Source organism: Corvus kubaryi, unplaced genomic scaffold, assembly GCF_017639235.1.
Source record: "Corvus kubaryi isolate FWS band 111438036 unplaced genomic scaffold, C.kubaryi_AGA036_p1.0 37302, whole genome shotgun sequence".
Lineage (NCBI taxonomy): Eukaryota > Metazoa > Chordata > Aves > Passeriformes > Corvidae > Corvus > Corvus kubaryi.
In genome coordinates, this window is record NW_024581095.1 from 3,662,117 (window position 1) to 3,734,205 (window position 72,089).

The following is a 72,089-nucleotide window of genomic DNA, read 5'->3' on the forward strand; positions in this document are numbered from 1 at the left end:
TCTGAATTTTAAAAGCCTTTTTTTCAAAATTAGAGAAAATATATTAAAATCTCAGCTTTTTATGACTACCTTTGTATCAAAGTCATTACTTTGAGTAGAACCTGTCAAATGTCCTGGTTTTCTTTATGGTTAACTTAAGGCAGTCTACCTTAGACTTAATGTTTAATGACTGTCTATATAATTCTACTGAATCTTCCTTGATTTACTCATACTGCATTATTACTTTGAGTCCTGTTTTCATATTGCTTCACAAAGGCAATAAAAATGAGTACATTAAAATGTGATGTTTAATTTTTGCCTCCTTCTGAAATCTGAGACTTGACTTAGAGTATCCTGTCCTTTGAATTTGAAAGTTTCTAACACAGAAAAACAAAATAACTTTTAGACTTTATTCTGTGACTTATGCTGTTACCTCTTAGTGTGAAGTACTGAGAAATAAACAAAGTAAACCCCACATCCTGTAAAATACTGGACTTCCCATAAGACTGACTTCACTGAGTTGAGAAATTATTTCTCATCTTGCTTGACTGGATATCTACTTTTATTATAGTTTTTCGTGGGAAATAAAACTGTGGGGGTGTCTTTAGCTTCAAATCTTTTCATTTGCATTAGGTCCAAATTTAGCAAGGACTTGAAGAGTTTTGAGATTAGGTACACTCTAAAGCAATTGATTTTAGACCTTTGACATGAAAGTTAAATAAAAAGATATGTTTGGTTTGTGGTTGTAATCTCATGATTAAGTACTTGGGCTTCCTTCTATACAGGAATAAACTTAAATTAGTGTCCTAAGCCCTTGCATTGTGGCAAATTTATCTTGAAATTTTTCATTATCCGTGCCTGAACCATGCTGGACCATCACTGCCTGCCATTTATAGATCTGTGAGAAAATACTGTTTCAATTTGTGCAAAAACTTTTTGAGTCATACAGTCTTCTTATTTATACTTCCCTAACACAATAATATTGTTACTGGCAAGCAACAATAATAAATATTAAATCATGAAGGTCAGTATCATATATCTTGATGAAGTATTTTAGATAGGTAAATTGATTCCAGGCTCTGAGCTCTTTGCTTTGAGCACAATTTACTCTATTTTTGCTACAGATACTTTATTTCCTTTTACCTTGGTTTTTTGGTTAAATTTTTGGTTGGTTTTTTTTCTTAGGAAAAACAAGATACAAACTTTCTCTTTATTCTCTTGCATATGTAAAATTACAGACTGCATCACACACTAGAGAGCTGCAGGGAGATTTTACTTTGCAAATGGAGCAGCATGCTGGCAGCAAAAAGAATGAAAGCCTTTGAAGAGCTCTTTTGAGGATAGAAATCAGCCCATGATTTCCTTCAGGCTGCACTTCCATTCATCACTATTTCCCAGGTTTTTTCCTAACACTCACCAAGACAAATTTCAATTTAAAAAAGGGTCCCGGTGAAAAGGATATATATTATAAAGACATGTAACACAGCTGTTGTTAAGGTATACATTAACCAACATGTATAACTTGTAACATGTAGAATGTCGGTATAAAGCAAAACTATACAAAACAAATACCTTTATATTGGAGGCTTAATTTTACCAAAAAGCTAGCTTCAACTAGCTTCAACTTCAACTCTTGTGCAGTAGATTGTCTCTGCAGACTGGAGATGAGGTAAGCTTTTGGGCCACTGCGGTTTATGTAATGCCTTTCCTATGTGTGAAGAATGTTCATCTCCACCTCTGGTAGGACAGTACTTAATGAATAAAACAGCAATTTATGTCAATGTTTTGAAGAAAAATTATTCATAACATTATCTAGAGTGAAGGCATATATTGTGTACCACTGAAAGTGGTTTCTCATTGTTTCAGAACAGAAGATGTTTATTGTTGTGTCTATCTCATCTATTTGTGTGCTGCTATCCTAGATACACACTATCCTTCAAGTGTAAGAGAAATCTGACATGGCTGAACCTATGTATGAGTGATCATTTGTGCCTCAATGCAGGTAATCCAGTTGTCATTAATTCAAATGTGACAACTCAAGTAACTGTCCTTGGGAAATTGTGTCTATTTCTCCTATGGCTTTTTGTGTGTCTTTAAATAATCTTGCTCTTGCCCTTTTGCCTCTGGGATAGCTAGATAGGTCTCTCTGAAGGGTTGGGATTTTTCCTGTACTTACCTTTTATTTGTTTGCTTGTTTGTTCTGAGAAAAAAGATGTCAGATGTCTGTGGTAATAACAAAAGACTTCCCAAAAAAGTTTTAAGTAGAGTAGAATTAGAACTTACATTCCATCCTTAGATTGTCTCCTAAGAATTTAGTGTAGGAAAACAGTGGATTTGCATTCATTGTTCATACTTAATTGTATTAAGCGGTGACTGAGAGTAGATCCCAGCTCACTACTAAATTCTGACATGTTTTGCTGAAAGACCTAATGACTAAGCTGCAGATATGGTCTCTAGTGAGATACATCACTCCAAAAGGCTAATCTCTCTTCCTGCAAAAGAACTTTTTTACAGAAACAGAGGTACCAGTAAATGAAAATGTTTTAAGAAAGTCTATGAGTAGTCCTTTTTGCTCTGGAGGGTTGTGCTGATGTTAAATTATATGCATTTAAGATGTACTTTCACTTTTCCCGTTCAAGATTAAACTACAAAATATTCACAGATTTTAGAAAATGAACCACAGGCACAATGAAAAGAAGGGAAATCAGGTTGTTCTTTGTTACAAAACCTTGAAAGAAGAATAGCCATAATAGGAGATGTAAGAAGATAGAGAAGAGTAGTGAAGTCAAATTGTCCTTTGCATACATGTGCCTAATTGACTATACATATAACTGATTTTTTGCCTAGAACAAGGCAAAATCTGCTAACAAAGTCTACTGAACAAACAACAGTTGTTTAACTTTTAGAATCCATTTATTCTATGCTAACATTGGTTTTTTAAAGGTAACTGCATTCTGAATCACATGAACAGATAATTCTTCAAGCCAGAGGAAATCATGCTGTGGCAGCTGTATATAAATAAGCAGATTTTATTTTAAAGTGTAGAAAACAAACACTGAAAAATAAGCGCTTGAAAAACTGTCAACATTTAGCTGGGATTTATCTACAGTAAACTTGCCAGTGTTATACCATGCTTAAAGCATTTTTTAATGGGTTGAATCATGCATCCACACCTTTTGAAAATCCAGGTAACTCAATTTGTCATGGGATAACTCATAGTGGGTTCCTTAAAAGCTAATTGTTAGACACAGTGCAAGATATTACAAAATTTAATATTTTGGACAAGGATGTAGCCTCAAATGAGCATTGAGGGAGATTACTCAGGCACAAATATATAACGTGAGCAAGACTGTGTGCCATATCAAGCAGTGGTGGGATGTGGGATAGAAGCCAGCTCTCACATTGCTTCATTCAGTAAAATCAATCACACATTCAAAATTAATGTAAAAGAATGAAGTTATGGCACTGGTAAGAGAGATAGTGAAAGAAATGAAACTGATCTATTTAATACTTACGTAATATTTTAGGTTTATTACTGAATGTTTAAATACTAACTGAGCTTTGCAAAAGCAGTGTAAATTTTGCCCCCATTTTCTACCATGTCCCACAGAATCTGCTGAAGTCTTCATTTCTCTAAGACTAAAAATAAAGCTACCCAGTTGTGGATATAGAACAAATTTAACAATCTGCCAAACTCACCATAATACTGCACTTTTATCAAACTATCAGTCAATAAGACCCTGAATTTTAGAAGAGCAAGGCTTCGGTTCTTCATGGAATTAGTGGAAGAGACCCCCTGCAAAATTGCCCTCAGGGATACAGGAGCAGAACAGAGATGGAAACTAATGTTTTTCTTGAAACTAAAATGCTATGTGTAAGAAATGAGGCAACAAAGAAAGGATAGAAGCATGGCTGAGTGAGGACCTCCTAGTCAAAATAAAGTGTAAGAAGGAAATGCACAGGCAGTGGGTCCAGGTATATGTATCCTGAAAAGAGAAGGCTGATGTACTCTTTTATCTTATTTTTCACAGGCTGTTATTCTTACATTTTCAAGTCCCTGAACCTCAAGACAAGGACTGGATGAACAAAGTCCCATCTTAAGAGAAGGTCAAGTTAGAGACCACCTAAGGAATCTGAATATATACAAGTCTATGAGAAGAAAAATTGAATCCCAGGGTCCTGAGGAACCTGAAAGATATAATTACTAAGCTGCTCCCCATTGTATTTGAAAAGTCATGGCAGAGAGGTGAAGCACCCAGTGACTGAAGAAAAGAGAATAATACTCCCATTTCTAAAAAGGGTAAAAAGGAGGAATAGTGGGGAATACTGACCAGTCATCTTCACTTCATTACCCAGTAAGATAAGGAACAGATACTCCTGTAAGTGTTGTTGAGGTGAATGGAATATAGGGAGGTGATTAGAGACAGACATCATGGCTTTACCAAGAGCAGAATGTACTGGACTACTCCAGTGGCCTTTAATAATGGAGGAGCTATATAAGTGGACAAGATAAGAGATACTGATGTGTGTACCTGAGCTACCCTAAGTCCTTGGATATGACCCTTCACAATATTCTCTAAATTAGAGACAAAGAAAGGTCTTTTTGTGAAGGCCTGCTGTGGCAGGACAATTGTTTTAAACTGTAAGAGCATAGGTATAGATTGGGCATAAGGAAGAACTTTGCTGTAAAAAGGTGATGGGGCACTGGAAGTAGTTGCCCAGAGAAGCAGGGGGTGCCCCATCCCTGGAAGTGTTCAAGGCCAGGCTGGATGGGGCTCTGAGCAACCTGGTCTAAGGGAATATGTCCCTGCCCATGGTGAAGGAATTGGAACTAGATGGTATTTAGTGTCCTGTCCAATACAAACCACTCTGTCATTCTGTGGTCTCCTGATTCTATGATTTGATTATTTGAAGACTTAGTTAACATATTTTCATTACTCCTCATTAACCCAGGATTTACTTGTCCATTAGAGAACAAAAGAGACACTAGGTATTATGCCAGAAAGGAGAGATCACAAACTCGGTCCTTCTTCCAGAAAGAAGGAGACAGGATCCCACCAACATGGAATGTTTGGAGATGATGTGCAAATTGCTCTTTCTTGAAAAGACCGCAGCTGGTTCAGACATCCACTTTCACTCTGACGTCTAACAAAGGAGTCCATGCATTGCTTGTGGTCTCTGAAGAAAGGTATCCAACCATTTTTTTCAGACAGATTTAATTAATCCTCTCTATGGAAAGCCTTAGAAATGCATTTAAATCTTAAAACAGCAACACATCTTTCTCTCTCTTGTCATGTATTTATTCTTTTTCCAGTTTACTTCCTTATATCTTACTGCTATTTACATGCCAAAAAGATTCCCTCTGGAAGTTCCTCCAACCAGGTTAAGAAAACAACAGGAGAAAGTGCTGAGATCTGGCAGATGTCCTTTAGGTATATGTTAGGTATTTGCAGAGGTAATTCTCTCTTAAAAATTATCACCTATGGAAAAGGACAGCAAGCCACTGAGTGAATTTGGAATATATCAGGGATATGAAGTCCAACACCGTGCCACCAAAACTAAATTTCTTCTGGCTTGTATGAAGAAAGATAAGCAAGACATGAACCTATGTGAGATTCCCTCATGCGTGATATGCTTATTTCTCTGGTCAGTTGTCGCGATAGAGGGGAAACCCAGACGCTCAATAAGAGCGATCAGCAGGAATCCAATTTATTGATTGTACCAGAGCTCCTTATATACTAACAATAATAGGCTACATGCGTATTCGTAAAGGCGCATTCTAAGTGGTTCACGTCGTCTAAGCTGATCTCTAACCCCTCCTTAGTACCCCTTTCGTGGTCAGCAGTTCTGCCTTTTTCCCTGGCCTTCTAACCACAGATGTCCATTGTTTTGCTGCCAAAACCTAACCTTGCTGGCTCTGCAAATAAACCCATAGTTCAGCAGTAAGACTCAACGGTGGTTCAGTTACTGAGCAAGATACATGTAATATTCTGTAACTTCAGTTGTTACACAGGATGTGTGGTGCATTGTCTTATGAGACCTTGCTCAGCTAACTGCAAGGGGTCTATGTGCCCGTTCTCACGTAGCCAGCTCCTCAGATCAGTAAGCTGCAAAGAATCTGTATATCCCGAATCTATATGTCCCTTTTCACGTAACCAATCCCCCACAGTCAGTGGACTCAGGTTTCCAGAAATGGAATCCTTTCTTTTGATCCCACAGCAGAGCAGACACAAGACAAAATTTTTTCCTTGGTACATTATTCTGAAATAATTGAATGTAAGACTGCTAGAGCCAACTAGGTTGTTTTTCATCCAATTTCTAACCTTATGGCAGATGCACTCGTTCATATTATGTATCTGGATTCCTCTAATATGTAAACAAATAGATTTAACACCATACTCCAATCCTTTTTTATCTCTAATGTAAACTTAAACCTGATTACAAACTGCCTATTTTCCTGTGGAAACACTGGACTAAATATTAGCAAAAATGCAGTTAGTTCTTTTAATGCCTGTCATGGTCAAAAATGCAGGATAGTTTTTTAAAAAAATCAGGGTTTGTATTTTTCTTATTTGTTGTATTTGTTCTATTCTACTGAAATGAAATCAAGATATCTCCCTTGTGAGATACCTATCCTTGTCTAGTAGATTTCAATATTTGCCCCCTTGGTTTTTTTCTAGTCCTCTTGAAAATAGCAAGGTTTCCTTTTTTGTAAAATTTTCTACCAACCTACATTCTGATAGTTTATAAGTCAAAAATTATATGCAATTCTTCATTGGCCGATAAAAAATCTGCTGTATTCTAGGAGAATAATCACATGGCAATGAAGACTTGTAACATCTCTCCAAATGTAATTAACATTTGAAGTACAGCACTATTCCAATTACTTGAATTACCTTCGGCATTTGTTGCAAATTCCTGAAAGTGAATGAATGACACAAATGTCAGGATATTTCAGCAGTGCTTTTATATGAAAATACTCTGTGCATTCATAGCAGGTGTTAGTATAAATACTTGTACTAAATTACTCAGTCTGTGTCAAAATGGTATTTGCTTTCATTCAGATAAAAACACATCTCCAGTCAATTTCATGCAGGAGAGCTTTAAAGACTTCCATCATGGCAGCTGCTTATTATGGACGTAAAGTTCAATCAGGAATCACAATTGTGCAAATATAGGTAGACTTCTGATTACAAGCTATAATTGCCTGGGCCATCAGAATAACTAACAGCAATTCTTGTAACTTTGCCTTTTTTCAAAAGTTGGTGAGAAATACTTGATGTAGTCTTATTCGATCACTTCCATGTCATGAATTGTTTTAGAAGAAACCTAGATGCAGCCGAGTCAATCCTCTTTTGCAGATTGTATGGTGTTTCTATTGATATATTGGAAAGTGCAATGACAGGTGGGTCTGAGATGGTTCTGGGTTGCTCTGGATGTAGCAGGTACAGTGATACTTGTTCAGATGCCCCACAGAAAACAGTAGAGAAGATAGAGCAACGACAATAGCCTTGAGTGCAAAGTTAGAAGAATGGTGCAAGTAGATCAGTAGAAGAAATATTTGTGCTTAAGCAGATTGGTTGGATCTTACAGAAGCAAGTAGTGGAGGGAGAAAAAATGCATGTGGAAGAATACTGCTACTATACTATTTTTCTTACATTCAGGAGCTGATCGTAAAGTAGAGGTTCAGTAAAACACTTAGGTAGCATCAGTGTCTGTCTTCTTATCAAAGTATGGTATGTCTGAAGCTTCTCTGTGCTCAAGTGATGCTATAGTGATTATATGCAGGTAGGAGATCACTTGGAAAGTTGTTTTACACTGATAATGGCAACCTATAGCAGGTATTTTTGATACAGACGTTTTTGTCATGGTCCCTTAATTAAAGAAAAGAAGGAAAGGAAGGAAAAAGAAAGAAAGAAAAGAAAGAAAAAGTGTTGTTATGTGTGTCCCCTATCACTGCCCCATGCCCAGAAACTAATTTTTTGCCTTTCTGTGCCTTTAAACTGAGCCTGAGAGGGGGGAGAGACAAAACCGAGGGAACTTTCTAAGCAGTTTGTTTTCATGTTTTCAAGGACACAGAGATAGTGACGGCTCTGTGTTCAGCTGTGGCAGTGGAGCGAGAGTGGGGAAAGTGCCCAGCTTTTGCTTTCAGCCAGTTTTTCAGCTCCATTTTCTTTCTCTGGAGAGAAATGGAGAGTTGAACTTTTGTTTTCCTGGGACTTTGTTATTTTCTTTTGCTCCTCTGCTGCACTGTTTCAACATCAGAATACATTGGGAGGACTTTCCACCAAGGCCTTGGCCCTGGCGGTGGGCCCACCACCCCGTCCCAGCTCCAAGGAGGGGGAGAGAGAGATCTACGGAAGAACTCTGAAATTTTCCGAGGTTTTTCTCAGCAGAGCGAGGGGTTTTATTATTTAGCATTATTATCCTTTTCCCATGTGTGTGTTAAGTAGTTTTTCTCTCTTTCACTTTCGTCCAAGGAAAATTTCTTTTTTCCCGAACCTGATGGGGGAGGGATGGTTATAACCTGCTTTCTCTCAGAGGATATATTTCTAAATTGGGCCAAACCAGAACAAAAAGAAGAAAAGGAAGAGAAGGGAAAGAAAGAAAGGAAAGAAAGGAAAGAAAGGAAGAAAGAAAAAGACCACCATTCTTTTGAGAAGATACCACCAGTCTCTTTATCCTTAAGTGTGTACATGCGTCTTTCACCCTTATTCTAGCACATCAACCTTTGAAAGGTTCAAGATTCCTGTCTTCCTTTCCTCCTTTCCTCGAGCTCTAATGTTTCCTATAGCTCAAATTTAGTGAATTTCATATTCAACGTGAACATGTTCCAGTTCACTCTTTCACTTAAGGTTTTTTAGGACATCTAGCTGTTTTCCCACATGGAGCCCAGGAGGCTAACCCTGAACCTCAGTTTGTAATTCCCCTAAGTGTAGTGCTGCACTTAACTGATAGGTCTTGTTCTAAAGATGTGAAATATTGCCTTTGTACAAGTTGTAGTCAGCCAATCTTCCTTACTTGAATTTTCCTTCACACCACAGATACAATCACAGTTTCAGGCCAGAAGATATTAGTTTTATTAAACCACAGTTTCTAGTAGCGGGCCTTTCGTTTGGGGCGTTAGAGGGACAGAATACTAACAGTCTGTCTCTTTGTGAACTTTATACTATAGATCATAAAACAGAGTAGCTACATTTCCATTAAAATCTATTAACAGTAGGGGTGGGGTTGCATAATTCAGACATGCTCCCATTAAACTCTTAATTTAAACCATAGTGGAGAGATCAGTGGGAAATAACAGTGTAGAAGGTTATTCTAGTCATAAATGTGGATTAGTGTGACTATTTACTATAGCCTTCATGTAAGAAATGAAAGAGAAGTGCTGCAAGAAAAGCATCGCCCTTGGTATACAATGTGCAGGCTTCAGTGAATAAGAAGGCAAATGCTAATTTTTTGAAGCAGCTCATTGGTTTCTAAAAACAAAACCCAAAAACCACAACAAACACAAACAAGCCAAAACCAGATGAAACACTATGAAAACTGAGAAATGCTTTAACATTTCCTCAATTACTCTGAAAATATATTTGAAGACTTCTAAATGGTTCCTAATGACTGGTTAGTCATTTTTGCACTAGAGTTCTGGAAGAGAAAAATTCCAGAATAACTTGGGTCTAGGCTTTTTCTTTTATTATAACAGGTTTTCCTCAAGGTGAAATAAATAGTTCTCTCCATACAATACAAAGATATGAAGTAAGCCTGGTCTCACTCCCTGAAAACCCAAAAGCATTTTGCATGCCATGTTGGAAGTCAGACTTATTTCTGCCCGCAAGCTTTCCTTGGTAAAGACTCTTAGAACAGAGGAAGAGTTTTTGAAAATATAACTGCTTACAACAGTATGAATGCAAATGAATAGCGATGATTTTGCACGTAACTGTCCAGTTATATCTTTGTCTCCCATGTCTTTGTCTCCCAGACTGTATTAATGCTGACAGTACTGAAGTACTGCTGAAGCTGAAGTACTAGCTTCTATCTATTTTTGAAAAAAATGTTGTTGTATTTGCTTCTATGAAATTAAAAGTTGTTACAAATTTCTCATTTCAATGGCATTGCTTCTCCATGGAAGTTACTTCTGTAACATGGTAAGCCTTCTCTTGTTAAAGAGAAGTGGAATATCTCATATTTGTTCATATCCCATAGACAGGTCCATTCATAATGTAATTTGAAAACTCTTTTACTTAACTAATTAAATTGTGATGTTGTGGATGCCCCATCCCTGGCAGTATTCAAACCCAGCCCTGAAGGGGCTTTGAGCCACCTAGTACAGAGAAAGTAGTCCCTGCCCTTGGCAGGGGGATTGGAACTAGATGGTCTTTAATGTCTTTCCCAACCCATTCAGTGATTCTATTATTCTATTATGAATAGCATTAATAGACTAATAAGCCTCCAGGATAAATAGCCAGGTTTCCCTAAGGTTCAGAAGGAGTGGAAATGTGACTGAGGCCAGCTCTGACTCCCGTGAGTATCCACAAGGTTTGCTCCACTCAGCTGAAATAAACTGCCCTGAAAGCACACATTTTTGAGGCAAGGGGACTCAGTATTACAGGCCTTGGATCCAACTTGTAAGGTTAACAACATACCTAAAATACATGTGCCCAACCTCACTCAGCTTTTGCTATGTCTCCGTAAGTATGACCCACAGTGGAGAATTTAATTCCAGAATCCTATTTAAAAATTCTGTGTGAATCTATGTGGTTATATTGCTGTTCTACATTGAATTTAAATTATAATTTTTAACTTCTCTGGAAATCAGGTGGGCAGATTTCTTCAAGCATGCATCTGATATCACAGAATGATCACAGTCAATGAAAGAAAATCCATCAGGTTCTAGATATCTTTTTAAACTGTTCTTTTCTTTTTTTTTTATTTTTAATTGTAATACTCAGCAGATAATCCTGATGTTATACATACGGTACAGACACAACTATTCAGTACGCATAACTGTCAGTACAGCCTATTTGACACAAGCTAGTATAAAGATAACAAAATCATTAACAGGTACAGTAATTTCTCAGTAAAATCTTAATGTCCTGGTTATGAAACCTTTAGTCATGTAGAATCATGAAGTGAAACAGCCCAGAAAGCCACCTGTTCCATTACACTGCCACTGAGTGGGGATCATGGTATTTTAAATGAATACTCTTCCATTTAAATACTTCTGAAGATTATAAACAATAGTTTCATTAGTAAATAGCGTTCAAATATTATTCTTTAATACTCTGAAGTTCATGAACCCCTAAAACCAATAAAGAAAACTGGAGTGATTTAGGATAATCCTCACCAGATTAAAGCTGGCATAAGTCCACTGATCTTAACAGATGTGCATCACAATCTATTGGAGGATGCTTTGATCTGCCATAGACAAAGAAAAGAAAACAAATATAAAATCTGAATGCTTCAAGCAGCAGCTGACAGAGGCCTAGGCAAATGAAAATGTAGCTTTCTTTTCATTATACTGGATTCTTTTCACTGAAGGGGAAACAAAGAAACAGCAAGCTATTCTGAATAAATAGTCTTATCCATAATTGTGCAGAACAGCAACATCCAGATGACCTACTGGGGAGACTTGTGGTGCATCCCAAGGCTCCCCTGTGATCACCTAGCCTGGAGACCTGTCTGAAGTGCCACAGGTCCCACTGGTGGAGAGTCTTAAATAAAAACAAGGATAATGTATGGAAAGTTGTGTGTACAGCTAAGTTCCTGGATCAAAAATTGGGGAGCAATTTCAGACTGTTTCAGACTGTGTGGATTGTTGAAGAAACATACAGCAAAGAAAAGTTAGGATCAGAGAAAAGGTTTAATTATGTGATGAAGTCCCTAGAAAAATGTCATAAAAGGTGATAAATCTCAAAACCATATGACTTTTCAAGACAAACAAGAGTGTTCTTCCAGTGTAGGACCTCAGAGCCTTGACCTGAAAGGAGAAAAAACTGAAATAATTTCTTGGTTGCAAGTGACAGGGACAGAAATGGACAGTAGCTTTTATTAGGGGAAAGAAATGAGCTACAGCAAATCTGCATCTCCCTTCTACCTTACCCCGAGCTTGCTCTAAAGGCTCTGAAGTCCCTATTAGCTAAAGTATGAAAGCAACATTAGTGATAAATACCACTGCACAAAAAGGACTTCAATTTCCAATTTAGTTTGCATGGTTAGAAATCATTAAATTGTTATCTAATAGCTTTCTCTTTTTTTTTTTTTTTTTGGGGGGGGGGTGTGGCAGGTAAGGGAGGGAGGGAAGGCCAAGTTTGCTAGAAAAGAGAAGAGTTCAAAAGAAGACCAAATCGTTGGAATGAACATGGTCAAAAGTTTCTTTGATTAGATTCACTGGACATTTTAGAAAATACTCTGCCTTGATTAAAGCAATATATTTAATGAGCAAGACTAGAATTCAAACTAGTTAGGAGTATGAACTATGTGACTTGAGAATTATGAATGTTTCTGCACTTGGGGCTCTGCCAGTTTCAGAGAAATAAACAGCTCTGTTAGCCAAGAAGTAACTCCTCCTCTGCAGGGCTTCATCGGATGAATAACGGTACAAAAGCTTTTGTACTTTTGTAGTGATTTTCATTTCACAGTGGTTGTGCTGGAGTGTGTATATTTGTTAGGAACCTTGGGCATTTGTTTTTGAAAGGCATATATTTATCTTCTCTTACCTACATCTAGCGATGATCAGAATATCAGAATGCCATCTTCCTTCAAAGTAAGTGATTTAGGAAGAAACAACTTTTTGGCGAATTTCCACGGCTGTAATACAAATTAACTCATTATTAATTAACTTCTTTTGCTTGAGAGTATACCAACACACAATATTAAAACATGTTCCATTTATTTCAATTTTATTTTTAAAAATATCTCAGAGGCTGGAAGAACACTGCTCTATTTTATATTGGGATAGAACTGCAGCATGGGAGCCTAAATATTATATGTATTACTAGATGCATGTTTTCATTTTTTGTCTTTTTCAGTCATAGGAGATAGAAAATGAGGAACTTAAGACAGCCTTTTTACACATTTTTGACCTCGGCTAGGACATAGTGAATATCACATTCCATGTTTCTAAATGCAGTCTATCTGAATTTGTTTAATAACTGTCCAGGAAACAGGGATCCTGTGTATACCTCTGATGCTTGATAGAGTAGGTTCCTGCACCTGATCCAGATGGGAGGGTTACTGTTGCATTTGGCCTCCACTTCAGCAAAGGGAGTTTAGCTGAAATTAGTGCGTGCTAATTTTGCAATCAACAATAGTGATTTTCACAATTTTTTGAAAAATTTTTAGACATATCTAGAAAATTCAGAGATTTTAGTATTCCCAAAAATACCCTATGCCAAGTGCTTGTACAAATCCTGGGGTTTTTTCTCAGTTAAAACTGAGGGAAGAGGGTTACCTGATTTACATAGTGCCAGGTTTTCCAGGGAAAGCTGATAAGAAAGCTATGTTTTGTTCCTACCTCTGTGAGTGCTCTTAGCTTGTTTCTAGGTGTGGTTAGGCATGCTGACTCAAAACAACAGAATTCTTCCATAGCTACTTATACCAGTGATGTATTTTATATCTTAGATATTATAATAGCATGCAATTACCAGCTCAGGAGACTTTAGCAAATCAGAAGCAACAGTGATGTCACTGGTCTGTGCTGTTGATATGTGTGCCATGGGCTTCCTGTTGATGCAAGGCAGAAGAGAACATGAGGATGAGATTAAAATTGACACTGGCATAGTAATGTGATTCTTGATGCTTTGGAAATTTATAGTGCAACTTAATAAATACTCTGTTAACAGCAATTCAAAGAGCAATGTGTTCTCAAATTTAATGATACAATCACAAGGCTATTTGCCTTGGAGTATATAAATACCTAGTAGTTCTTCTCATGTAGGATTTTGGTTCATTTAATAGATTAGGCAGCAGTTCAGTAATTAGATAGCATAATTTACTACATGGAACTTCCAGTTATGTAAAAATTTAATTCTGTTTTATTTCCTACTTGTCTAAGAGACTTTTATAGTGGGAACATGAATTTAGTAATATAGAGATGTGTCTTCTGTTGCAAACATTTCTTAGGTAATTATGTCTCTGTTACATTGACGGCATACTTGTGAAAACCAAATGCACATCAGACCCTCTTTATCTCTGTGATTGTGAGCTAAATTCAACCTTGTCATTGAAACCACCCTGAAGTTTAATATTGAAGAGCAAATTAATTGTTCCAATAGACTTTCTCTTGGAGAAGGTTGTGATGGCAACCAAGCTAGAGCTTTTGGCCAAAATGAGAAAGTTTTCCCTCAAGAGCATTGCAAATATCTCCCCATTGAGTAATCAGGCATCTTTCTTCCTTTTTGGAAACTGTCAGAGAGACTCACACTAGTACATTGCTTCCAGGGATCAGGCTTAACCACATGCTGTTAGGAACAAAGCACAGATCACTCAAAAGGGAAGAAAGAAGGGGAAGTAAAGGACACGAAACAGAGAATGGAAGTGAAGTTTTGATAAGAGGAATGGGAAATGTGTTGACGCAAACCACAAAAGACAAGTGAAGTTTTGATAAAAGGAATGAGAAATAGGTAGGAGTGATAACAGGACAGAAACGAAATGGAGAATTCATTGTCAGCTGGAAGGCATGTCATGAGTTTATTCTCAAGGTTGTGAAGTTGGTGCTGTTTTGTTTTTCTCCACCCGATGCACATAAATGTGTAACACTGTAGTGCAGTGTCCCTGATGTGGCTGATGCTGCAGTGCAGAGCCGTGTCACCCCAGAAGGAGGCTGAGGAAAAGGTGTCACTGACAGCCTTGGGAGATATGGCCAGGGTGGTGACCCTGTCGAGTCGCAGGGGATGGGGCAAGGCAAGGCACTGCAAGCCTGGATCCTACCCTGGGGATTTAGACTTGCAGAACTGCTTCCAGAAGAGGAGAAAAATGTTCTAGGGAGATCACACATATTTTTATCTCTTTCTTTCTCTCTTTGCTTCATCTCAACCTATTACAAAATAAATTACCTAAGATAAGAAAGAATCCTAAAAACCATTCTTTTAAGTGCAATGGATGTGAGAAAGCTAGTTTTTTCATGGTTTAGATCCCGATGGGACAATGTCAGCATGTTGAGGGTCTTCCAGAATAATGGTTATTTCTTCTGTTGGACATAGAAAATCAGGTGGACAAGACTTTCCACGGAGAAGTTTCTGATGCTCTGCATCTCATTGTATATCTGTGTGGATGGGTGGGGGGTGTGTGTGTGTGGGTGTGTGTGTGTGTGTGAGACTAAGTTTTACCTAAAGAAAAGCTTTAAAAACCCTATGTGGCTGTCTCAGTCCTGCCAGGGTTGAACGCTTTTCCTAACAACCTGCAAATTTGAATGCAAACAGGTGCAGCAAGCAAAATATACATCCAGAGAATAAATTGTATTACTGTGTGTAGATGGAGCATTAAGTCTAAACTAGCTAGGAGGCCAACAAAATATGGCAATAGTAGATTTCACTGTCTCAAAAAAGTGATATCTTGTTAAAACACGATGTGAAAATCTATCTGCAGGCTTCATAAATTGGCATCAAAAAACTTCCTTTTTTTCAAACAATGTATGTAACTGTCGTCCCTAATAATGCACTTTCACCTAGACAGTAGTGCAATCATGTATGGCTGAGGATTTTTCTTTTACATTACTCATGCAAGCTGTGTGGGGCAGAGGAAGTTTTTGCCATTACAGCAGAGAAAAGGACGAGGATTTGCTTTGAATATAGGCAGAACCATAGTAAAAATGTTACTTGACATCTTTACTCTTTTGTAGCCCATGGAGTCATCTTTAAGCTTTTTTTTTCTTTTCGTTGCATTTCATTATATGTTAGAGAACTAACCACTTAGTGCTCATAGAGTATCAGGAATCTGTTACTTTAAACAGAAGGAACAAAATCTCATGCAGAAGGAGACGGCAAACTATGGAAATGAGAGGTCAAATGGCTTTCCAAAGGTCATGCAGCTCTAAGACTACTGGTAGCATCCATATTTCTTGTATCTTTTAAATCTCACAGTATCTTTGTCCCAGGGCATCTTACTTGCTGTTTTGGTATTTTTTAGAGATGTGTTATTTGCCCATAGAGTTCCATGTCAGGCAAATATAGCATCTTCATTTTCTACCCTTGTATTCAGTCCTGTCCCGTCCAAACTGATTCAGCCATCCCTTGAAATTACAGCTATGGATGAAACTGCTAAATTAACCTTACAGCTACCCCTTCATTTTAATAATAATAATAATAATAATAATAATAGTAATAATAATAATACTAATACTACTACTAATAATAATAGGAAAAATTTGTTTGAAAAATTGAATTAAATTAAACCTTCCTCAGCTAGGAATAAATTAGATCATCAACTCCTACTTGTGAAAAAGATTTAAGGAGAATACAGATGGACATTATGCTGGTTATAGATACAATGTGTTTTCATTAAAAATAAAGTGCTGTAACATCAGAAATAAGACTGATATTTCCTTTTTATGACCTAGAATATTTTTAATTGTCTACTTACAGGACAGTTTTTGGCTCAGGCTCCAGCTACTTTCTTTTTCCCTGGGATGATGTAAGAACCATATCTATTCCCATATCCATATTTAAAATGAATCATCTTCTGAGAGAGTAAGATGAACTATTACAGGGGAAGCAGAAAGCCCATGCCATCACATCTGAACAAAAAGATATTTTAGCAGGAGGCCAGCAGTACAAAAGAAAAGTCTCCCCAGAGGTTCTTGCTTTATTCACAGCTAGAATGACCTAAAAATAACATATTGCTGCATAGAATCACAGCTATATTATTCCCCTTGCAGTGTTACCAGCACTTCAAGCCAAATTAAAGAAGCCATTCTAAATTTAGTTTTCCGAGTCTCATCTTTCCTTCTTCTCTGACTTCTGCTTTATAATCTACTCCTTTTTTTTCTGTTTAATTAAGGAAATACTATTTAATTCCCCACATGTCTGTCTTGATAATGACATATACTTGAAAAGGCACTTTTTGATGCACACCCTCTCCAGTAGTTCTGTTTCCAGAAATTCACAAGGTTTGTCTAGGATCCAGATAGAATCTCAGTACATTCTGAATTTCTGAGCAGTAGCTGGTGAGAGTAGCATTGGGGTTAATTATAGTATGAGCTAGGATACTTCTGACTGGATATATTTTCTCCTACTTTGATTCATCGGATTCATTTACTTAAAATAACACAATATGGTAGACTTATTTGTTAAAGGTCAAAATTATTTTATAGTAGATTAATGTCACATAGATTTTTGTGCTAGGCAATTATTTTTAGCACCTTATCTACTGCTACAATACTAATAGTAGGTAAAAAAAAAAGGTGTGTATGTTAATTAATGTTCTCTGGTTTGGTTTTTTTTACAATGTATCCTTTCATTTCCAATTTGCATTGTATAATGCTCATCAGTCAGTGCCAAGAACCTTATGTGTATCAGAAGCATCTTCTGGAACATCAGAGGCCAGATTCAGTTGCTGTTCAGTGTATATGCAATAGTCGTTTTCTGCTAGGAAATAATAAAACTGTGTCATTTGGTTGCAATTGCATCCTCACTCACACTAAGGTGTTGACTTTGAAGGGTTCTTATAAACACATGTAACTAATAATTTTTGTTGGGTTTTTTTTCAGGAGACCAGAGTTGAGAAGCAATAAATAAGAGCTTAAGTCTCTGCAGGACACACAGCTTTGCAGTGTTCTTTGTGCATGTTCATTTACTTCCTCTATATAAAAAGGTTTCTAAGAGCTTAAACAAAACCCTGAAGAGGAAGAGTATGAACTTTTCCTCAAGATAGCAAAAAAACCCACATAATTTTCAGTCAAAATGCAAACCATTCTTCTACAGAAGAAATAGATACAGTTTGGGGCAAGACTGGTGGGTAAAGTGTAGAACTTTCTCAGTTTCTCTACAGTAATCTCTGAACAAGTTGCCAAAAATAAGAAAATGTTTGAACCTGGAGGATATGGTGCATCTATAGCTGTTTGGGTACTATGGACTTTGTCAATGTACTATGGACTGTATCAATTCACTATTCCTTCAAATTACTCCCATTCCTATTTCCAGTGTTCCAAAATGCTTCTATTAGGATAGGGGGAGGAAACATCATGACACTGGCCCCCAAAATCAGCTCTGCTTCTTGCACCACAGTGAGGGATCTACTGTCAGAAAAAAAACCCCCACACTGCAATAACTAATAATTTCAATGTTCAAATAATCATCTCTTAAGCATGTACAATAATTCCTCATGGACATAAATGAAGTATATGGCCCCATTTCCTGCTAATGTTTCACATTCTTTATTTGCTTTTATTTCCAATCCAGACTGCTGCAATTTTGGGGGAGAAAGAGGGAGAGGAGAGAATGAAGATGAGACTGGAACTCTAATTTCTTAAAAAAACTATGTCTAGCATGTATTAACTGTATCAAAACTCAGGCTATCACAAGGCTGAAACATGAGCTGAACCCCTGTATGGCTGAGATGCCATTAAGATTGACATTGATAGGACTAGCTGGAGTTGGAATTAATCTCTGACTTGACACTCTTGTGAGTTAAAGAACAGGAAGAGCAGTTAAAAAGAAAGGGAAGAGGGGGCTTGTACTCAGTTACAACAAATTAAACTGATCAGCATTTTCCTCAAGTGCTAAATTTGCAGAAATTTTCCAGAACCAGCTCATTTCACTGGCATATGTGGAAACGAGGGTAGTATTGAATGAGTTTTCAGAGGCAGACTCGAAGGCTTGTGAAATTGTTTGTAACAACTCCACTTTGTGTTATGACTCCAGACAGAGCTGTGGTTTTTCTTTGTTGAAATGAGAATCCAGTATCACCTTCGTCATACCCCTGCTATTTATTTAACTTACTGCACTTCCAGTATTTCCACGGCAATGTTGGGCAATGGAAAGGGATCTTAGGGCCTTGGGGTGATTGGCTGAAGAATCAGGATCACAGGTAGTGTTTTCTTCATGGCTTTCAACAGCAGCAAAGAATATTGAAAGGAATGGGGAGACCCAATAGTTTAACAGGCTACTCCAAGGCTGGTGTCACTGGCAGAATTTTGGGGTTTTTAGTCTTGGTATGATCTATACAATGCCAGGCCTGCTGACACCTGATGGAATGCACCTTTCTCAGAGGGGAAAAAGGGTTTTTGCACAGGAGTTACAAGGGCTTATCAACAGAACTTTAAACTAGACTGGAATGGGGAAAGGAAAAAGAAGAGACTTGCCACTAATAAATAGTGGGGAGGCACATGAAGGGTTGAGGGACTATGTTCAGTCTTCTCCATGGGGTGTTGGCTGCAATGAGATACATCTGCAGTGTTTCTACAACAACATGTGCAGCATGAGTCCGTGAGATACATCAGTGGTGGGATGAGTCCTCTGACTGAAGTGCCTTGTTGGAAGGTTATAGGCTCTTCAGAAGGGATAAGCAGAAGAGGCAATGGTGGTGATGGTGGTAGGGTGGCATTGTGTTTAACAGAGGGACTGGAATGTGTGGAGCTCACATGTGGCAATGGCCCAGTTGAGAGCCTCTAGATAAAGATTAAGGGACAAGCAAACAGTCCATCACCATGGGAGTCTGCTATGGACCATTGAGCCAGGATGACAGTACTGATGAATTGTTTTTTAAGGAACTAAGAGACACCTAATTCAGCCACCCTTGCCCTTATGGAACAATCCATCTTGCCAGATATAACACACAGGTAGTACAAACAGGTCCAGAACACCCCTAAAACACTTGTGTTATAACTTAACTGGAAGGACATAGACCTGTTAGAATGAGTCCAGAGGAGGGTCATGTAGATGATTACAGGGACGGAGCACCTTTCCTATGAGGAAATGCTTAGAGAATTGGCATTGTTCAGCCTGGAGAAGAGAAGACTCCAGGGAGTCCTGATAACAGCCTTCTAGTACCCAATGGGGGCCTACAAGAAAGCTGGTAGAGGGACTTTTTGCATGGGCATATAGTGATAGGATGCCTTTAACCTGAAAGATAATTGGTTTAAATTAGATATCAGGAAGAAATTCTTTACTTTGGGGGTGGTGAGGCGCTACCACAGGTTGGCCAAAGAAGCTGTGGATGTATCACCCATAGAAATGTTCAAGGCCAGGCTGGATGGGTCTTTGAGCCACCTGGTGAAGTGGAAGATGTCCCTGCCCATGGCAGGAGGATTGGAATGACATATCTTTAAGGTGTCTTCCAATCCTAAGCATTGTATGATTCTATGATTCATGGTACAGGTACTAAAGGAGGCAACTATGAAAAGTGCCCTTCTTGGTTTGTTGCTTTTTAACAGAGAGGTTCTAGTGAGTGAAGTAGTGGCTGGTGGCCATCTTGGATACAGTAACCACGAAGCAATCACATTCAAAGTCTTGGATGACAGGAGAAAAAGTGCCAGCAAAATGCCAACCCTGACAAGAGGAGAGCAGACTGCTCAGGGAATTAGTGAGATCCCTGAGAATATGCTTTAGAAGGTACTGGGGTCCATCAGTGCCAGTCACTTTTCAAGCTTCCCAAGCACACAGAAACAAGCAATTCCGAAATGTTAGAAGTCAAGCGGGTGAGGCAAAAGGCCAGCTTGGCTGAGCAGGCACCTTCTGGAACTAAGGTGAAAAAACCAAAGTGTATGGCTGTTGGGGCCGTGTAGCCCTGGGAGAGGGGCCCTGAGGGCACAGACACGGGGTTTCCCTGCCCCTGCTCAGCCTCGTTCCCATGGGTTGGTTTGTGTTCCCTGCGCGGGCAGAAGGACCCTTGGTCCCGTGACTGGAACAGTTCCTCGGCAGAGCCCCGGCCATGCGGCTGGAGAAATAAACATCTCTCTGAAACAGCTATCAAGAATCTGTCTGTCCGTATATATTTCTTTTCCACGGGACTCCTGGTTTGGTATATGTATGTTGCAGTATCCCCACTGCAACATATGGCCAGTGGAGGAAAGATCATGTGACATGGGAGGCATACAGAGATAACTGGTCACCACTGCAGGGAGAAGATCTGTGTGTCTGAAAGTCTATTGGAGCTGAAGTGGACAAGAACTGTGGGGGACAGTAAAAAGTGTTTTTCATGTGTGTTAATAGCAAAATAGCAATAGCCAGAAATAACACTGGCCCAGAGATCTGGCTGATGTCATTGTGAGGCCTTTCTTACTGATATTTGGATCATCTTGGACATCTGGGAAGGTCCTGGTCAACTGGAAACTGACAAATTTCTAACTTCCAGCTCTATGATTCACAATTCACTTCCAGGACCCTTCATACATGTTCAGAATTCTCTCAACCTGAGTGTTATGTAGGATGTGGGCAGACACAAAGACTTTTATTCTTCTCCTATTCTCAAATATTCAAACATCTGTCCTAAACATGTGATTTTTGGACTGCTGTATCAGGATAGACATTTTCTTTGAAAAAGCCCGATGACTAGAAAGAGAATCTGAATCCTTAAAAGCTGCTTTTCTTACACTCTTCTAACTGTTGCTGTATTTTTGTATGTTATAACCCTGCACAGAACCTGGAGGACATTGCAGAAATATGATGCAAGCTGTGAATCATAGGAATCTTCTTGTAGATGTAGTAAAAGTTGTTTCAGTGAAGTCACATAGGGGGCTGTAAGACTGTATTAAATACTGCCCACTCTACTAAACTCTAATGCAGTTAAATATTTCCTGTATTTCAACACATGATTTATAGAGGAACCTGCTGTATGGTACAGAAACAAAAATTAGAACTCAGCTTTACAATATGTGAAAAGCAAATCTGGCATATTTTAGAAATCCCATATCAAAATACAGAAAACACAGCAAAAATGTAGAACTTACACATTAAATTAACCACTTGCAAAATGAAAACATATTTCTAAAACCACTCAACACAATGCCACTTTCAAAACATAAAGCTGGTGACCAGCACGAAATTTGGCAGGATGTGTTTGACAATGTCATTCTGCAAGAAATATTCCGGTTTTTGCTTCTCAGTGGCAGACAGTCCCAGAAACCTCTGAGACAATGAGGTCCCAATAGGCAAAGAATGGCTGATGAAGAAGAAAATAAAGCATGTCCTTTTTAAGAACAATCCCAGAAATATAGTATATAGAATCTGGAATTAAACACAAGCAATTTTTTAAGTTGAACAATAGCTGTGTTCAGGGAGAGGACTTAGGGATTCAGAGATTTTGCAGCAGATATTTTTTTTTTTAATTGAAAACTCTTACATGTTCACTTTAGTTCAAAAGAAACTTCTTAGCAGAGAAGAGAAATATTTGATCAATTTTACTCCATTTTAAAATGAGTAAGTGAAGAAAATAAGCCTCTTTCACAAGCATGTGAATCAGTGAAAATTCAGTGTCTAAAGCAACTTGTTCCTCTTGTTCACTCAGCATGTGTTCTCCTGTTCATGCCATTTATATGTTAACTTTTTCATATCTTAGTGTTTGGTTTGTCATTTAAACTCAGAGAAAATTTGTCTTATTTTTCTAAAAAAGGCATAAAAAATGAGGTACTCTGTACTTTATGATTACCTCCTAAGATGCATTGATTCTTATCTAGAATGATTAGATTTGGTAGATCCTTGCTTTGTTCTTTCCAAGCTCTGTTTACAATCACTGTGAATTTCTTTGCAGGACAACCAAGATATCCGCAGGTCAAAAACACTTACATGAAGTTCTAGGAAAAACACAGACATAAGTCTGAATCTCTTCTATCATATTTACCATCAAGAGGGATTTAAGAACGAGCAGGAATATATTTTCCCAAGGTACTAATAATGCTTTCTTTTTTCTGCCCTGCCTCCTTGTGCAATATGTGTACCTGATTGTGTCAGCTGAATACCTGTGTGGTCTCTGTCATTTGTGCAAGACAATTCTGTATGATGAGTACAAAATACGTTGTCATAGCTTGTTTAAAGTTTAACACTGAATCTGATATTTCTTTTTAAAAATTTCCTAGGTTCATACATACAACTGAAGGAATAGTTTTCAGTAAGCAAAAGTTTTTGCTTTTGAAAAGGGATGTTGCCTATTGCAGCTCTCAGATGCTCTCAGAGTATTTCAGAATGGATGTCTGAGACTTTTACAGCACTAAAATCAATGTGCAGGAGAAGAGCAATCAATTTCTGTGGAACAAAATATTTTGCATGCATCTGCTTATTCATGAGGCTACCTGCTTTTCATGGTGGGCTGGAGTGAGAACAGTGAGTGCACAGCCCATGTACCTGTATATTAATGACATGACTTTTGCTAGCTTTTGAAATGTTATCCTGGAAACACTTAATCAAGGGATTAAAGAAACCACTGGGCCACTTCAAATTGATACTGGACAGTTTGTAAGAAGGAAATACTCTAACACCGGCAGCATTGTTAAACACTTACTTTGTGTCTCTCCTTACAGAGGAACATGGAGAAGATCAGTTCAAGCCTGAGATCGGTTTACAAGTAATGACAGAGAGTGAAATACATATGTACAGCTTGGATAATTGCTTCTTCAAAGCTTAAATCCACTTAATGCAGACAAAGCATGCTACCTTGATGAAATTATTCTGTTAGCCTAAGAGGTTGCAAGTGAGGAAATAAGCAAAAGAGTAGTTGTCTTTTTCTCCTGCTTTGGGATTTGGTTTAGGGTTTTTGAAGCTAGAGAAACAAATATCATTATTTTAATTGTTTGAAATAAAAGCAAAACATAACAGTATGAATTAACTTAAGAGTGATTTATTTCATTTTGGGGGAGTCCTGGGTACCTTAATAAAAACAGGAGGTAAGAAGGGGGAAAATATCAAAAATAATGGAGAAAAATTTAACTTCAAAACCTTCTACACTACTTTGAATGTGATAAAATTCCTGTTGAGTATCTGAACGTGAGTATGATTGATTGCAGATCAAAAAAAGCAAATCTGAATTTTAATTCAGAGTTCCTAGTTACTCAGTGTAAGTAGTTATCCACCATCTGCGCAGCATCAGCATCGGCCCATTACTGGATGTGCCAACCCCTGGCCCTTTTATAAGTGGTTATGCTGGTACTCATCATATCAAGTGATACGGTATGCGAGATCAAGTGTTTATGACATTAGGCTGGTAGTGATGGAGAAGAAGTTTTTGGGAGCAGGATACTCACACAATGAAAAATTAAGAATCTTAGTGCTGACTTTGCATAAGAAAGGAGCAGATGTTTGGATTCATGGGTGAAGAGGTCTGCTGCAGGCATTGGCCCCATCTCTCTGCAATCACAACAGATTTGCAGGTGGTCTGACAGTCCTCCTGGAGGTGTGGTACAGAGTAGAGAGCTAACCAGCCCATCCATTTTAAAGGCATTTGGAGGCATAGGTGAATGAATGACTCATGAGGGAAAGCACATGTCCCAGTAAATGGCCAGATTTTTCATGTCTGCATTCACACTTGCTATTATTATGTTCTCATTTTAATGTTACTGTCACAATTGCATTATCAATATTTTGTTGTGATGCCTTGATGGTCTACCGAAATGGAAGGGGAAATGACTTAGGAGCACTAAGCTGGTTTATGTCTATCCAGTACTTGATTCACTTCCTGGTTGTTCTGTTCAGATTCAGAACAGCAGGGGAAAAAAACAATGTGACAATTATTAATTTTTCATGACTGGCAACTTACACAATATAGATAGTTTTCTTCTGAAGCTGTAACATTACCAGGAGAAATTATAAGAGAGATGATCAACTCTTCTGCATACACAGAAAGCAAACATATTTAAAACCAAATAGATTTCATTGAGGTGATAAAAGTAAGCAGGAATATGAAGAATTCAGTAATGGGTTTAAACACACTCTGGTAAATGTGAGCTTCACCCACCTCCAGAATGTCTTTGGTTTAGACTATCCAGGCAAGTATCTGAAGGCCATATCTTTGGATTGACAAAAGATGACATATTTGACTGGATATTTTGGTCATCCACTTACTCCAGTCACAAAGACCCATACCAAAAATCACTCAAGATGGATGCTGGAAAAGAAACATATTTGATACTTCTATTACAGTCCTAGATTGGTTCTGTGTGGAGGCATCTCACATAGACACACATGGATAAACCAAAACACCAGGCCAAAATTAACAAGACTGTTTTTTGTGTTAGCTTTCAGCCTTGCTCACTTCTCTCACTCCCTTTCTCTCTCCTCATCTTCCCACAGTCACATCTACTCCATCTTCTTGTGCTGTGCCAGTCATTACCAGAATGGGTTCACACTGTCTGCATGGCTCTTGCTGGTGTGTGCGTGTGGCTGTCTTGAATGTATTAACTGGTAGCTCACGAGATAAAAGATGGAGGTCTCTTTTAGACAACCAGCTCTGTCCTACTACTTTGACTACAGCAGCAGAACAGTCGGGTTACTAAAATTGTTACATAATTGTGTATTAATTACATGATTCAGGATGCTGAATAAGCCTCCTAAGAAGGAAGTGCAGAAATTTATCAATATATTCTACTATGACCTGTTTCTTTTGTTTACTTCCTTTTCTTGCATTTCTTTCCCACCTCTTTCTTCTGCAGTCTCATCTCAGAGACCTAATTGCAGGAGGATGAACTGAAATAGGCATGTATGCTCGCAGCCCTTCAAGTATTCATCTGCTGCTGCAGTTCTTCAGATGTCATGTAAATGCAAAAAATTAACTCCTGTTGAACCAGTTTCTGTCACCAGATAATGTTTGTTAAATACAGGAAAATTACTTGCATAATATTCTGGTATTGAATCCAGTATCTTATTCCCTGACCTTGCAAAAAATGCTATCTCACAGCCATGTCTTATTAAAGACAAGTTATGCCCCAGTATAAAGAATAAACCCCTTTATTTGGTGGCAGGCTAGCTGTTTATTTTGTACTTTTTATGTTATTACTAGCATGGGAAACATTCTCTTCCATTGGTGTTTCATTTTTGTAAGTCCTTATCAAATATATAGGAGTTTGTTGTACCTGAAAGCTACATGGGAAACAGGGGTTTTTTCCCCTTTACTGTAAGAACAGGAGGCCGACAGCTGACTCCTAATGTTAAGGCACAATTTATCTTTGGATGCTAACTGAGTATCACCAGGTCTTACAAAATACAGATTAATAAAAATTCTGTTGATAACCTTCTTCCAATGTATGAATTTTAAATGTGAAATCTAGCTCTTATGCCACAGGTAGAAAACACTACAGTATAGTAGAAAATACTCCAGAAAATATATAGAAATATATTTTCCAGTATACTGGAAAAAACTTAGAAAATGTGATGTTGATACCTGTAGTCCATAATTTATATAGTAATCAGAAAAAAATAAAAAAGTCAGATGTACTGTTATACAATTCACTCAGCTGCACTTTCCATCTGAGCAAGCAATATGACAGCTGGCTAGAGGAGTTTGTGCCTCGGTAGAATAAAAGGAAGGCTAAAATTGCATTCACAGGTGAAAAGGCATGGGGACAGGCACACGTGTGTGTGTGTGTACATGGACAGATGTGCACGCACATGTACTATCAGATTTGTTACATTATTATCTGAAGGAATGAGACAAAATTGCAAAGCTGTCTTGAAGAACAGTGCCCAACTGGGTTATTTGATCTGGCTTTTCTGTCTTTATCATGAGGTAACACAGATAAAGACCTGTTAAGCCACTCACTCCTGAATGAGATCTTTTCTAGGAGAAAGCCCAAAACACCATCTGGGTGGCTCTAAGAAGTATAGAAAAAGTCAACCACTCTACCAGAGGAAACAGAGGATTGAATTTAAAGAGCTGAGACAGAGGAAAAAGGAGGAAAAGACAATGAGCATTGCAAATAAAATTGCTGTCAGTGTCCTGCTGATATATTCAAGTATTCTACCAAGTGCTTTCAAAGAAATAATGAAAAATTAAATAATAATACTGCATCAGCCAGACACCATAGTCACATTCCTATTGGAATGAAATGAATATTTTAAAAGAAATAATGGAAAACAACCCTCAGCAGCTCAGCTGGTCTGGAAACAACTGCTTTTGTTTGCTATTCCTGGCACCCTCTGGCAGGTCAGTGCAGACAATGCTGAGTTCTGGCTGCCCTCCACAGAACCTTGTTTTCCAGCACGCATTCTGCTGATAAATGCTTCTGTGTTGGAATGAAAGCCATTACATGGAAGCTAAGACCTCACTGGTGGCTTATCATCACAGCTTTTCTTCTGCCCAGGAAAAGTGATCTAAAGTGTCAATATTTATATAATAAAAACCAGAACTTCGGTTAGTTAAACTAGGTATAGTAGAACAAAAAAATATTGCTATACACTGAGGTGGAAGTAAGGGAGAAAAGTGGGGATCTGTAGAACGACTGGGTGTTTTTTTGGTTTTGTGGAGTTTGGAACAAATGTTGCTGCAAGGCTGTGCTGGTCTTTGGTGGTGCCCAAACCAGGGACCCACATCCATACGCCAAAATGGCCTAACAAACTATCAGCCCAGGCTTGCTCACACAACAGTGTGAGTGGATTTGTGTCTTTTTAGGGGAGAAGCCACAAGAATGAGCCACACTGTAAGGCAGAACTAATGAAAGTGTGTGGAATCTGATGATGGTTTCACTTCTGTAGAAATTAAACATTCACAATCTCTGAAATGCTTTTTCTCTTGGTGACCAATGCAGCAATTTGTAATGTGGTGCACTTAGGTAATATGTTTAAGGAAGGAAATGTGTTGTGGTAAAGGCACTCAACTTTCCATTTCTAACTCTACTAAAAAATGTCTGTGTGACCATGAGAAGGAATTTTACTCCTCCAGCAAGACTTGTCCTGCATCTTCCAGGTATATAATTAAATTGGAATACTAGAAACAGAGCTTTGTGAATAGCACTGTCAATGCACAGGTCAGCAATTTTTATTAATTCAGAATATTGGGTGGATGATTTTATGAAAAACCCCCAAAACCCTGCCTAGCCAAACACACCTACCCCACAAAAAAGAAAAAAAATCAAAGGAAAGCAAACAGCTCCCCTCCCCCACCAAACCCCCAAAATAACTTCCCAAAACCAAACCAACCACACAACCAAAAAAACCCCATAAATCAAAATGGGCATGAGGGAGAAAAAAATTATTATTTTTCTTGTTTGAAATCAGGAAACTTTTGAAAATAACTTCTTTCCAAATTCACAGAATTGTTCCTCTGTCTTCCATTTGCTTTTCTAATTTTCCTTTCTTGTTCCCTAAGGGAAGAGAAGCTCTTTTCTCCCACAGTCTGCACTCAACAAACCTGTCTAGTTTAGTTCATACAATCATCTTTGTAGCAAGAGGCAGAGAAAAAGAGCTGTTTTTTCTTTCAGTTCAACGTGGAAATATCAAACTGCTGCTGTGTGTAACCCAGTTGTTACCCAAGCTACTGCTTCAGGTTTGAACTCACTGAGCCATATGAAGCAAATTTTTAAAATGCCAAATCTGTACTACAGGACTGTCCCTGGAGGCAGAGGGGGTGACATTTGTGCTGCTGTGCTAGTGTTATCTGCCTAGGAAGACAAATATATCCGGCATCACATTTAGATTGATAAATATGACGATAATAGGATAAAAAATTCCTTAAGCACTGATAGTATGCATTTACTACTCCAATCCCATTACGGCTGTCACATCAAATAAAGGAAGCTGAGACAGAGTAGTTACAGGGAATAGACTATGTAAGAAGATTAGACAAATGGAAGACTGGCATCCAGCTACGTCCTTCAGGAATAAAAGTTTTCTCCTTAGACACAGGATTCTTCTCCCCCCTCTAAATACATTCTGTAACACCTACAGCTTCTGAAAAAGCTCCCTGTATAGGAGGATAAATCACAGCAGTCCCAGCAGCAATGGACCTGCAGTCTGCAGCAGAAATCACAGTGGATTTCTTGAGGTAAATCTGCAAATAAAAAAGAGCTGTGCTCTTGTTTTTTCTTCCTAGCACTTAAAAAAACCAATAGTGCAAATATAAGCATCTAATATTTGAAACAGAAAATTACTTAGCTTATGGAGGGATCAGGAACCAATGAAGCAGGAAAATTACTAAGTGCAAATGAGCAAATGACATTTGATTGATAATTTCACCCAACAGATATTATTACAAAGATACCTGGTAAGAAGAGATCTCTGCTTAGGGGGATATGTAGTTTCAGGAAGAGATTTGGTTTTGATATTTTCAGTTTTGGAGAGTATTTTTGTTACTTGGAAGTTAAAAAATACATACAATCAGCATCTTTGCCAATATCTGGCTCAAAAAAACAAGCAATCAAACTTGGTTCAAATCCTGTGCAGGTCTTGATAGCATTAACCACTTTGACAGTAATTTCTTCTCTCCAAATTATGTGTGTGTTTCACAAAGATTAAAATCAACATTCCCAAAGCTTATCTGAAGGTAAATAATCAGGTAGCCAGCCACATGCGAACATAGAGATTCAAAGAAGGTCAATTGGTACATTTTTATTGCACATTTCCTTGTCCTTGTGTATTCAATCTCTAATTAGGATGAGATTATTTATGAAGCATAGAGGCAGATAATTGATTTTCATATCTGTTTGCCTAATGGTGATCAAAGGTGTGATGCACAAGCTTGGTTAAAACATTCTTTTTTGTTTGTTGGGGGTTTGTTTTGGTTTGGTTTTTTGTTTGTGGGGGTTTTCTTGTTTTGTTTTTCCTGAAAGACAGAGTATCCTGGATAAAGGAAAGTTGAGGGGTTTGGTTCTTTTCCCCCTCATAACTGATAATTCATCTGCATGGCGATTTGTAGCAGCAAGTTTATAGCTTTCTCAGTCAGCTCCACTGAACAGTTTGGAGTCCTGAAGCTGGGGCTGGGCAGTTTACTTCCCTTGAGCTGAAATGTGTGTCTAGCAACAGACAGCTCTCTTTGCCACCCTAGAAGAAATATGATGCTTATCTCACCTGTTATCTGTTCTCCATTTTTCTACCTGCCAAAAGAAAAGAAAATGTCTAGGTGTAGGAAAATTTAGTGGAGAGTGCTTTATGTACTGAGTCAGACATTGATGCAAGTATTCTTGCTGTGTTGAGGGTACACACTCATGCAGTAACAATGTAGGTCAATCTGAATGAAATGGTTTTTTACTGGAAGGTGAAAGCTTAGAAAGGAAGAGTCTGTGACATAATTTAAACTGTTTTCCTCATATAATTAGGATTTCTTCTTCGGAATGATACAAGTTTTGATGGTTTACCTTATCCAAGGTAAAAACATACAGACTAGGCAGCTGTTCAAGGAAAACGTGATGGCAGCTGAAATGCATCTACCTCCCCAAACACACTTCAGCACACTCCTGCATGCTCCAGATTTTAAAGCTATCAAAATATTGTAAGACTTTTTGTGTTTTGAGAAATTCAAGTTTATACACTATGATTAAGGAGATATCTTTTAAAACATGGTTATAAATTATTTTATTTGCAACAGTTTTCTGGTGGTTAAAAAAAAAAAAAATTATTACATTATATCCACACCTGACAAAAAAGGCTGGCTACATTACTAAGGAGAACTGTGCTGAGAACTGTGCTGCCCTCTGACACAGTGGTAACTGCGACCACAAATGAATTCTTCCCCAGGCCAGCAAATGAAATAAATGAGCATTTAAATGTAATACTTAATGGATACTTTTCAGGAGATGAAAACCACTAGCAGGCTAGCACAGCTGCTAATCCTTTCCAAGCCTAGGGAAACATTGAGCATAAATCATCCATAGGATGTTTTGGCATACATTTGCAAGACAACTGGAAGATCATGTGTAATATCAGCTTCAGCTAACGTCATTACCTTCTCCCCTTAGTGCACTACAGAATATAAATTATGATATAACATTTAGAGTATAATCACTTCTTAAAATTTAAATTAGAAATGGGAAAACCCATTGATTTCATAATTCATTTTACAAATTAAAATAATATTCTTCCTATCTTTAAAACTCAATGTGGATCTTTTTATGCAGCAAACTGGTTGTTACATGGAATTCTAAGGCAAATTCAATGCCTAAGTGGTTTTGCAGGGCTATGTACTAAGAATTTATTATTTTAATTAAATCTGTAATCTCATTATTCCAAACACACTTGAATTTGAGTGCTATGCATATATAATACACTGGATAAATTTTTGACATCCCTATCTTTTTTTAGCACAGCAGATCTCCTTCATAAACTGTGCATATTGTATTAGATACCTAATCTGCTAAGAGTTTAATTACTTAGATAAGGACAATTCTGTCCTTGCTTACAAATGTATTACTCTAAAGTGGTTTTGTGTAGTTTTATAGTCTTTAAATGCTAATTTCAAAATCGTTTTCCTGAGCATGGCTGCTGACTCAGGAAATACAGTAGCATGGGTAGTCTATAAAAACTCTAGTGATAGAGTTTTTGCTCTATTAAAAATGTTAAAGAGGGCTGAGCAAAATTTTCAAACATCAGTTCTGGACCCAATTTGATGAATTTTTGTGAAACAGATGGGCTCAAAAATCTAGTATATTAATTGGAAACAGTCCCCAAATTAGGCAAAATACATAAATGAGTCTCTTTTACACTCTTCTAGCTTCCATCAGAAATACATGCCAGGAGCCTGCCAAGCTATTAAGCAGGGTGTATTCATGTAAGTGCTCATCCAGCTCTGGCTGAGTCTTGCCCTGGGTAGCATTTTCTTTTGATAGAATAAATTAAACTTTAAATAATGCAGACCTATGTGCAAACCCAATATTTGAAATGTCTTTGTCCCTATGCCTTGCTCAAGAGAGCCAGGTCAGCTTGCAGAAGTTTCTTATTTCCTTAACGTATCATACTCCTGAAGCTTGATGAAAAGGTAACTAAAGGTAGGATAGATAAAAGCACATGCTACTTTACACAGAACTAAAAACTAAAACGTTGACTGCATTTTTCTTTAAACTTCTTTCTATCGATTATGTTTATGCTTTAACACAATAGAATTGTAAGGAGAAAGACAGCATCTACACTAAATAAGAGAAGACAAATGCATAGCATTCTTCCACACTGAGTGCCAAATTTCACACTGACATAACATTCAGTTTGCACAGCTAACTGTAATACAGACAGTAAATAAAAAACATATGTATTTTCATGAAGCTCCTGGCTGAAACACCATCCAGAAGAGCAAGACTTAAAGTAGATAGACAAAGATAAATTAAACAGAAGAAAAATATATGTTTCTTTGGCACAAAACCAAATTCATGCAAAAGCCAAGAACAGTTTGAGAGCCAATTTCACGCTAATAAGCAAATGCTGTTGAAGTATGATGTTTTATAAAAGATTTTCAGAGAGATACTTTCATATACCTCAATGGATTTGGAAGATAAGTATTATTTATGTCCATTTCACAGACAATGCAAATGAATGTCATTAAACTGTTTGTCCCGGCAACATGTTGGATTAAAATCATGATGTTCTCTTTCCCTCTTTTGACCAGGTCCACTCTTGAGAAACAATGCAACTTGGCTTCTGTTTTACCCAAGACAAGTATATTTGAAAGTTCAGTTATTTCATGAAGGAACGGTTGAAAAGTTTCTGGCAGTTGCATCACTTAAACTCATTCTTCCTGCCCTTTCCCCATCAATTCCAGTACAAAAGAGGAAGTACTTTCTGATGTGCTCTTTCATCTTTTCCCCTGGCCTTAGCATTGATCTCCTGTTGAGACATAACTGCCACATTCCTCTTTTGCAAAGCAAACAGAAGAGCAGTTATGCAACTACAAGCTCTCTGGAAGAATACTGAAGGTGTTGTGAGGTAAGGTCTCACATTCTGATGCTGCAGAATTGATTGCATACGACCAACCTGTGAAAAGTAATTTCTTCTCATGCTGTTCTTGATTAATAGCAGTCTAGCTTGCTGTTGCACTAGTGATACCCTCAAGGGCTCTTGACTTAGAAATGCAGCAGATGGCAAGAAGATGCCCGCCTGCTCTGTTCAATCAGTTGGAAACATTACATGTTTGTTTCTTCTATAAGGCCTCCTTTTCAAACAGAGATAAATAAGTTATAGGAATTTGTCCATCCTTTCTGAGTGCCCACTCTATGTCTTTCAGCAGCTGCAAATTGTTGCCACACAAATTATTTCCTTCCCTTTTTATACTAAGAGTGCAACAGACAAGGTGATGAGAGAACAGGAATTCTTCTGGGCCAATGTCATAGCTTCAGAGTGGGCATTTGATTCATCAGCCTTGTTTTATGTGTTACACAGAGACATCCATCCTAATTGCTATAGGTTTTTTGCTGGAAAAGCATTTTGAAGTTCAGAATAAACTTTGCAGGGAATCAAAACCTGTCCAAGGAGCTAGTTAATTTTTTTTTTCTCTCAAATAGAAGAATATTTATTGTGCTTTAATCCCAGGTGACAACTAAGCCCCAGGCAACCACTCGCTCACTCCCCCACATGCAGGACTGGGGAGAGAATCAGAAAAGTGAAAGTAAAAAAACTCATGGGTTGATATACAGATAGTTTAACAGGTAAAGAAGAAGCCACACCAACAAATAAATGAGGGAAATGAATTCATTCACCCCTTCCCAGGGGCAGGCAGGTGTTCAGCTAGCCCAAAGAAGGCAGGGCTCCATCATGGGTAACAGTGACAGAAGACAAACGCCATCAGTCCAAATGGTCCCCTTTTACTTCCTCTTCCTCCGTCTTCGTGTACTGAGCATGACTCTGTATGGTCTGGGATATCCTTTTGGTCAGTGTCAGCTGTCCTGTCTGTTTTTCTCCCAATTCCTTTTGCCCCCCCAGCCTGCTCACTGGTGGGGTGGGGTGAGAAGCAGAAATGGTCTTCATATTATGCAAGTGTTGCTCAACAGTAACTAAAACATCTCTGTATTATCAGCACTGTTTTCAGCACAAACACAAACCAGAGCCCTACGCTAGGCACTGTAAAGAAAATAAACTCTATTCCACAAGCATCTAAAACAGCAAAATATTTAAAATATTAATATCTATTATACTAAATACCTCTATACTGCACCAAGTATAGAAAAAGGTGTTTCATTTAGCAGGAATGAGCTTTCACTACAATCACTGAAGTTGTAGGGTGGTTTTGTATACTCACTGTGATATTGTCTTTATTGGCATGACTGGTCCTACTTATGCACATGGAAAAATGTTGGAAAGCAACAAAGTTGTTTGCTTACAGTGGTGGGAACACAGGCACTTACACGGATCTTTGTTTTCTTTGAGAAGTGGGAGAGTTCTTAGAGTCATAAACAACAGAATAACCTGAGTTGGAAGGGATTTGTGAGGAGCATGGAACTCCTGACTTCACACAGAGAAACTAAAATTTAAACTGCTGTCCAAAGATGTCTTGAGCACTTGGCTCGGGGCCATGACTATTTTCCTGGGAATCTTGCTCAATGGCTTGATCAATCCCTCAGTAAAGAACCTTTTCCTAATCCTCAATCTGAACTTCTCCTGCTGCAGTTTTAAGTCATTGCCATGGGTTCTTTCACTGGACATCAGAGAAGAGATCGTCATCTCCTTTCCACTCGTGAGGAAGGTATAAATAGAAATGAGGTCACCCCTCAGACTCTTTTAAGCAGAAGAAACCTAATATTCTCAGCTGCTCTTCAAAAGGCATGCCTTGTAGTCCTTTCACCACCTTTGTTGCCCTCCTTTGGACACGTTCTGATATTTTTATCTCCTTGTTACATTGTGGAGAGGAAAACTCTACACAATGTTTGAGGTGAGGACACATCAGCAGTGGGTGTAGTGGGACAATGGGTTTTGACCAGTCAGCTAGATTGTGCTTAATGCACCTCAGGGTACAGCTGGCCTTTTTGTGGCAATACTGGTTTTATCTCTTGTCCCCATTCACCTCAGAAATTGCTGCTTCTCTTCGGGGAATAAACCAAAAATATGATAAGATACCACAGCAGAACATACCACAATGGTTGTACTCCACTTCTATTCCTGCAGTCATTGTCCTTTACATATAAGTTAGTCTGAAAATACCTTACCATTCACTTACAAATCACATCTACAGTGCTTCAGGCCAAATTTTTTGTAATGTTCAGTGACAAAGTATAAAACCACCAGGAACCTGTTTCAATGATTCTCTGATCAGTGTCATCCTTTATAATAAATCCAACCTTTGCAAGAGCCCAGAGATTGCTGTAAATGCATGAGCAATGTGTTGCTCTCAAGGGAACATTTGTTACCTGAGAGGCAGCAAAATGCAGAATTTGAAGTTACCCACTTACATCCTAGTCCATGTGACTTAGCTGAACATGTCAAATTTATCTAGCTCCAAGACTATCAGATAAGCCAAGAAACTTCCTGCTGTTTTCTCTCTCTCTCTTGCAAGGAACTAGGAGGAGGGATTTTTGGAGCTAGAAATATGACTTCGTTTTTGGGGGTTCCTAATACAATTTTCCTGGTTGTTCATGAAGGTGGTTTTCCCTCTACCTCCCATATTGTCAGCATCTCCCACCTCCAAACTCTTGATTTCAGACTGCAAGGCAGGGAAATGAATGCTTGTTAGCAGGTCCTTTTCTATTACAGGTGAGGGGGAGATGGGGGTTAAGAAGGTCCAACACAATATTTTTTCTCTGACCTTACAAATAGCAGGACTGACTGACACCTACTTTAGGTAGTGGAAATTTTGTCAGATGCCATTTAAGTTAGAACAATAAGGACAGCCATAATTTTACATCTAGTGGTCTAGAAAAAGATACCCAAACTCTCCAGGCAGTCATAAAAATCTCTGAGATATGACTTATATGAAAAATTATCCTCACATTATTATGACAAATTTCTATCTGACCAGTTTGATGACCAGCCTTTCCACAGTCTGGGCTGTATTAAGCTATTTAGTGACAAAAAGGGGGAATTTCCAAGCATCTTTCAGTAATATAGGATAAAATTCTGTATATAGAGGGCTCACTTTCTTCTACTGTTTCAGGACCACAATAAATTCTGTGGTACTGTGTGGGCTGATATGTAAACTGCTGCCATTACAGCAGTTTTTAAAGTAAATTTTTGTTTATGAAACCCAGTATAATAATTAGTATACTAAACCTATTAATTAGTTTCAATTTATGATTTATCATAAGTAATTTCTCACTTTATTTGTTGAGAATTCATTGTGGTTTATACATATGCTTCTATACTTAGCTCAGTTGTTAAAATAATTAAATCTGCATGTAAGCATGTTTGGGCTACTTAGGTTTAGTAGAAAAGGTCACTATACTGACAAAATATAGTCTGTTCTTATAGATCTTCCTTTAAGTGGTCCAAAACAGTAACATTATTGTATTTTGAATATACAGTCCAATACCTCTGAGTCTCTGGGTGCTTGTAATCTTGTAATCACTTTTCCCTAGTGATTTGTATTCTCCAAACATTTCTGAAGCCTTTCCCAAGCCTTCTAGTCATCTCTCTGTGGTTCTGTCCAATAAACATGATGTGGTCCTACTGGTTTTCTTCATTCACATCCTAAAATTAGCCCTACTAGCTTAGTGAAGGTTAATCTTGCTGAGATGAGATGATCAGCCTGTTTTTCTTTAGGAGTTAATTTATTCATTAGAAATCCAAGGCATCCACTGAAGAAAGTGTGAGTTGTTGCAAAAGTAATGTTGGATTATGGCTTGGACACCTTATTAAAATTCCATTAAATGATTTGCAGGAAATAAAATATTGGAATAATATTGTTTCAAACTTGAAATAGTCTTAGTGATCTTGTGGGCTAAAGTAATATATTTATATATTACTTGCAGAATAACGCTTGTTTCTAGGAATAGCACCATGAAAAGAAAATCCTGCTAAAATTAAACAATCAATGAAGATAGGTGGAGTGTTGACTTTATGTAGTAAACAGTGATTGAGGAAAGAAGAGAAAACAGCAGGGCTCTGCATGAAGCAAATTAATTCATGCTGGAATTTCAAGCTTCTGGAGAGATTAAATTGCCCACTTCCTAACCAGCACAGCTCCCTTCCATGAAAATTCTTTACTTTGTGTTTAATCTTCCATTTTCAGTATAATTTGTTCTATATGGAAGTCCAAATTTAAATTTCTATGTATTTTAAATACTTTTTTTTCAATTATACTACAAGAGCATTTTTCTTTGTATTACTTTGAGGAAAGCGCCATGCAGCTATCAAAAGTGCTTTTTCTTGTGGTAGAGAATATAATTTACTCTTGTTCCCTGACTGTTATTTTTTTTTTCTGTTTACTTTCCATAGAAGTGATGCTTGAGACTATGCCACTACTGCATCTGTGAAACACAAAAATACTTCATCCCTTTTGTGGGATAAACTTAAGAATACTCTATACTACTTGAAGAGTAAATCAAGACCCCTAGCTTTTAAACAATGTGTAAAACTAAAATTCAGTCAAGGACAAATCTTCAAGACTAAAGACACAAATAGATAATGAGCTAATTTAAACATTAATTATAACATTTTTTGTTTTTTGAGTAAGTTAGGAACTGAAAAATGCATTCCAGATCTTAGTCTAACATTTCCACATCATTAATACACTAAGATTATTCCTGGCGCAAAGGACTGTTATTTTCTCTCATCCAGCTGAGTCTTTAAATCTGACAGCATGAGTGCCATCCATTCTTGTGAAATGGTAGCTGCAGATGCAGAGAAAATGTAAATACCCATTATATGCTGTAAAGGAAGTCTGGGATAAACCAAAGCATTTTGAAAATGGCATCAGTGTTATACTACAAGCTAAAATACAAGCTCTCTACTGTATACATTTCTTTCAGTTTTCTTTCTTATAAGGTGTTCTTAAACATATTATACATGCAGTCAATATAATGGCATGAATTGTTATGGTAATTATTTGTAATTCATAATCTAAAACCTTGGTAAAACAAGGCAATATTTTGGCTGACTGAGAGAGGAGCCAATGAGGTGATTTCATCACAATCTCATTTCCAGAATCAGGCCAGGGTTAAGCAGCATGTTCTTGGTGTGTTTTGCTGAGTTGAAGCCAAAGCACTGTCCCTGAGCTTTTAATCTCTGTGCTGTTATGAGTGTAGGAATACCATGCAGCAGAACTGGCAGATAATGTGAGGTTTCCATTATTTCAAAATTTTTTTAGTTGATTCCTTCTGAGAAGTACTCATCAGATTTGTATCTCTGAATATGAACCCTAACACAATCTGGCCCTGAGCCAGGACATTACGCTTCAGCTTAAAACCTTATTCACGTCTAACTCTACTGAACTGAACACCTCAGCTCCTTGTTGAAAATACAGTATGGAAAGTGAATTGTCTTGTAGCCTGGAGAGGTGGTTCATCAATACAAGGATGATATACATTGTGGGGTATCACTGGAATGTCTAATATGAGAAAAAGTCTTTGAGATTTCTATGCCTGTACCTACCTTCACCACCCCATTTCTTTAAGCATTTTGTATTCCTGTTTTAAGACTCAACATTGTCTTTCTGACATGTATCTGAAAAGATCTGAACCTACCAGTGGAATTTGGATTCTAATGTCTAATTGTAGCTGAAGCTTCTAGAGATCTATCCAAATTAGCATTAATACATATAACTTGCTAAAGGCTACCATGGTGTTTGCAGCTTGTTTTTAATTTAATCACCTCAAGCTTTCTAGGTAAGCTATTTAAAAATTTTTCCCTTAGCTAGGAGAATGCCTTCACTATTTTTTCCCTCTCTATGGAAGAAAAATGAAAAAATTCACATTGCAGACCTTGTTTTCTGCTTAATTCTTCTTTTGACCAGCTAACATGTGGGCAGCTCCAAATTACTGCCTTCCCATTACTCATGACATGCTGAGGGTAGCTTCAGCTAGTGTCTCCTTCCATTCTGACAAGTAAAAACCAAAAAAATCCAGATGATAAAGTTGGTATTTAATGCAGTCACAATAAATTGACAGTGATTATGGAAGCCTTCTAGGCTCAGTCCTGTTTAATTCACTCACTCTTGCATATGCAAAACTTGCATATCATATTTTCTATCTCATGCACAAAATTCTTGACTACATCTTCAAAATACAAATCCTGCTCAATCTATAAAAAGGACCTTAAGCCTCTTATGGTACTATATCATATTAGCTCAAATGGTAGAAGCCTTAATGTCTTTTAAATATGCTTGCGATGTCCCCACCATCAAAGACACTTTTGGCTTTATTAAGTATACTTATCTAGTGTACAGTATACTTCTCTAGTGTATCAGCCCAAACTCTTTCCTCTGGAGCTCATTACCTCTATATAAACTAATTTAAGTTGTCAAACTTGTTATGCTAGTGACATTTATAATGCTAAGTCACTTTAGAGGAGAACTTCAAGATCTGTATCTGAAATGCTGTCACTCTTTGATAAAGTAATAGATGTTGGTTTAGCTCACTGTTGGACATTGTTTTTCTGCCTGCTCTGTAGTACATACCTGCATGCCTAAGTTGAGGAATGCAGTGGATGAACATGCATTGTCAAATGCATATTGGACAAGTCAGGAATTTTATGAGGTTCGACTAGAACTGCTTATTCATTTAATTTAATATCTGCTGATCTGTTCATGCCATTTATTTCAAGCTTAGCACCCAATCAAAATTTATAGTAGAAGAGAAATACACTTTAGAAAATCAGAGGGCCCCCAAATTTTCACAAAGAGGCAAGCTTACAAAATGACAAGAACATGTTATAAAGTTCTGGTAATGTGTTTTTTTCATTTTGGAAGCTAGATCAACAGCATGAGTATTAAGTTTTACATGGTTCCCTATACTAAATGCTCATTTCACCAATGACATACATGCTTCATCTTAGTGATCCAAAAATTCAACTGAACATTGTAATGCCATCAGTCGCTGCACTTAGACATCAGCATCTTGATAGCCAACAAACACTGCTCAGAAGTACTTTGAATTATCCTGTGACAACAGTCTATGCCCCTAGCTGGTTTTAACAATATCCTAGAAAAATAAATGTGCTAGCTGCAGGCACTGTGAGTGCATCAGATGCAGTGGATAAAACCTTGGGAAAAGTGGGGCAGGGAGTGTCATTCTTGGGTTAATTGCAAGTTTTCTGGCTGATTAAGAAATGTTATTATATTAGGCACTTGCTCTTAGTCGTGGGTCAAAGTGCAGCACTGTACATAGTATAAGATGTAACTACAAAGGAAGTCTACTGATGAGGTATTTTAGTACAAGGATCACAAAATTTGACAGAGAATTTTTGATGCCCTCTTCCACGTCTTAATAAAAGAATTTCTGAAATCTGTCTCAGATTCTTTTTTAGGCATCTGCAGTATTGCCAGGATAGCATCAGGCAAAACTGTAAAATAAAGAAATACACTGATCTTTGTCCATAAAAATTGAGTTGTTTCTCAAAAATCCTCCTTACTGTAGTTTACATTTAATTTAGAGAAAATACCTCACTTTATGTTCATGCCATCTATTAAAAACATGCCATCTATTTAAAAAAAAGAAAAAATATTATGAAAATATCTTTATGTATTCTAACTCTATTGCAATCTTTTTCACTGTTTGCTTTTCATTCCACTGAAAATGCTTTTACTTCTCAAAATATTGCAAGAGACATTTCAATTACAGGTATGTCCCTGAAATGTCTGCATTTCTGTAGAAAAGAAGCAATTCATAAATAATGAACGTTACTTTCAATCATAGGAAAGCGGAAAAATAGGCACTGCTATTATTATTCGATGCAGGCCTGCCTTGAGTGCTATACTTTTGTTGCTGTAAAGTAGATCTCCAAATCTGTACTGAGTAAATACTTTTTTTTATTATGTTTGTACATGCTCATTCTTGAGCTAGGATGAATCACCAAAGCTGTTTCATCTCGTAGTCATCCCATGGATTGGTTTCTTTGGTATACAGCAGAAAATATGAAACTCTTTTCGGATGTCAGAACAAAAGATGTGTTCCACTTAAAAGTAATGGAGCTAATTTTATGATGATTTGACTTCATGTGTTTGGGCTGATTTATGATGAAGAATATTAAATTCTACACTAACTCCACCCCCCATCCCCACACCAATTTTATTAATATAAACTTTGTGGTTTACTCAGCAGAGCCAGAAGAACTGGAACAGGAAGTAGACCAAAAATTTGGTGATTAAAACAGCCAGAAGGGCCCCAAAGTCTCTTGAAGTCTTAAAAGTTAATGAACTTATTGTAAGAGAAGACTTATTTGTTTTACTGTTCCTAAATAAGCTTTGAAAACTTACTGCAAGAACAGCTGAAGGATGTTTGGATGTTTTGTTTCTGAGATGCAATTTTTATTACGACATTACTCAACTCATCCCTTTATCTTAATTAAAACTCATCCCCGCTGTTCTTTGTATGCCATCTAATGTTATTATGAGATATTTCATGTCATAAGTTATTCTCATGGCAAAAGGCAGTCTTGTTCATAATCTGAAAGAGAAAGAAGAGCTTCTATGTCAATTTATTGACTTAGCAAACTTTTTTTCAAGACACAGAAAAATGTGAGCTTGCTAGAGAAAATTGAATCCACTACTATTAAGAGAGTTATATAGCAATGTTTGTAGTGTAATTAAAAAATAGAAAGCATTGGAAGACCAGGTTTTTAGCACAGTAAATCCTGAAAGAAATTTCAGTCACGACCTGTATGAAAACAATCCTTCATATTTGTCAGCTGTTGTACCTCTAGAGAAGGAGCAGCAGGATATTTTTTGCTGAGGACATTACAACTTGAATGACACAAATTTTCCTCAAGAATATTTAATTTATAATTAAATACAATTATATTTAAATATAAGCAAAAATTGATGTAAAATTCATTGAACAACCTTGCTTTTTCTTGCAAGAAGGTAACAGCAATGTTTAGTGGCTGCACATTTTCCTCTGGAATAACAGGTTGTGTGAGTCACTTATGCCATGGGCACTGAAAGCCCTGACTGTCCCTGCCTGGCCCCCCCTGAAGCTCTTGTCACCTGTCCTCAGCCCAGGACCCCATTTCAGTCTCAGGACTGACAGCCTCTGCCCCCCTTATCTTCTGGAGGCTCTTCAGTGGTACCAAAGACAGCATTTTATTCCTGGAGATGGGTCAGAGTGGACAGAGCTCATCTACAGTTGTCATGCAAGAAAGACAGAAGCCAAAGAAGGAACTGGTGAGTAGAATGGTGGAAAATTAGTTTATTTTCACTGCTGTTCCTGGTCTATTTCCTAGAACACAATTAGACGATCTGTGTCTGAGAAGGGATGCTCTGCTTTCCCTCTCATATCCCCAGCAGTACTCCACCAGTCTTGACCTCCCCTTCAGAAGCAGCACTGAAGGATGCCAGATGTTTTCCTACTCCAGGCAATTTGCTGCCTTACTTTTGGCTTCTGCACAGAGCTGCCCTGTTTTGCTGGCAAAATGTTCCCATTTTCTCATCTTTTCAATGCATTCACAAAAGGTCACCACAAACACATAATGCTTCTCTGTGTGAAAACTCTCTTTAAGCTCTGTCTTCTGAAAGCCCTGAAAAGATTTAGTCAGTTACTCACTCGTCCTTGATGCATAAGTAGGGACTGATTACTACTGATTACTACTATGATTAGCACCATATCACAGTATCATGGTAAGGTAACAGAAAAGGCCTTGCCTCAAAAATGTTGTCCACATTGTCCAGGGAAGAAGGTAAACAAAAATTTGACCGATAAGTGAGAGAAGTTGCAAGCTCCAAATCTCCATTATGGCTGGGAAGGCAGATTACTCTGGGTTTGTCATTGTGGTGGCATGAACAGCACAGTAACAGTTGTGCTGTTACTGGGCACAGCACCTGGAGTCCTTCATGGGCATTAGGAAGGCACCTGGGCTAAGCATGTTCTGGCATGTGCAAGCTGTAGCTGGGTAACCACATCTAGTAGCTGTGCTATGTTTTTGTTCATGTTTCATTTCTTCCGTACGCTGCTACAGAATCCTACGTAAATAAACAACAGTGTTTCCTGCTTTAAACAAGGTAAGACTTTCACAGTAAAAGCTCAGATCAGCAGTTCAGTTAGCAGGATATGAAGAAGCACCAAGAGGGTGCTGCTGGGGCTGGGGGTGGCAGTGGAGCGGGCAGGAAGATAGGGTGCAGCCCCCCAGTGCTGTGGGACAGAGGACATCAGGGAGCAGTGACAGCAGCCAGGGACACCCAGCAGGACGACTACAACAAGGATAATGAGGCAGGTCCTGGGTGGGTCACAGCTGGGTGCAGGGACATGCATGACCAGGCACAAGAACACAGGGATACTTGCAGGATAGCTCAAGCCAGAGGCTTTATCCAGAACACGGTGCAGCTCCCAGGAGAAGCAGGGACAGTGTCCCGTGGGGCTTCTCCCAGCTCCTGCCCTGCAGCTGTGCTCCCAGCAACTTGGGCACACGACTGTGCTATGTCAGAGCTGGCGTGAGCACAACTGGACAAAGCCTGAGGAGGGGGGATGGATGGGTGGAAAGAGGTTGCAGAGCCTGGTAGTGCACTGGAGGCCTACAGTGAGTGCCACTGTTCATCCAGATGTTGCGCTTCAGCAATGACTAAGGTGGTATGCAAGGGGTTCATTCGCAAACATATAAACAAGCTGATATTGAGAAAGGTAATATCTTTATTCTTGTAAATGTTTGGAATTCTCCAGGATGGATTTTTCAATGGTCCAAATTTCCTGTGCAGTCTCACAGATGGTAGAAGACTGCGAGTGTCAGGCACCAAAGAGAGCAATATGAGGAATACTAAGAAGGAAATTAAAATTAATAAGTCTTGGTATTGTTTTCATGTTGTTAATGTATAAATTAAACAGTAATGAGTATTTTGGGCCAAACCACTACATACACCATGAAGTAGGAATGTCTAATTAAATCCTCTTAGGTTAGAATTATTGCCAATTACTTGTTTTTCAAAAATTGATACAACTTTTCAGAATGTGATTCTTTTAAAGGACAGCCATCAAAGCCATTAAAGGTGTGTTGTTGTGGGCGGAATTCTGCCCACCAGATCTAAAGCAGTATTTGCCGCTCCACGTAGTGTCAAATGGTGATTATTCAGAGTAAAAATCATCGTGGTGGTTTCACTTCTTGCCTACATCTCCTGTATCCTTTTATTGGATAGTTTAACTGGTAGACAATAAAATGCTTTTCCCTCTTGGCTTATGTCTATGACTTGAAACTTTCTGCACAGGTGTAACAAATTCTTCTGCATTTAGAATACATGACGCTGGTTTGCACAAAAATTACTGAGTACAAGCATAACATATTTATTCTCAAAGTCAGTAATTCTGTAAGTTGTTAAAGAACCTTCTGAGAAATAGTTATGCATTATGAGGCTTTCAAATGCTTGCTTGTAATGAATATGCAAAGGACAACCTACTGTATATACAGGATTCATTTTGTGTATGAGATGATGTATTTTGCAGAGGCAAATTAATCAAATATATATGACAGAAAGATAATGCAATTGCATTCCTAAAAAGAAATAAAAAGGTATCTTTTTTCAAGAGTCTGTCTTAATCAGCTACTTCATCTTTTTACTTACTGGTCTTCAGGTTGCTCTTTAAATCTTAGAGAAATATAAACTGAAATAATAAACTTAGTATCTGAAAATTTATATTCTTTAAAAGCTATACTCAAGCTTTCTGCTTAATATAAATAGGTTGCATGGAGATCTGTTTAATGTTTCACTGGTTTATAATTTTAATGCAGAGTAGCTTCTTTACAGGGAGTTCAGCCTGTCACTGGATGTTTAAATTTTCAGTGTCTGTTGTCATGGCAACATGAATTGACTCTGGTACCCACTGTGCTCAACATAAATTAATTTAAAGTCATAGTATCTTTCTTTTCCTTAGATCTATCGTAAAAAATAACTATACTGGAAAGAGAATTTAAAATGCAATAATTCTCAGTTAGTTATTAGTTTTACTTGCAGCATTCAATAAATTGATCTTAATAAATAATATATGTATGGAAAAATTTTTCCTCCATTTCTTGTGGAACCATAGTTTTCAAATATTAAAACTGACACACTTTAACCATTCTTTACATTTGAATTCTTGTGTTTTCAGTTATAGTTCCAGTGCTTTCAAATATGCATGTTGAACTGACAAGTAAACTGTTAGTATTTAGGATTTCCTCTAATTTCCTGATTCTTTTTGCAATATTGTCATGCTTCCACAAAGAATGCTAACTAATGTTTTATATGTAATTTTATCCTAATATGCTTTATGAGAAAAATCTATAAAACACAGCTATGTATACATTAAAAAGAATCAGAGAGAGTCATTTCTTGATCCCTTGAGATTCTCATGGTTCTAAAGTGGATTAAGAAGAGATACTAAATGCATGTGGTAAGAGACAGACTATTGTTCCAGCAGAAATAACAAAATTATTTTTCCACTTGATATTTGTAAAATTAGTCACAGCCTAATCTATCCTCTAGAAAAAAAAAAGGCTCTTGATGTAAAATATCATGTAAGATTCCTCAGTGCAGGAGACTCTCAATGACTCTGGTTTGCATAACATTGACATTTTAAGAAAATTCTGTGGTTTAACCTTCCTGATACAGGTAGGTGTTACATATTTCATTCCTTATGTTTTCTACAGTACAGTCCACTTCTCAGAGAAATATTTCTCTGAAAGAGTTGTGTGTCAGTTTTATTTTATGTTGAAAAGACTATCTAACATTTTTATAAATTGCATGAACAAAATACCATCCTTTCTGAAAATACAGGCATCTCAAAGAAAATTCAGTTTGAGTAAAGTGAGTGTTTTGTAGGCAATCAAAACCTAATTTTTTACTATTTATCCTGGAGATACTGAAATAAAGGACATGGTTCTGTTTGAACAATTGTCTTCTAGATACTGAGTTTCACATAAAGAAACATTTTATGCTACAATAAAACATGTTTTTCAGATTGTCTTTAATTTCTGTGTGGAAAACACTGATTAACATTTAGGGCTTTAAAAATTACTGCTGAAATTCAGATGTTAATGTCTAGTTGTGTCTCAATGTGCCCAGCAGTTGTAATATTGCCATATTGACACATACTGTAATGAGACACTTAAGAAAACAGAAATCTGCTGCAGCTCTGCATGACTCATTTGCACCAGCCTCACATATTCATTAATAACCCAGCAGAGAGAGCAAATCTCAATCTAAGGTTCATGTGGGGATTTGGGTTGCTGCATTTCCTACAAAAATGTTAATGGTTGCAAACTCTCCTCATTCGGATTAAATCTTCCAAACACCTGTTTCTTAATGAGTGTGCTGTCATTCACTGTGTTAAATCCTTTGTAATGAGCTTGAAAGCAGAAAGACTCAGATCACTACTCTCACCTGTCACTGATGGGACAATTACAGTCTTGTAAATGACTTCATTTTGTAGTCCGCTTGATTCAAACTGGAAGTGAAATACAATCTTCTCATTCCTGAATTACTGAGAGAGGTTTTCTTTCCAGTTCAGTGAGCAGTAAGTATCATAGAGTTGACAGTAAAGATATAGAATCAAAAGGGTGTGTTCTTACACAAATGTGCATTTAAGTATCACATCAATAAATGTATTGCATAGCACAGAGCCTTATTTTCAAGATCACCACTGACACCTCACTGCTCAATTGATGAACTTAGTTTGCTGGTCTCTCCTTGGTGAGAGAACCAGTTCTTTAGTATCAACCAGGTCTTGCAGTAAGGATTTACAAACTCCCTCAAAACACCATATCACCTAATATTTTTTCTTACGTTGCATTACTTTTTCAAACACCTGTTGGATCAGGGATCTTTCAGGTGATTAAGCTGGTATTTTTCTTTAAACTGCTTATTAACCCTAAGTTATCTGTCTGTTACAAGTGGACATACAGGTGGTGTGGATACAAAAATGCTGCTAGCAAGGATTTTCTTGCTATTTTCTAAGTCCGTGAGAGACTTTTCTCTCTCACAGAAGAGGTAGCAGAGTTCTGTAAACAACCAAGCCACCTGCAACCTTGAAAAGTCTTGTTTATAGTACAGTAGAAAAATATTTTGACAATGGATGTTTTAGGATTTTGGCCAACCACCCCCAAGGGGTGGCTGATCCTTGCCCAATTAGACTATGAAGAAAAAAGTCTATAAAAGAGTTTGTAAAATAATTAAATAAATCAATCAATCTTGCTGCACAATTCCTGCCTGCTGGATGTTCTCTTCTCCTACCTACGGCTGCGGGACACGGTAATATACCCTAGGGCATTTTAATACAGGTGGTATTTCTATAAGATGGGCAGACTGTAATACTGAAACAGTCCTTTTATTACAGATCTTGTTTTACTAAATTATTATTTTCAGACAGCCAAATTTCCTTTTAAAGAGCAAGGATGATTTATGTAACTCCTGGCAGATAGTGAGTAGCTTATTACATACTTAATTTCACCAAGGAGACAATAAAAACAAATTAGTAATAAAATCTGTTGCCTGTTAGAAAACGCATACCATATGCCTTCAGAAGAATTCTTTTTATGATTTCTTTTCACAAGCAGAAAGTAGAGTTCAAGGCTCTTCCAGATATACAGAATGCTATTGCTGGGAATATATTGTAGGTTTATTTTTTAAATGGTTGGCAAAATTTCCTAAGTAGACCTTTCTGAATGTCTTTGCTATTGTCCTAGATAAACATGAATAATTGAATGTAAGGAGCTAAAATACATAGCAGAAATCAAACTTCCACGAATAATTTCCACTTATCTGAAAAGCCAAGATTTGTCAAACCATAGTTCAGTGAGGCTTTTATGTCAGTTTCCAGGGACGTTATAGAGGTCGATGTTATATTCTCATGCTCTTACAAAAGAAAAAAACAAAAAAATGTAACAAATCAAGCATGATAATAAATACTGATGGTTTTGCCTTAGGTCAAGGTTACTGAGTTCTGTAGTATTCCTAGTTTCTGCAACAGTCATTGATAATGTTTTAATTACTACCTAATATTTCTTCCTTCTGATATTTGAAGCATATCAGCTAAAGTAAAAAGGACAATTCAAATTCAGATGTAAGACAACCAATTTATTTGCAACAAATAGAGTAGTCTGCCTGACTGTAACAGTTCCTTAAGAAATTATTGAAATTTTTGTTTGTTTTCACACTGATCTTTCTTGGACATTTGTTGATTAATCTTTAGTCTCTTGACAAAGTTCATGATACATTCTTCTTAATCCTGAACTGTATTTTTACCCCAAAAGTCAGTGAACACAGAGACAAATAATAACTTGCTGCTTGTTTTATGGTTCAATTTTTTCTGACTTTTTCTGACTGGAAAGAAAAAAGAAGTGTCATCCTGAATTTACTATGAATTTCCTTGGTTATTTTGTCTGGTATAGCAAAAAATTTGTGAGCAGTGCAGTCAGAAATGCATTTAATGCCTCTATGAGTTGAATACTCTTAGGATGGTAGTCCAAGTTCTTTCACACGTGATTCAGAACAAGATTTTGATCTTCTCTGAAATGAAAAAATCACCATATAATGTATGGAACAAAAAGAAAAAAAGTCTGCAGCTGTAAAATCAATAGATGTAGGCAGGAGGCGGGGGACTCCTTGTCTGTTTTAGAGTAATGTGTGCGTTGCAGCGATACCTTTCCTGTGTTCATGTTTGACTTCCTGTGCATTGAGATTCAGGGTCCCATTTTTACTTTCTCTCCCTTATGTAATTAGCATTTATTTCAGGAGAATATGTTTAACTACAGGGTTAATTTTCCTCAACTTTCTTTGTACTCAGTGAACCTGATTTTCATTTATATTAAGAACCTCTTGGGCCACTGGGTTATTTCCATTTTAAAGGGCTTTCGTACTGTCAGTATGATGGAAAAGGTCAGAGTGCAAGTGAAAAATCAAGGTTAGTGAGGTTTCTGGAAATGTGTCTTTTAAGGTGATCATCAATAAGAAGAGAAAAAAAAATACCTCAAGTTATTTTTTTTCATTCCAAATACTGACATTTTCTTAATTTATAAGACTTCTAGAAGAATAAGGCTGCAAAAGTATTTTGAAAGCTATTAGAAACAGTTTCAGTACTTTCAAATTGAATGGCATGCATTAATAAGCATCCCTTTATTTGAAGTAAAAATTTCAAAATGAAGTTTTACTCGTGTTACACATGGATTTCTGGCAGTTGGAACAGTTAATACCATGCAAGTGGGTAAAAATCAGGGAAGTCCCATTTTCAGGTTATAAGATCTACCTTTATCCTTAAAATTGTGATTGATAAGTCTTACACACTAAAGATGTGAACCTGGGCCCATCACAGACTGAAGAATTCACATGGAATTCATAACCAGATGACAAGCACTTTTTCCAAAAAGCTAGCTTCACATAGATTTTCACATTTTTATCAGAGATCTGTTCAGTTTAATTGGCAACATCTAAGGTAAATAATGCAACATCTTTTCAATAGGGAGATTGTTCCACAGTCTTGCATACCCTCTGGTCAGGAAATTTTTTCTCAGTGAGACAGCGTGTGTTTCCCTTACAGCCATGTCAAAGTCTTTCTGTTTCAGTCCTTTTAAAGGATTGCTTAATGCCAGGATATTGTTACTGACATTTACAGAAAATATGAAGACTCAGTGATTTTTGTAGAAAACTTTAGAGAGGTTGATACCCATTTTTAATTCATATACTTTAGGAGAAAAAATTGATTGGTAGGAACAGATCAGCAGACCAATCTACTTCTGGTTTCTTTGTCCCAGTTCTTTGTATGCCTACGAAGAGCTATTTGTTGTCTTCTCTATTGTTTTCTTTTATGGCAGTTGTAAAACTTTATTATTCAGACAAGATGATTTAGTAATATTATCTATAACTAACACCCAGATTCTTGAATACCAGGCTTATCTACGAATAAAATGAAGATATTTGTTTCAGTAGAGACATTGCAATACAAACATTTGTAAATCATATGGAAACACACAAATATTTAGCAAACTGTTAAATTCCATAGAGAACAGACTCTGAAATCTTACTAGGATGTATCTATAACACAATTGGGTCCGTATTTACGTTGAAGCCTCTTAAGCATTGGACCTCCATAAATAATAAAGCAGATCCATGTGAATAATTTGAAACAGTTAAAGCAGATGGGGAGAAGCTGTATGCAGCTATGCTGCAAAGCTGAAGATCAGAGCTGATAACACTAGGAAAATGACAAAATCTTTGGCAAAGAAAGGCAGCATTCAGGATATCTTCAGGTCAAGTATCCAAAGCTTTTACTTCTATTTTAAGTAGAGAAGCCTCTCTTTGCAACCAATAGTATGAGTTTCCTTCTTCTAGGCATAGTCTGGTTAGCAGTAAAAAATTGTCACTGTGATGTATCCCTGTTCAATGATTTATTTCATTTTTTAACCACCTTCTCCCACAGAAACAGTCGAAATGAAATTATATCCCAAGGACAAATGTCCACTCTTTGGAAACATTTGCATCTCAGTGTTGATGTTCATTAACTGTCTGGCTTTCTTGGCTTTCATCCAGCAGCAGGAGACTGTTATCCTGGGACAGAAATGTATGATAATTACATTATCCCTTAATTAAAATATTGCATGGACTCCAAAGGTAAATGTTGTACCTGTCCCATTTTCAAGCTGAACTGCATGAGTGACCCTGTAATTCAAGGCAGCAGCCTCTGTACATCAAAACCACTATCTGTGTCACACTTCACTATCATGGTGGATCCAATTCTTGTTTTACTCAAAGCACTGGAAATACTTTTGCCAACTTCACAACGACAAGAACAAAATCCAACTGAGAGGAACTGAATTGGTTGTCCAAATAGAGTGACTATGTTTTGTACTTGTTTTTCATTTTCATACTACTTTAGATAGTACAGCATATTTTGCCAGAATAGCAATCTCTCAATCTCACTCACCTATACAGAACAAAAGCATTGCATTCTGCCAAGTATCTGATTAAAAGACATACAATTAGCTTTTGTGTTTCCACTGGGACTGAAACTGACAGTCATGTCATGTTAAACCAGCTAACACAATAATTATTGCAGATTTGATGGTATGGGAGATCACATGATCTAAGTAACTACATGATTTGGTCTGACCCACTAGTCAAAAATAGCTTTATTTGTGATAGAAATAATTCTACTTGTTCTAAATCTAATGCTAGTTATATAATGTGTTTCCATTCAAGATCAAGGGAAAATATTTCCAAAGAGAAATATCATTTACACAATCTTTAACACTGATTTATTTCAGAATAGTTGCACAGGTCAAGGAGATGTTTTCCATTCAAAAATTAGGTATAAATGTCTGTTGTGGTATAAGCCCAGCTGGCAGCTTAGAAGCACACAGTGAAATGGAAGGAAAATCAAAAGAAAACATGTAAGTTGAGATAAGAATGGTTTAAAAATTGAAACTAAGTAAAATGTAATAGTAATGATAATTTAAAAAAACCCCAAGCAATGCACAATACAATTGCACATCACCCTCTGGCTGATGTCCAGCCCACCTCTGAACCTCCATCAGTGTGTTATGAATGGATTAGTAAAAGATGCCTCTACCTGAATTAAGGTGCAAATGAGACCATGTGCTGAAGTCTGTATTATTGACTTAACTAACAGCAAATTTGAGGTAGAGAGATAGAAAATATAGAAAAGACTGGCACAGGGAAGAGAGAGAGAGAGAGAGAGAGATCAGCAAAAGATAATCAGCTGTGGATCCAGCTGCATCCTGTTGGTCCCTCTTCCTCCCAGGCTTCTTGGTGTTGGGGAGTCCTAGAGTTGTTCTTCTGTGGGTTCCACCTTATACAGTGCATGCTCTGGTTATCTACAGGGTAGTGGTACATGCTGTTCCTATAACTTGTGGTGATAGATATATGAGCAGTTGCTCCCTTTCCCACAACTTTCCACAGTGGGAATTTTTGTCTGGATGCATTAACCAGGATGTGCTAACCAGACCTCACCTCTGCCACACCTGGAATTAGCACCTTATTCTTGCAAATTCCTTATCTCAAGTTCCTGCTGTGGTGGCTTATTTTATGGAAAGTGTCTTTTGTGGCCTTTTGAGACAGGGAACTCTGCTCTTTAAGTCCTTACATGACCCCCGTCTGGGTAAATCCCCCAGTTTGTATACTGGGCACGATATTTTATGACTGGAATATCCCTTTGGCCAGTTCAGGTTACCTGTCCTGCCTATCCTCCCTGCTGGCTTCATGTGCAGCTCCTCACTGGCAGAGAATGAGACATGGACAAGTCCTTAGTGCTACTTAGCAACAGCCAAAACATCCGTGTGTAATTAACATTATTCTCATATTGAATCCCAAACACAGCACGCAACCAGATACTAACAAGAAATTAGCTCTCTCCCGGATGAATCCAGGACATCATCAGCCATCGATTTCCATCTCTTTTTCTGTCTCTGTTTCTTGCTTAGAATCCCTTGTTACTTGCTGAAAGGAACATAAATTCTAGTGGTGAAATGCTGCAATTACATGTTTGCAAAGATACAAATATTTTTAAGAGATAAATTTTCTTACTCATGCAGAGATACTTTTAAGTGCTTGAATACTCAGTAAATAAATGTAATTCTGTGTTTTCATTTTGTATATAAGGTTGTCTAAATATAGAAGATATGTCCATTAGTTCGACTGAAAACAACACAGTTATGTTAGTCACTGGCATCAAAAGCCTTCTGAATCTTCTGTCTGTCTCCTGGGTTTAGTTCTTTTCTCCTGCTTCTCATGCTGAGCCTTTTTTTCCTCAGTAGATAACCAAAGAATCAGCCATAAATACTCCGTTTTTGCAGCATGAGCTATTTTATCCTCTTATCTATCATACTGATTTTGAGGGCTTCTACTGAGATACTGTGCAGCAGATAGATCTGTTATTTGAAGTCTCTCCTGTGTTTAGTCTGTAATATCCAATGCAAGGGGTGGTGCTGGATTTCAGAACTACAGGCTTCTCAAACTGGAGCCAGCTTGCAGTCATTAATGCTGTCTGGGGCATAACCTGAGATTAAGCAAAGGTATAGAATAATTTTTGCAATAACAACAAGAACTACATCAATTACAACAACAACAATGATGATGATAATGATTATGAAAAATTATATCTGTAAACAGTGAAAACATCTAAAAGAAGCATGGTGCAATTCTTGATAATTCCTCGTTTTGTCTAAGAAGACGTAAGACAATTAAGAGCTCTCAGATACCTGGTAACAGTCCAAGAACTCCTTTCACTTCTATACCATCAAAGGAATACTGACTATTATATGAGATATGCTCAGTTTTCATTAATGCAGTTGACAGGATGAAAAGGCCAGAGTCACTTTCCCACACAGATAAGAGAAGCAGAGCATCCCAGCATGATGTCATTGTAAAAGCCCTAGCAATTGTAACAGGTATTAATGAGATGGCATAGACTGCTCTGAAAACAGGCATCAGGTGTCTGCTTTCATGTACCTGATTTATTAGCAATAACAATCCTTCCCACACCCCAAAAATATGCTCCTTAAAGTTTATACAGATATTTCTAGAGGGTTTCCCTTTTAGAATGTGAGCAATGATTCTGCGTCTTGCTTCTCAGTTACAGATGATAGTTTCTCTGTCTCTGTTATATCTTTGTAGGCTGAGTAATGACCTGCCATGGATGGTCAGTTCCTGGAAACATTTTGCAACAGTTTGGAAAGTATAATTTGGGTGTTATGAGGGGGGAAATCCCAAGTCCCAAGGTTTGGATAAACTCTGAAATATCAATACAATTATTTAAATCAACTGAAATAGTTTCTGTTACTCCAAGACTCCTTTCACTTCTCCTTTCTTCATTTGCATTTACTTCCCTCTTCCTCAACTGTTTTTTTGCTATTTCTTACTCACATGCTTACAGCAAGATTCCTGCTTTGCTAATATATCCTTCAGAGAAATTACCATTGTGACAGATGTTACTCTCAAAAGCTTTCCTTTATATCTATTGCTCCTGGTCTTTGAGACCCAATAAAAAAGACCCATTTAAAGAAATTGTGAAGGAAAACCACACTGAAGTTAAACCAGAGAAACTTTTTTTTAGTATAAAATTCAGAGTCCAAATACACAGCTTTAGAAAATCTGGAACCAAATTCAAACTCCTTAGCTGAAGCTACTTTTTGAAAATTGTGATGAACTTTCTGTGGAGCAGAATGCTATGTTATGACAATACTTTCTGCTCCACAGTTTCCTTTGAATGTTTAGCCATATCCAGTAACTTATCTGTTAGGGCAGTACATATGCTTGAAGCAGTATAAGTCTGATAAATTCCAACATCAGGTTTCTCTGCTCACATTTTTAGAAACAGTTTACTTACAGAGCTCTGCAAATATTTTGTTTAACTAATAATTTTCTTCCTATTACATTGTTAAATATAGAATGTATTTTGAAAGCTTTTGCATTTTATTAGAAAAAAACCATACAGCTTACCCCTTTTAATGCTCTTCCCAAACCTGCGGACTACAAAAGTAATTACTTAGCTGAGTCTCTGTCCATTGAAAACTAATTGATGCCATCTTGTGGCACTTAAAGAAAATGCAAAAACGATCAACCACGTTCTTTGTCACATCTTGTATAATTTTGCACCAAATTTTTTTGTGCACCTTCTTTTCTTGCCATTTCTCTACCACTATGTGCATGCCATTTTGTTATGGCTCAAAGTCTAACTCAGTTCTACAACTGAAAAATGTTACTTTAAAACCATAATTTAAGAAATCTTCGGGGAAAAAAAACAGTTTGTAGTATATGTTATGGTCAAATTAAACCAGGAAACAATTAATTTTATGAAACTAAGTTTAGTCTTTGACAATTTTAAGTTAAAAGAAAAATTACGGAAAGGCTGTTTGGTGTTGGCATCACTGTGATAACACAAAGCTTACAGAGACATAGATTCAATATTCAGTGGCACTGCTTGTCTTTGCTATTAACTGGAATTTCTAGTGCTCTTTGAAGTACAGTTTCATATCAGAATTAATTTGGTAAATTTTTTCCTCAGAAAGTTTCATGTCAGATTGGTCATCTCCTCTATGGCATGGTTTGACGACTGCAATTTGCAGTGCTACCTAATTGTCATCATGAAATTATTCAAAACATTTCTAGTACGTAGTGAAATTTACCTTCCATCTGTGATTCACAGACATCCCAAAATAGAATGTATGTCCCACTGTGTCATCACATTGTCAAAATTCCTCCCTGATGCTTTTATTGTCTATGATTTTAGATATATTCCTGCAATAATAAGGTACCTAGCAAAAGAATGGGTAGTCAAATAATGTATACTTCCTTTAAGGAGTGTCTGGGAGCCTATGAGACTCAGAGATACCTTATCCTAGAGTATTTTTTTCGATACTAAATCTATGGAAGAATATCATATGGAAGATTACCTATGGAATAATTGCAAGAGGAGTATAGAAAGCCTGGCCATTCTGGGGGCAGATTTCTGACCCTCTTTGTCTATGCATTTCCATCTTTTTAATCTTGTCGGTCTTTCTTTAATCAATAAGGTATCATCCCCTAGCTGTTTCCAGGAAATCCCTTTAAAAATGTGCCTGTTATTCCAGAGCAGTAGTAGAACAGACAAGCCCTGCATTATGTTCATTCTTTTAAAAAATCCTGGGGGAATGTTGTGGGATGGGGTCAATATATAGTCCCTCTGAGCCCTATCAACATTTTGCTAACACCAGCAACTTTCCAAAGAAAATCAGTAAAAACATTAATTCAGCCAAGAGTACATGGCAGGGGCAAGGGGGAGCGACATTTTCATATTTCCTCTGGTCAGATCCTACTTCCCTGCCAAGACCAACACACTTTATGTCTCTTTCATAAGGCTCCATAAGGCACAAGGCCTCTCCTTTCTGAAATTCTGTGGACCACTCCATCTTTGTGAAAATCTCTGCTCTTCTTGGTTTTCCTTCTCTGGAAAAAGAACCAGCACAATGTAAACATATGACCTGAAATTCCATGAAACACACAACAGCTAATTCGAAGACTATTTCAGGTCTTTGTTTTCACTGAACTGCATAAACGCTTCCTACATAGATGGTTATATGTCATTATAATACGGAGAATGTCAATGGGTGATTTTCTAATCAGGTCCCTACACTTCAAAACATATTGTATTATCCCATCTTACCTCCAGGAATTTTAAAGCAGGTTCTGATAGACCATTAGACTGCTGAAATGGATCTGAACACCCAGTGTTCCTTTCGTTCCTAGAATATGGATATTCTACTCTAAATTTACATGTTAGTCTCAATATCTAAATTGTGTAAATGGAAACTGAATAATGAAAACTTAATAGCTGGAGTATCTGCCTAGTGGTACTACAGTCACCATGGGGAAGGAAAGAATATATTTTTCAGTAGGTTTTTTGAATTCAGGATCAAATATGCAGCCATACTGAATAGTTTTGCCTTCCTTTGTCTATGCTGAAAAGAAAAATCTCATGCCTAAAATGGTTGAAAATAGTCATGAAATGATGATCAGTGTATCAAGTGTAAAATTATGAAGATGTGAGGTTTACTTGTTCTGAAAGTTTCTTTGTAAACCCTTCAATTTTTAATTCCAAGCAGTATTTTTCATTAAAAATTAGTCATCCTTTCATAGAACCATAAAACTTTGTACTCACCTTGAGTAGCATGTCACCTGATCTAACTCTGTGCTCAAATCATGTTAATTATACCTTCAATATGTCTAACTAATTGTTTAACTTAGTCTGAAGCACCTCCAGTGATGGGAACACTACAACACTACCAGCAAATCTGTTCTGGTTCCTTACAATAATCATTGTTGACCCATTTATCCCACTGTTTAACCCAAATCTTCCCTGCAGCAAATGTGCTATCCAGCCTGGACAGGTAGAACAGTTTTTCCATTTCCTTTTAAGAAGAGCCTTTACAAATTTTATCCCCCTTCATTTTTCTTTTCCTGCTCAAGCTTCCCCTGTAGATCACACTATCTTGGCCTCTGAACATCTCTGTATCTCTCATCCTTATTGATCCATACATACGCTGAAGCATGGTGCAAAAATACACTGTGAATACCCAAATACCTCGCTACTGCAGTATACAAAGAAAACATCATTTATTGTTCTGAAATCTTGTGTTCCTTTCTGTTGAACCTGTGTTCTTTTTTTTTTTAATTATATTGCATGATTCACGTGGTCAGCTTTGCAAACCACTATGAACTCACATGGGGTTCTAAGAAACTCTTACCCACATGATTGGCTCACATTCTGCATTTGTGCAGCTGGCAATTTCAGCCTATGCACAGGCTAGCAGATTTGGCACTACAGGATTTGTAGCTCCTTCGAAATGTCATCCTTTTTTTCCTCCAAATTTCTTCCAGTATGTAAGATTCTCGCATTCTCACACAGTTACCCTGTGTACTAGAAAGTCTAGATTCCAGCTCTGTTACATATAACTAAAACCAAAAAGAGCACAGAGTATTTTCAGTAAGTTAGAAGAAAACTGAAATACATTGTATTTGAGAATGACCAATTTTTTTCCCAGTGTTTTTGGTGCTGAAAAAGGAACCCTCAATTTAGAGGAGTCTCCATGTACAAATGTACAAAACTTCCTTCCTTTCCTACTCATAACTAAACCTGCTTGTTAGTGGGAGCAAGAAGAGACTCTCTAAGCTGTCTTTGGCTTCCACAAATGGGGTATTCTTTGCACTTCCAGGTTTCACTTTAATGATGCTGAGAATCTCTGAATTTGTTTCGTATGACCTGAAAATGGGATACTGTGCTGTTAGTGGGGTGCAGGAAGTTTGTGCTGTGCTACAAGTATATTTGCAAGAGACCTGTTTCATTATTCCCTCATGTTTCCTCTATCAGGGTTTGGTATTACCAAACTGGGCAACCTCTGAAAAATTTAAGTGTGGGGTACACCTTTAAATTTTACCAAAGAAAACTGATGTGTCAAGACCAATGTGTCAGCCTTGTTTTAGTGGCATTCATATTTAGAGGAGGTCACATAGAGGAAAAATTAGGTTTAAAATAGCAAATATTCTCTATGTGCAAAAACAATCTGAGGACACCCTGAAAACTTCTTAGAGGTTTTTAGATAATAGCAGAAATACATTAAGTGTGATATATTTCTAAATTAAGCATTAGGTAACACACATCTAAAGGTATAGTATTAAACAAAATGCAAAACAAAATAAAAATTGTGGAATAATGTAGTAGCTTGCTGACAATAAGTCAGGAAACAATGAATTTTGGATGATGACAGAACAATAGTATTGTTTCCTGTAAGACAAAAGATCTCCCTCACGGAAGAGTGGATCACATTTGTTCTGCATCTGCAGACAATGAGATACTATATTGAAGAGTAAGTCACTTCAATCTTCTGGAAGTGATAATCTGTTAGTATTCAATAGGAAAAGATCATTCCCTCCCATTTTACAATCGTGTTCCTTTTGTCATTCTAACTTTACAAACATAGTCAATAAAGACAGTAAATAATGTTCATTACTGATCCCGTTCATGTCCTGGTCCACACAGTACCTTGTGGAACAAAAGCAGGAAATTAGAAGGTCAAATGATGGCTGACACAAACGTTCTTGGTAGACAATGCAGAATGTGATTTTATCAAATGCTAAGATAATGTTCTGTAAGTATTATGAAATCTTATATAATATAGCCTATGGCATAAAATAAGCAATAAGAAAAATGAAATTGGCATGGATTATGCACTATAATTGATCATTTCAGTATAAAATACAAACACTCGATTTAACAAAAACTTTTCCTATCTGCGCTATCATTTTAAGTCATCTTTTTGTTTTCTACTTTAAAGCATATGCATACTGATAGACCGAACATTAATAGTATGAAAAGGAAAAATTAATAGAATGCAAAGCAGTCATGAAGTAAAAAAAAAGTCCCCATTGAAGTCAGTAGTGAATCGACAACTAGCTAAGTTTTTCTACCAAAACTCTTCTAATGGAAATATAAAACTGTAATTAATTTTTTTGTTGTTGTAACAAATACTCATTTTTGCTAAGATATCTTTAAATAAATTTTGTCCTAAAAAGCGAATTTCTATTAGGGATTTTTCTTTTTTTCTTCCCTAGAATCTGAAAGAAATCTGGATTGAAACTAAAGCAAAGAAGAAAGACTAACTACTAAAAGCAGTACCAGAAAAGTAATGTGACCTGTTCTTTTTACTTCACAAAAAACTCCCAAATTTTTCTTGACGTGGTGGTTTAACCTCAGCCAGAAGACAGGCAGCCACACAGCTACTCACTCACTCCTTCTCTTGCCTAGTGAGACAGGAAAGGGAATAGGAAGAACAAAAGCAAGAAAACTAGATGGATCAAGATAAAAGTTATCTGAGAGGTGAAGGGAAGAGAAAGATAAAAAAGGCGTGACAGAATGGCAAACCCTTGCCACCTCCCACAAGCAGACGGATGCTCATTGCCAGTCTTTGAGTGATGGACACCCTGGAAGTCAAAACCATCCCCTTCTTTCTTCTACCTCCAGTGTTTGTTGGTGAGCCTGACATTAATGGGGCATTAAATATCCTTTTGGCCAGCTGGCATCAGCTATCCTGGCTGTGTCCCCTCCCAGTCTCTTGCCCTCTCCCAGCCTGCTCATTGAGTGATGGGAGTGCAGAGTGGAAAAAAGAGAAATCCTTGTCACTCTTCACTGTTCAAAAATGGCCAAAGCATTGGTTGTTTTTAATTGGTTTTTAATGACAAATCCAGAACAAGTGATGTGAACAATCATATGATAAAAAAAGCTAATTGTTCTTACATATTTGTTGCATGTTGCATGTATCATCTGGGTCTTTAATTTTTACCTTAGATAATGATGACATTGACAACTTCAATGAATTTTTTTTCCTAAAGTAAGGCAAAAAGCATCTTTTTTCACTGTATATTCCCGTCTGTGGCAGCTACCTGCAAATAATTTTTCTATGTGACAAGAGTCAAATACAAAGATGAAAAACATCTTGTGTGTATTCTTCCTCAGTAAGAGGATGCTGCTTCTGCCGTGATTCAGCTCACTTACTCACCACCTGTCTGGACTGAGGTCTCCAAGCATTAGTTTTTGCTAGACAATGCTGAGGGGAAAAAGCTGATACGTAACGATGTAAAGCTGAACATTATCACCCAAGAGTATCAAAATGTCTGTCCAAATGGCTTTTAACAAATTAAATTGTTATTTAATTTATTAAATAAGAATAATAAGAATTACAAGATGGAGTCTTGTGGAATACTGAAGGTGTAACTGCCTACTAATATGCTTTGCCAGTGCTCTTGGAAAAGGAGCATATTCTCCCAGGATTAGCTAGGACACTAAAATCTCATGATGACTACTAAATAGCCAACAGATAGATGTAAATGACTGTGATACGAGACTTTACTTCCTTACACAGATCAAGGCACCCAGGCAGGAAACTAGAGCAAGTGTGTGGCTAGAGATCTCCAGCCTGACTTCATCACATTGCAATCAAATGAATAAAGTGGAAGATTTCAAGTAGATAGGCAGGTGGGAAAGATGTCTAGAGAAAGAAGAGGTCGTTTTTCTACGTGTGATACCACCCTCCCATATGCTGATCTTTACAAGGCAGACAAACAGTTCCTGAACTCTGCAGAAGGTCAAACTGCAATGTACACAGACCTTTCCAGTATTATATTTGCATTGTCTAAATGTATCACTTAGAATTTTTTCCTAGCATTAAAGCCTGTCTCTTTATAATATCATGTTCTGAAGGAATGAGTGATTCTTAGTGCTTCAGTTATTGAATTACTCCCTCTAAGAGCTGGATTCCTACAACAGATCATCGTAGCTGCAGCTTCTTCACTACCATGCCCATCATTTCGTACTTGATTCACTGCTCTCTCTAATTTTATCTTAAATTTGAAAAATTGTTATTTAAGTCTAAAAATTAAAGTATTTATTTCTTTGAGATTCATAAATATTAAGTTAGCTCCTGTTACAATACTGCAAGGCGTATACTCTGAAATATTCACCTTACTATTCTCTTAAAAATGACCCAGGTTTTGGTACATTCTACTGGTATCTGTGGGACCTCTTCTTCTGCTTCTATTTGCAGGAGTTCATTCACATAAAAGGAAGAATAGAATTAACATTAATCTGTATGTAAATATATTTTACACTTCAGTTCTAAAATAATGAAATTCATGTTAACAACAGACATTCCTTTTTCCAATGAGTAGTACTCTTAGCAAATCAATTTTTGTTGTTTTCCAAGAAAGAATATTGTAAATATAAACCTAGTATTACAGTGTGTTCTACTTGGTACGTTTTTTATTAGCTCACCAATATTCAAAGTGTGATATTTGCAGTCTTCTGAGATCTCAAATCTAGACATATGGAATGCAAACAGAATTCTCTGTATCTCTTTAAGCAGACTATTCTAGCCCCTTTTTTTACTCTGTTACCAAATTCTACCATTTAGTTATGTGAGGACTGAGAAAAATGCATAGGCATTGTTTTAGAAACTTCACAAATTGCTTACAAAATTTACTGATGTCCTACTTTTCTTAAGATAGAAGGAATATACACCATTTATCTACTTTAAAAATATTAATTATTTTAAAAAGGAATATTTTTTCCATTTGGTCATGAAGAGAAGAAGAATCAAGTGTAGTTGTTCAAATAAAGATGACAATCTGACAGGCCACAAAATGATCTTGTTAACAACAGTTCCTTTTGACCAGAGTCAATAGACACATAAACATAAGGATAGAAGATGAATAAATGACCTTTACCTTGCAGTTTTGGATGAAAGTAAGAGTGACAACATAGCTTGGAATGGGAGCAGAGAAGATTTTATAGAAAAGATAGGGAATTTGCTTTAGTCCATGCAGCGCAGACATACAGGACAGTGGCGTATTTGGAGAAACAAAATGAAGTGCAAGAATATAGTTGCCTAGTTCTGGACCGAAATACTGTTTAATGTGCAAGCAATTTAGCAATACATCATTTACAGTTTCCTTTTATCCAAAAAGTAACCTATCTTCCAGTGAATTAAATGCCAGCAACAAGAAGTAATTTATCATGGAAATAAAGGCTTCTAAATGAACTACTGCTTAACAAAACATTGATATCTTAGAAAGATAGAAAAGAAAGAAGAAAAAATAGAAAGAAGAAAAAATAACAGGTGGGTGGACGATTCTAAGTTGTGAAATCTGGGAAACTTTTATAACTTCTAGTATTTATGTTTTCCATTTTTTCATACTTTTCCTCATTTGCTACTGAAACGATTGAGTGTAGAAATTCTGTTTGTGAATGGACAGTATTACACTCAGAAAATTAATTTCCCTCGATGCAAGTGCCAACATAAAAAAGCAAGGTTTTCCTTGCCCCCAGGGCACTTGATATCAGATGTTTATATGTTTGCAAAATACATGTTAGTAGTGAAGTAACACCTGTCAATTGAAAGAATTACAATAATGGATGCAAAATATCAAACGAAATAATGGGCAGTAATAAATGTAAAATATTTGTTTTGCTGAACAGTCTATATCAAACATCTGAACAAAACTTTCTACAGGTTTAATTTGCCATGGAGTAGCAGAAAAGTGTTTTAATAAATATATTGCATGGGTACTGAGGAGAAAACTATTGCTGGTATCATTATAATGCCTGTCCTGGGAACTTTCAAATTGAACAGGAATCTTCCCCAAAGGCAGTATTTTTATAGGTAATCTTTTAATTCTATTAAGTGAACATAATGCTTAAAGCACACTGGACCTGAACATGAGCTTTAACTGATCTGCTTTAGGATCCAAAGCATAAATTATTTCAGAAACTTAGCCAAACTCAGACTTCCACGTGTGTTTGTTTAGAACCTTATCTTTGCTAATGATGAATTCTTGGTAATACAAACAAAGTCTGTTTTTTGAACTCAGAGTATAAGTAACTTAAACTCACTAAAAAATTATGTAGCAACAGTCCAGCAACCCCAATTCATTCTAAAAGAACACATAAAATATGTAAATTATACAACTACACGAAGTTTCTCCTGTTTTGAATTTGAGTCAGCTTATTATCTGTCTTGAAGATGCCATTAGCCAGAGAGTCAAGCGATATAAATTAAGATAGTGACATTGACATACTCCATTGATTTACTCTAGCTTTACTATTGTTTACTGACTTTAAATCTTCAGTATTTTTTTAACTGGTCACAAACATAATATCTTAGTTCTAAAAAAAAACGTTTCAAGAAGTGGCATTGATCTTTTCATATTTACATTCTCCACTTCTGGCGGCTGCCCAAGGAACTCTTGTGAAATTGCACTGACTAATTTGGAACAAAACTACTCCATCTCACCTCCAGTTTCAAGCCAAGTGAAACCTGAAGAGATTTCTCACAGCAGACATGGAATGTTGAAATAGGAGAAAATTACTTCCTTGTGGTTAAATATTTAGCTGACCCAATACTGGTGCAAAGGAAGAAATTAAGCTAAATGCAGCACTATTCCTAATTTGGGAAATCCAAAGACAGAGGCAAGAATAGCGTTTAAAAAACACTGTTGAAGACTTTGTAGAAATTTGTAATGATTGTTTTTTAGTATTGGTTAAAAAGAGTAATTTTTATTCAAGTAAAAACATAAGGTTTGTTATCTACAATATTTTACTGACATTATTGCTTGTACACACTTAAAAAGAGAATCCAACAGAAGGAATAAAATCAATATTTCTGTATGCGTTAGCAAGTGTTAACAAGATTGAGCTCAAAACTTTTCTGATGCAAAGATTAGAAGAGTACAGAGTCAGGGAAATGGCAGTGCAGAGATGAAAAGCCTTGAAGAGTCAGGCCAGTAAGCAGGTGTGGGTCATGATGCCACGTCTGCTGCTGATGGAGGATCTGGTGCTCATTAAATAGTTGCCATGCTTGACATCTCAACTTCCTTCTTGGCAGCAAAAACTGCAGCCAGCCTGCCCTTTGAAGACTTTGCTTTGATAAAGTAGTCATGGACAGTGTGCTGATCAACTCTTCTTTTCCTGCATTTAACCTTTTATCAGCTATTAAAAGTTGATTTACTGCATCTTCAGAGATAAAGATTCTGCCAAGCTCTGGAAGAAGAAATGAGAGGTAGGAGAAGCTAGAGGGAAAACAGGTGTTGTGGACTTGCCCAATGAGTCCCTGACTGATGTATCACTGGTTTAAGCTTTTAGAACACTGTGCAATGATAGCTAAAGAACCAGTTTCTGCTTTTCCATATCTGTTAACAAGCACAAACACACCTTTTGAAATATTCATGCAGTGCCCAAACAGTGCAATAGTTTATTTACAGTAATGGCCCAACCCTGGGCAAACAAATGGGCTAGTTCAATATATATAAATGACTGTAAAATCAACTGCAGCAGAGGTGACTCAGAGTCTCACAGCTTCTTCTCTGTGTTTGCAGTAGCCAATCAGATCATCCATTTCAAGAATTATGAGCAGCCGTGGATGTCTGCTTTTTCTGCAGCATGAATCCTGTCACAGAGGCACAGTTAACCCGATGAATGAAACCTTGTCAGAAAGAGATAATGCTAGAAAGACATAATTTAGAAGAAAAACATTCTTTCTTGTCAAGGAATTCCTTTGTGTTTCCTGAGAAAGAGTTCCTCTGTGCTCTCCCAAAATGCAGCTGAGCATGAAGACCTATGAGTTTCATTTGAACAAGATGAATATAGGAATTTTGAAGGTATTCTGTTACGCAAGAGATTTCAGTCATACTACTGATTTCAAATTCTAGACATAATAAATTTTAAAGTGGCATTCTTATAGCCAGTTGAAACATAATTCACATCCCTCACAAAAAACCACCCCAAACCCAAACCCCAAATTAACAACGAATAATTCTGAACTTTTAGCATTAAGGTAAGATTCCATTAGGACAGAAAAATATATGACTGATTTCATTGTAGACACCAATTATGAAACATAGTTATAAAAGAATTACCATAAAACAAATTATCACTGTGTCTAGCAAACCCTGATGTTCCAAAGATGAGGGGCAATGCTTGCTGAAGCAGGACATTATTGGAACTTACATCTACTGTGTATATTGCTTTAAATACTGCGGAAGAAGAAAGAATAAATTTCATTCCTTTATGTCCTAATAAAAGTGGGTTTTTTTTTTATGTGGCTGCATCCAAAGCCCCATGGGCAGCAGGGGAGGGAGGGAATTCTGCCCCTCTGCCCTGCTCTGGTGAGACCCCACCTGCAGAGCTGCCTTCAGCTCTGGACTCCCAGCAGAGGAAGCTGGAGCTGTTGGAGTGAGTCCAGATGAGGGACACCAAGGTGATCAGAGGGAGGGAGCACATCTCCTAAGAGGAAAGGCTAAGAGAACTGGGATTGTTCAGTTTGCAGAAGAGAAGGTTTCTGGATGACCTAGTTGCAGCCTTTGGTACCTGAAGGGAGCCCACAAGAAAGATGGAGAGGAACTTTTTACAGGAGCATGATAGGACAAGGAGGAATGGCCTACTGAAATAGGCTTAGAATAGAATCGTTTTAGATCAGATATTAGGAAAAAATTCTTTATTGTGAGGGTGCTGAGGCCCTGGCACAGGTTGCCCAGAGAAGCTGTGGATGCCCAGTCCCTGGAAGTGTTCAAGGCCAGATTGGATGAAGCTCTGAGCAACCTGGTCTAGTGAAACGTGTCCCTGCCATGGCAAGGGGGCTGGAACTAGATGGTCTTTAAGGACCTTTCTACTTCTAACCAGTCTTTGATTCTGTGATTCCATGAGAATGTGATACGTAGTTCCCTCTTCAGTTATTTGGCCACAGATATATAAATTTTGTCACATCCATTGTTTATTACATTCCTTTTTTTAAAAAAACTATGACTAAAGGTATGTTCTAATACCATTAACAGCAATTTTGATTTTTGTCCAACCAATTTTTGATTTAATTCCTATACTAACATGCAAACACAGTTGTTTACTCTGTCCTCCTACAGTGACATGATACAGCAACATCCTCAAACTTTCCCTCAGTGTGTGCATTAGAACAGAACCTCCCAAACTGCTGTCACTGGCATGTACTAGAGAACATACCCTCGGTTGCTATCTCTTCCTGCTGTATCACATTTTTTGAAGCTGTGGTGAAATTGTCTTTAGAGACTTGCACTAAAAAAGCTGTTTATCCTGTTGATCATATCACTCAGATTTCTGGGGCACAGGTAAGTTCTTAACACACCACTGCAGGTATAACAGGGCAGTTGTTTTCCAGCTGGCTGAAACATGGATATTGATCTAAGCCCTACTGACTCATAGCACAGATTAAACCTGATGCCTGCGTTTTCAATTTATGATGAAATCATGGGCTAATAACCACTGTTATAATGGAATGCACCACTCATCTTTAACAATTAGGTGTTCTTAGGCATTTAAAAGCTAGAAATTACATTCTAATAGATAACTGAAAGGCATCTTATTCACTGAACTCCTTTCTTTTTTTGTAAGGCAAAACACACTTTCAATTTTGTTATTGAAAACAAATACTCCCAAATAAACAAAATTGGAAAAAAGCAAAACATAGATTCTAAGGTACTTGTTTTATTAAACAAATAAACGTTTTCCTAAATACATTGTTAAGAAATATGTTGATATCTAACTCGACTTAAACTGGCTAATCAGGTACTGGTTTGCAAGCAGATGAAGACCATAGAAGCGGCAGCAAGTTAGGTATTTCCAGAGCGTACCAACGTTTGTAAACAACAAAGCTAAACAAAATAGTACTGAGATCAACAAGTTACTTTGAAATGTGAATTCATCCTATCACACAGAATATGGAAATGACAATAAACCCTGGCAAAATATTTTGGTTCAGTTTGTTTTTCTCAGCAGTCCAATTTGGAGCCCTCTCCTGGAACTTCCAAGTATAGGGCCAAGTGAAATTTCATTTAACTTTGTACATTTGAGAACTTGTGCAGCCACTCCTACCTCACAGAATCAGTCTGTTTCTTCAGTTTTATTCACTTAATGTGAGTCACATTATTTTTATCAGCTCTTCTATCTCAAATAGTCAGACGTGCAACAGTTGTATTACTTTGGCAGCTTGAGACATTCTACTAAGTAATATTTCTTAAATTATTACTCTATAAATATTAATATGAATCTATTTATTTTTTGAAGAAAATGAGATTGGAAAAACAGCAGATCGCTTTCTCACACTTAAAAATGTTTCATAGATATCACAATTTTATTGATGTATTTATTAATTGAAGATAAAAGTTTATTGCTACAACATTTGAATTGAAGGAAAATGTTACGTGAATTATGTAAATAACATATATTTTAAGACATTAAAGTATTTAACAGATAAAGGTGGCTGGCCCTTTCTTCAACATAAAGGATGAATTGAGAAAGTTAAGAGTAGTACAAATATATGACAAGGAAATGAATAATCTCTTCCTTAAAAATAGCTTCTTTTTCCTCCTGACTGCTTCTTCAGCCTCTCCACATATTTACAGCAGAGTCTGTGTCTCATAGACTCAACAGATCAAATTATTTCTGAAGGTCAAGGCCAGAATTTTGGAATGCTTAATCTGGTTCTGAAACAGAGCCTATGTTTTATAGATTTCACTGTTCAGTTTATTTCTGAAGGTTAAAACCAGAAGTTTGGAATGCTTAATTTGGCTCTGAAACAGAGCCTGGGTCTCTGTGGAATGACTTTGATATAAGGATGATGCATGGATGATCACTGCCTTCAAATTTTATTCAGACTAGATGTTAGTATTAAACCTGTGTGGTGACTGAGTGGGTAGAAGTTTTTCTTTCACAACTGCCAGTTAATTAGTTCATATTGTCTCACAAGCGTTTCAAACATTTACTGTATTGCTGGCTTTAGAGTTGGAGATTTAGCTTAAAGATTATGGCTTAAACAATTAAATGTGTAAGATTACAATTTACATATTGCTACACAACATACAAAATGGGTAGACAGTATTTATGAATTGAATTTTAAAATATTTCCCATGTAATACAGTTTACTGTAATGCTGCCCCTGAAAAATAAGTGCTATAATAAGTTTCAAAAAATACCCAGAATCCATTTTTTAAAATCCCATACAAACAGGAGTCTATTTTAAGATATAGTTTTATATTAATTTTAATAACTGCATATTACTTTATATTTTGTCATAGTTTATACTTACATACATTTCTATTATATGATATTTTATTGTATTTTACTTGGCTTAAACTTAAACCCTGAAAATTACCAACTTTTCTGTTTCCATTTATAGAATTTGTTCCTCACTCACATCTTCTACTACTAGAGGCACAGGGGAATTTTTTTCAATATCAGTGGATAGTGACCCTTTACATCCTCTAAAAAATATTTCCTAAACAGTTTCATTTACATTTATGGAGGAATACTGCAGTTATTGAGAGTTCATACATTCTTGATGCTGAATACACATTGTAGTGTTCCTAATCACACAGGTGTCCCATTGATGCCAGGGCTATTATTAGGATGGATAAAGCGTATGAAATGGTTATAACCAAGGGGAAAAATATTCTTTCTCAAGGATGTAAATATCAGGATGCCTTCAGCCTTGACAGTGTCAGGTCTTTATTCTGATTATTTTACATCAGGCTTTTAAAATAGTCAGTGGAATAGCTTCTTCTGGCATATTTGAATGGAGAATCAATTTTACCCTAAAAGGTCAGCTGGGGCATGTGTTAGCATAACTTGTAATTTTGACAGCTAACATTAGCAGCTGATATAAAACCAGTGGAATCTTAGCAATGAGAAGTTAAGATGGCACAAGATTTGCTAGAAAATTCCTGATTTCTTGTCTCTATAAAGCACTTCGCGCTGTTATATTTTAACAAGCTCAGTTTTGTTCCTTTCTACTTGGGTTGCAACATCTATGTCTTGGATTACTTGCTAGTCTTCATTTATTTAGAATGCTTTCCAATCTGTTCAATTCCTACTCAGTTTTCTTTAGATGTTAAGCATTCTTCCAAAGAGAATATATTCTAAGTGGAATCAATTTTACGCTTTCTTCTTGGCTGTGATCTAGTATTCTGAAAAATTTCTAAGGTCAGAATGAATTTTGAGAACTACTTAAGCCTTCTGCATCTTCATGGATGTGAGTTGCATGCTTGGAACAAGAAAAAGACTATCTAAGGTTCAAATAAGATTACTAATAGCTTCCTATTAATAGGTATTAGGTAAAATAATAGGATATTAACACAATTTAAAAATTGTTTGTGCCCCCAGCTGTCTGCCATTTCCATCTAAAGAAGGGTGTGGAACAAAAGAAGAAAACCACACAGTAGTAATTAAAGAAATAACAGATGGGAGAGATGCAGAGCTGGTGCTATTTGATGTGATGTAGTTCAAGAAAATTAGAACAAATATTCATAATGTGAATTCTTCCTTAATCAGCTCAACCAGGACCTCCAGTGCTCCAGACTCTTTCCTCCCATCTGTCTCTCCTTCAGGTTTTCACGGCTGTGCTTATGCAAGCTCTGACATGGTGCAGCTGTGCTGCCCTGGGTTAGGGATCAGGTAGCAGAGCTGCATGAGCAGGAGCTGGGAGAACTTTGGTGAGGGGCTGTCCCCACTTGCCCTGGGAGCTGCACCATGCCCAGGTCCCACTGCCTGAGGTGTTGATGCCTTCAGTGCCTGGCTCCACAGAAACTGCACAGCAAAGTGCTGCCTGACAAAACCAGTCATGAATGTGCTTCCATCATGTTCATAAGTCTAACAGTGATGGATCTGTATTGTCTCCAAGCCTCAACCACTGATCAATTGCTTGCCCTCAGTAACAGCTTCTATTATCTTTGCTATCCTTTTTCTTATGACAGGTTGCAGAAGTCCACCCTGTGTTTCCAATGCAAAGTGGAAAACATTATGGATTGTTCTCTCACTTTTAATACACCCACCATCACTCCGGAGATTTTGACTTCCCTGTGGTGACACACCCTGAGGCACTTGGGGTGTGAGGCCTTGAGGAGCTTCCCATGGGGTCTGCACCCACAATTCTGCCCTTCTGCCTGCAGCCTGGGGCTTCAGAGGAGGACAGGGGAGAAGCCCTTTGCTCTTGGCTCCTAGTCCCTGACACAGCCACTGGCCCGTGTTGCTCCCTGACATCAGGTTAGGGGTTATGCTGCCTGGTCTCTCAAAAAAACTGCTACTCCTTACACAGTCATTGATTCCTCCGAAACTGTCTCTGAGGCTGGACATGATTTTTGCCCACTCAGGCCTCCTGAAATTTCTCAAGTCTCAATGTGCCAGTACTGAAATTGCCACCTGGAGAATTCAGGGTGTTTATGGGGAAATTTGACTAAGCCACTCTTCAGCTGATCCTTAGCTATTGAGAGGTGATGCCTAGTAGCAGATAGGTTCATAGGCTGTTCTCCTGCCTCCCTTTACAATGTCCCTTTCCAAGATGCATAGGTGAAAAGATGATAGCAGCCTCTCTCCCATTACCCAAACTGAAGCCATCAGCTTTCAGTCTCAGAGGGTTTGTGGAAGTATGAATAGAAGACCAAAGGAAGGTCTGAACACAAGAGGTTTCTGCATGTCATTTTAGCTATACAACTTAGACTCTAAATGTTAAAAGCATGGTAACTGGACTATCAGTAATTCCTTGATTAGATGTCTAGGACAGTGTGTTTGTTTCACCTAAAAGAAATTTGAGCTTAACAAACTATTCAAAATTCAAGGAAACTACTCCAACCTGGATCCCAAAACCTGGTGATAGCAAGAAGTGCCTGTTAATGTGTCAAAATCTTTCCATGCCTTCCTGTTGGTGGCATGTCTCCTCCCACTTGTGGTGGGTATGTTACACCCTCTCCTGTTGTGTTTAGTGGGAAATCCTCTGATCCTTTTTCACCCTATAGCACTTGTCACTCTGTTTAGGCTGTTGAATAGATTTACTGTAAGGTTTTGGACATGATGAAAAACGTGAATATGATTTATGTGATAGAAGGCTATCAGTTTGGCTTACTTCTGTTTTCTCAGAGCTTCAGCTTCCCAACCAGGTCATCTTCAGTAAATTAGGTAGCTATGACCAGGATGCTTTAATTATATGACCTGAAACAGAAATCTTGTTATTCCAGTACATTAGTCACTATAAAAGTAAAAAAAAAATCTAGTACAAAACTAGACTGTATATGAAGCAAATTTAAAATCTGCTACATACAATCCCGAAATCAGAAATTAAGAAATGGAAGTATATTACTATGGTTTCTTGTGAACAACACCTATTATATGATTCTACATATAAATTAAATGCAATTTTAATTATTGTGCTATGGACCTCTAAAGTGGTCCTTGAAAACAAACCACTGAATGAAGAAAGACACTCTTTTCTAGTCAAATAAGACACTTGGGCATCTTCGCAAAAAAAAAAAAAGTCTTATAATGATTTAACTTCATAACTTGGCTACTGCCTTTGTTAGGAGCTAACATGCAAAGGGTGCAAAGGGTTTGAGAGTTTTTTTCACTTCTACCTATTTGATATATTCCACGAATTAAATCTTCCTGTTGAACCTGATATTCGGTGGACTGCTGAGTAGGTTAATTGCTTAATTTGCAGCTAAAATTATTTTAAACTCCAATGCAATTGTTCAAGTTGTCAATTTCTTTTATTTTTTCATTTAAAGCTTTAATTTATAAATTTGCTTTTTAATGTTAATTTCACTGTTTTGTTGTTTTCTGCATTAAAAGAAATAAGGAAGGTAATTAGTACCTGCAAAGCTTATATTTAAGAGTATTTTCTGTTCCACGAAGCTTTTGAAGGCTTAATTTGTGAATTGATTTTTTTAAATAGAGAAATTCTAGAGAGTTCTTCAGCTTAATAATTTTCATGGAAAAAAAATTTCTTCTTTGTAATATATATTAATATTTTCCAGCTTTTATATTCTACATATACAATTATTATGAATAAGCACATTTAAAAATAAACCTATCCAAGAATCACTCATGGAAGCATTTTTAGCCAGGAGGATAAGTGAGTGAATGAAATCATACTAAAATCTCCTAAACAAAACAGAAGCTTTATATATTTGGAAAAAGGAAAATCCCTGAAAAAGCCTAGGCAAGATTATGCTGCGTCAATAAAATCATGGGGCAGAATTGTGTAATTTTAGTTTCATTAAACTTAATGTTAAAATTTTCCAGTAAAAGTCTAGAACAGTTGGAAATATTTGACATTCTGAAAATCAAAGCAACAAATTCAGAATTTATATATTTATCTGGATATATACCTGACATCTAGACAGAAGTG

General features: G+C 37.1%; 2 long non-coding RNA genes across 2 annotated transcripts in view; both read left to right on the forward strand.

Moving 5' to 3' along the window:
* Positions 1-5,371, forward strand: part of LOC121664651 — a 7,338-nt gene extending 1,967 nt beyond the window's left edge. The window contains exons 1-2 of the long non-coding RNA XR_006016072.1: positions 1-1,981; positions 4,011-5,371. The exon at positions 1-1,981 is cut by the window's left edge and continues 1,967 nt beyond it. This is a non-coding gene — a long non-coding RNA (uncharacterized LOC121664651). The remainder of the gene's footprint in view (positions 1,982-4,010) is intronic.
* Positions 5,372-12,625: 7,254 nt separating this feature from the next.
* Positions 12,626-23,669, forward strand: LOC121664652. The gene is made up of 3 exons (XR_006016073.1): positions 12,626-12,739; positions 22,660-22,793; positions 23,426-23,669. It is a non-coding gene; the product is annotated as an uncharacterized LOC121664652 (long non-coding RNA).
* The last annotated feature ends 48,420 nt before the right edge of the window (positions 23,670-72,089 follow it).